We start from the raw sequence: 72,089 nt of genomic DNA on the forward strand, positions 1-72,089 counted from the left end.
TTTCTTCAGCTTGCACCAGTTCACGGTAATCTGCACAAACCTGTCTTTGCTCAGCATCAGCCAAAAATCTTTTCACATTACAATGATCACACTTCAGTTTTCGTGAATGTAATGTTTTCATACCTTGTCCGAGGCTATTGCACTATATGATGCTTTTTGGGGACAGAGAGATTCTTTTTCTTTCCCATATTGCTTGAAACTTGTGGAGGAGACAGGTTGTGGATGACTTTGTATGCCAAGGTTAGAGTCTTGAACTTGAGTCTCTGGGCAATGGGAAGCCAGTGAAGGGATTGGCAAAGAGGAGAGGCCAGGGAATAGCGGGGGGACAGGTGGATTAGTCGGGCAGAAGAGTTTAGGATAGATTGGAGGGGTGTGAGAGTGTTAGAAGGGAGGCTACAGAGCAGGAGGTTGCAGTAGTCAAGGCGGGTGATGAGGGCATGCCCTAGTCTTTTTGCAGAGTCTTTGCTGAGGAATGTGCGGATCCGGGAGTTGGAGTTGGCAGGAAGTGGAGAGGGCTTGGATATGTGGTTTGAAGGAGAGCTCAGAGTCCAGGGTTACACCGCAGCAGCGAGCTTGTGTTAATGGGGAGAGTGGGCAGTCATTAACTTTGATGAATAGGTCAGTTGGGGGGGTTGAGTGAGGTGGGGGAAAGATGATGAATTCAGTTTTGTCCATGTTAAGCTTTAGAAATATGGCGAAGAAGGATGAAATAGCGGGCAGACTTGTGGGATTCTGATTAGTAAGGAGGAGATATCGGGTCCAGAGAGGTAGATCTGTGTGTCATCAGCATAGAGGTGATACTGAAAGCCGTGAGACTCTATGACCTGTCCCAGGCCAAAGGTGTAGATAGAGAAGAGCAGGGGCCCTAGAACTGAACCTTGGGAGACACCGACAGATAGGGGAGAGATGAGGAGGTGGTATGTGAGTGGGAGACATTGCCTGTCTGTTAGTTATAAAGAGATCCAAGATAGGGCCAAATCTGTGATGCCAAGTGAAGAGAGAGTCTGTAGTAAGAGGGAATGGTCCACTGTGTCAAAGGCAGATGACAGGTCCAGGAGGAGGAGGACAGAGTAGTGACACTTGGATTTGGCGGTTAGTAGGTCGTTGGTGACTTTAGTCAGGGCAGTTTTAGTAGAATGGTGCGGTCGGAAGCCTGATTGTAAGCGGTCAAAGAGGGAGGAGGAGGACAGGTGGGAGGACAGTTCAAGGTGGATGTGTTGTTCCCATAGTTTTGAGGCATGGTGGAGGAGTGATATGGGGGTGATAGTGACGCGTCCAGGGGATGGGGACGACTCGGTACCCGGGCCTTTGCCTGGTTTGGGGATGTCGCGGTGGTCGGCTCCTGGGCCCGTACCCTGGGGTCACTCTTGAAAAAGAGGATTGGAGCTTGGATAGAAATAAAAATAAAGTAAATATTTTGAGACGCCACCTGTGGTACCTGGTAAGGATTATCAGCGCTGCTGCAGACCTCCGGGAGGTGATGGGATGGCAGCTGGGATGTTTCTGCTCCCCACAGGCGGAGCGGACCCCCGGGGCAGTGTGGAGTTTGGTGGGTGGTGATGCTGGGACTTGTAGTGCAGGCGGGATGGCACAGCAGGAGAAACTGACAGAGACAGGGGATTTGCTTCAATACCTTTACTGGTGTGGATGTCAGGTACGGTCCAGGGTACTCAGTAGGATGGGTGCACTTCAGGACTTCTCCCCAGTGAGCGGGTATAAGGCCTCCTGGTCCGTGTCTGCCTCTCTGTATGCTCCTGGCCAGCCTGCAACTGGGCCTAGCTTATGTTACATAGTTTATAAGGCCGAAAAAAGACAAGCGTCCATCCAGTTCAGCCTATTTCTTGTGCACTGCAGCTATTCCACAGCGTTGATCCAGGGGAAGGCAAAAAAAACAAAAAAACATGCGGTATAGGCCAATTTACATCATTGAGGAAAAATTCACTTCCCGACACCAATCTGGCAGTCAGATTAAATCCCTGGATTAATTAACTATCACTAAGCATAAGATGTAATTTTATTGTTCTCAAGAAAAGCGTCCAGGCCTCTCTTGAACTCATTAAGTGAGTTGGACATCACCACTTCCTCTCCCAGAGAGTTCCAGAGTCTCACGGCTCTGACCGTAAAGAATCCCCTTCTATGCTGGTGCAGGAACCTGCTTTCCTCCAGACGCATAGTGTGCCCCCTCGTCTTTGTCACCATCCTTGGTATAAACAGGTCATGGGAGAGATCTCTGTACTGCCCCCTGATGTATTTATACATGTTTATGAGGTCTCCCCTAAGCCTTCTCTTTTCCAACGTAAATAGGCCTAATTTTGACAACCTCTCTGGGTATTCTAGTCCCTTCATTCCCTTTATTTCCTTAGTCGCCCTCCTTTGTACCCTCTCTAGCTCCAATATGTCTTTCCTGAGCACCGGAGCTCAGAACTGTGCACAATATTCTAAGTGCGGCCTTACCAGCGCTTTATACAGAGGAATAACAATGTTCTTATCATATGCCCCTATTCCTCTTCTGATGCATGCCATGACTCTATTTGCCTTCGCAGCTGCTGCCTGACACTGGGCACTCCAATTTAATTTGCTATTAACCAAGACGCCCAGGTCCTTCTCCATGTCAGATTTCTCCAACGGTTTCCCATTTAATATGTATGGGTGACTGCTGTTTTTCTTTCCCATGTGCATGACCTTACATTTATCGGCATTGAACCCCATTTGCCATTTTTTGGCCCAACTCCCCAATTTATCTAAATCCTCCTGTAGCTGTGCCCTATCCTCATCTGTATTAACTACTTTACAAAGTTTAGTATCATCTGCAAATATTGCTATTTTACTATGCAACCCTTCCACTAGATCATTAATAAATATATTAAATAATATAGGGCCCAAGACAGACCCTTGAGGCCCCCCGCTAGCAACCCTGACACACCCTGAGCTTACTCCATTGATAACCACCCTCTGCTTTCTATCACTCAGCCAGCTATTTACCCACTTGCACACATTATCCCCCAGACCAAGCATTCTCATTTTATAAACCAACCTTTTGTGTGGCACAGTATCAAACGCTTTGGAGAAGTCAAGGTATACAACATCCACTGACTCTCCCCGGTCCAGCTGTGAGCTCACCTCCTCGTAGAAGGCGATCAGGTTTGTTTGGCAGGAGCGATCCCTCATGAATCCATGTTGATATGGAGTTAGACAGTTATTATCATTAAGATATTCATTAATATGTGTCGTGCTGTTCCTTCACCTGTTGCTCGGTAGTGGGACCTTCTGCTGGCAACCACTATCCCTGGTCGCTGGGGCCTTCGTGGTTCCTGGTCCTGTAATGGGTCTAGCTTCAGGTCTGCCAGGGACTTGTAGTCCTCCTGGAATGCCGGTGGTCCCTACTGGGTATAAAGGACCCTGGAGGCGCGGACCCGGTGTCCGGTTTGTATCTTCGGGGTGAGCCTATGATGCTCCTCTGCCCCTTTCAACTCCTCTCTCCTCTCCTCCTTGCCGTCGGCCACACTCTGAGCCCTCAGAACTCAGCAGCAGACGTGCTGCGTCTTCGCTGCTCTCAGCGTCAGCGCGCTCTCAGACTCTCTGACTCTGTCTGACTCTCTCCAACAACTAACTGACTGCCTAACTCCACCCTCCATATATATATATATCCCTATCCGGGCTCCCTCTGGTGGTGTTAGGTGGAAGGGTGGAGGTGTTTGTATGTAGTGAGGGCCTCTTGTGGAGAAGTCCATCCATGCACCCTGGGTCCTGTGGTACCTGTGAACAGCAGGGTGCCACAATAGCTAGAGAGGATAGGTCAAGGGAGGGCTTTTTGAGGATGGGTGTGATTGAGGCATGCTTGAAACATGAGGGGAAGACGCCAGTTGTTAGTGATCGGTTGAAGAGGTGGGTTAGGGTTGGGATGAAGACTGTGGAAAGGTTAGGGATTAGGTGGGACGGGATTGGGTCGTGTTGACAGGTGGTGAGGTGTAATTTGGAGAGTAAAGAGGAAACTTGATCTTCGGTAATGGTGGAGAAGCTGGTTTTGGAGGAGGAAGGTTGGGTAGATGAGGAGCGGCTGTGGGGACTTAAGGCAAATGCTTTGATGGTGTTAATCTTCTTCTTGGAGAATGAGGCAAAGTCTTCAGCTGAGATGAGAGGAGAGGGAGGAGGTACTGGGGGACGAGGAGAAGATTGAAAGTGTTGAATAGCTGTTTAGGGTTGTGAGACAGGGAGGATATGAGAGATAAGAAGTAAGTTTGTTTTGCTGCAGTGAGTGTGGATTTGATAATAGTGAAGGATTGTTTAAACGAGATGAAGTGCTCTTTGGAGCGGGACCTTTTCCATCTTCGCTCAGCAACCATGGAGGCCCGTTGCAGATCTTTAGTGATGTTACATAAAGCAGCAGCAACATCTGCATCGTGTAAGGAACTTATGTCTGTAAGAGGGAAGAGGGAGGAGGGATTCAGAGAGTGATGGTAGGTCAAGGTGTTTGAAATTTCTGCAAGGATGTGTAAGTTTGTGGACCTGGAGAGGAGAGGGAAGAGAATGTAAGTAAGTTGTGGTCAGATAGAGGGAGAGGTGAGTTAGAGAGGTTAGATAGGGAACAGAGGCGAGTGAAGATGAGGTCCAGTGTGTGGCCATCTTTGTGAGTGGCTGTGGAAGACCACTGAGCAAGGCCGAAGGAGGAAGTGAGGGATAGAAGCTTAGAGACAGATGAGTGGGAAGTGTCAATGGGGATGTTGAAGTCGCCCATGATTATAGTGGGGACGTCAGTGGAAAGGAAGTAAAGTAGCCAGGTGGTAAAATGGTTGAGAAAGTGGGTGGCTGACCATGGGGGACGGTAAATGACAGCCAGTTGGAGGTTGGAGGGGGAGTAGATGCGCACACAGTGCACCTCAAAAGAGGGGAGAGTAATGGAGGGTGGTAGTGGCATTTGGGTGAAGGCACAGGACTCAGACAGGAGAAAGCCTACTCCTCCACCATGTTTGCTGCTGGGGTGGGGTGTGTGGGAAATGTGGAATCCACCGTATGAGAGTGCAACTGGAGAAGCTGTGTCAGAAGGGGTGAGCCAGGTTTCGGTGATGGCGAGGAAGGAAAGTTTGTTAGTAATGAAAAGATCATGAATGTAAGAAAGTTTGTTACAGACGGAGCGAGTGTTCCATAGAGCTCCTGTTAGTGCGACTGGGAGAGTGGGGGCTGGGTTAATGTTAATGAAGTTAGAGAGGTTGCGAGAGTTTGTGACAGATCATGGATAGGAGGTGGAAGTGACTGTGGGGATGTGGTGAAGAGGTCTAGGATTTGGAGAGATATCGCCAGAAGTGAGGAGGAGCAGAGAAAGTGTTAGCAGGTGAGAGCATGAGGTGGCTGTCTGTGCTTAGGAGACACAAGATTGAATGTTGAGGAATAGATCTGAGGAGGAGGTGAGGTGGATGGGGAGGATGGAGGGAGAGATGAAGAGTTCATTACTAGGTGTAGGGATTATGGGGGTTAGTAGAAAGTAAAGGACTATGGAGGAGAGAGTAAAAACAAACAAAAACATGGTTAAAAGAGAGTAAGCAAAGTGTGAGTTATCTGACTAACTGCCTCTGAAGTAACTGCTCACACTTTGCGGAAGAAGACGCGTGCAACTACCCCGCACATGTGCACCCCTTGAGGAGCTTCTAAATATATAGGCCACACTAAACCATCAGGTGAGGGGTATTGTGGGAGCTGCTTGTGGATAAATTAGCAGCTGGTCAGATCACCACGATATGGCTGGGTGATCAAAGACAGAGCTAGGGCTGTGTGGGGATATGCGTTTTAGCACCTTTAGATATCTGATAAAGTCTAAAGTGGGGAAAGGACAAACATACCAGTGATAATAATAATAGATAAAGCAGAAATAGCAAGTAGAGGTATTGTACCATAAGGCTATGTGCCCACGAAGCAGAAATGCAACCGGCATGGATTTATATAGTGTGACCGAAAGAATGTTAAAAAATAATCATACTTACCTTCTGATGGCCCCCGGAGTCTTTTTTATTCGATGCATCTCGACTTGCCGGCAGCTCGCGGTACACTGAAGTCACATGACTAAATGACGTGAGAGCAGGTCCTTGAGTCCACCGCGATCTGCCGGCAAGCCAAGACAAAGACACTGGGGGCCATCAGAAGGTAAGTATAATATTTATTTTTTATTTTATTCTTTTTTTTTTTACAGGTTCTATGGTACCTGGGTCCGGAGGAGAGTCTCCTATTCTCCAGACCTGGGTACCATCCGCACATTGAAACGCATGAAATGCGCATGTACCGATCCAGTGATGCGGGATTCCATACGTTCCAATGCAAGTCAATGGCGGCGAAAACGCAGCGCTTCCGCAAAATAATTGGTAGTGCTGCGTTTTTTTCCGCAATGATAATCCGCAGAGGAAATTTCTGCAACATGTGCACAGCACATGCGGATTATCATTGGGGAACATGGCAGGCCTTCTACCATGCGTTTTTTAAGCGTTTCTGCAGCGGAATTGCCGCTGCGGAAATGCTTAAAAAACGCATCGTGGGCACACAGCCTTAGGTCGTTTCAAGGGGGGATAATAATGTGGAACATCCTTCTTAAATAGTTTTCCTTTACTTGGGCTCACCTGGCAAACTAATTATCACAGGTGTTTGAGATTGGATCACTGAAATCAAAGAGCCCCAAGACACAATACCATCCAGGAGTTTATTTGAAAAACAAAAAAATACATCTTTATGACACTTAAATCCAATATGCATAATAATTTGGAATGTAGTGTACATGGCATTGCTGACGTAGTCCCAAACCTATCTCCAGCTATCATTGCATCTAATACAAAATCGAGACTCATCGCTAAAGAGGACAGACCTGCATTCCAGCCTTAATTGCAGTTGTTATTCACCATGATAGCCTTTGATAGCAGTGGCATGAGGTTAATAAAGAGACTTTCACAAAGAAACATCACATTACTGGGATTATGGCATGAGAAGGCACAATGTATGGTAGCCGGGGCCCTCTTGCCTTCATTCCAGGAGCACTGATAGCATGGCTTTACATTGATTTAAAGGGAACCTGCCACCAGATATGCGGTTAACCTGCAGGTTAACAGTGTTATTATGCGGCCCGGCGCCTGCACGCAGCCGAATACAGCGGGGAGAATATTAACTTTATTCTCCTCAGCTTCAATCAAGGGGCTGCGCCAGTGCTGGTTCAGTCATCGATCTGAGAATACAGAGTGGCGGCTTTAACTGCGCGCCCAGCCCTCACAGCCGACCGGAATGCAGAGAGAGTGTCAGTCAGGGCCGGGGGTGCGGTTACAGCCGCCGCTCTGTATTCTCAGAGCAATTACTGAACCAGTGCCGTCCCCGCCCCAATGACTGAAACAGAATGCAGTCAGGGAGAATAAAGTTTATTTTCTCCCCACAGCGTTCGGCTAAATGAAGGCGCCGGGCAGCATAATAACATTGTTACTCTGCAGATTAACCAAATATCTGCAGGCTAATAGCGTTATTCCTGGTGACAGGTTCCCTTTAATCGTGAAACGACAATTATCTAATGTGTCACAGGAGCTTTTTTTTTTTTTTTTTTATTTTTTTTATTAACAAAACAGCTCCAGACCGTGTGTTCCTCTTGCTACTGTGAGCAGCTTGTGTAGCCTAAATGTGCTACCATAGCCTGTAGTGTCTCCAGGCTTGTCTCCCATCGAGCACATCTGGGACGTCATTGGTTGGCAATTATAATGAGAGGTGCCAGCAATGGATCTTGATGATTTGTGTGCCAAAATGCATTTAGAGCAGCAGAGCATTCCTCAGATAACCATTAGTAACCTCACTGATAGCAGCTATTTCTGCAGATGGCACTCTTATTCAATACTGAATAAAGATATTTTTGTAACATTTTGTTTCAATTTATTATTTGCATATTAACAACACGTTTATCGATCCTGTAATTTACAAAATTTCCATAATTTTCCTTCTTGATGTTGCAATTTCAATGTTGAGGAGTGCATGTATCTGCCCCGTTACAGAGTAGGGAATTCTGGTCTTTAAATGCTTAAGGCTTTACTTAAATATCATATATACAGTACAGACCAAAAGTTTGGACACACCTTCTCATTTAAAGATTTTCCTGTATTTTCATGACTATAGAAATTGTACATTCACACTGAAGGCATCAAAACTATGAATTAACACATGTGGAATTACATACTTAACAAAAAAGTGTGAAACAGCTGAAAATATGTCTTATATTCTAGGTTCTTCAAAGTAGCCACCTTTTGCTTTGATGACTGCTTTGCACACTCTTGGCATTCTCTTGATGAGCTTCAAGAGGTAGTCACTGGAAATGGTCTTCCAACAATCTTGAAGGAGTTCCCAGAGAGGCTTAGCACTTGTTGGCCCTTTTGCCTTCACTCTGCGGTCCAGCTCACCCCAAACCATCTTGATTGGGTTCATGCCTGGTTCCCACCGTGAAGCATGGAGGAGGAGGTGTGATGGTGTGGGGGTGCTTTGCTGGTGACACTGTTGGGGATTTATTCAAAATTGAAGGCATACTGAACCAGCATGGCTGCCACAGCATCTTGCAGCGGCATGCTATTCCATCCGGTTTGCGTTTAGTTGGACCATCATTTATTTTTCAACAGGACAATGACCCCAAACACACCTCCAGGCTGTGTAAGGGCTAATTGACCAAGAAGGAGAGTGATGGGGGGCTACGCCAGATGACCTGGCCTCCACAGTCACCAGACATGAACCCAATGGAGATGGTTTGGGGTGAGCTGGACCGCAGAGTGAAGGCAAAAGGGCCAACAAGGGCTAAGCATCTCTGGGAATTCCTTCAAGATTGTTGGAAGACCATTTCCGGTGACTACCTCTTGAAGCTCATCAAGAGAATGCCAAGAGTGAGCAAAGCAGTCATCAAAGCAAAAGGTGGCTACTTTGAAGAACCTAGAATATAAGACATATTTTCAGTTGTTTCACACTTTTTTGGTAAGTATATAATTCCACATGTGTTAATTCATAGTTTTGATGCCTTCAGTGTGAATGTACAATTTTCATAGTCATGAAAATACAGAAAAATCTTTAAATGAGAAGGTGTGTCCAAACTTTTGGTCTGTACTGTATATATAAATAAAAAAAGCTATTAACCTGCAAATATGGGATAATTCTGCAGATTAATAGCGTTCTGCTGTTGTCCATTGCTCACACTATCAGACCTGCCGAACTTTATTCCTCCTGACAGGCTCGGGCTTTCAGTCATAGAAGTGCCACCGGCGCGGCTTCAGTCACCGCTCAGTACATAGGGGCAGCTGTAACTGTCTCCCCAGCATTGACAGCCGGCTCTAATGCATTGCAACACTATGCTGTATGGGACCGTATTTTGGCACCCTAAGTGGTCTATGAGGTTGTATTGTACCAGTTTCATACAATGGAATACAAAGGTTTAAAGGGGCAGTCCAATACTTTGATATTAATGACCTATTGTTAGGATCTATCAGTATCTAAGATTGCTTTATTACATATGACAACTAGATTTAAATTTACATAGAGTATTATTAGGGTATGTGCCCACGTTCAGGATTTGCTGCGGTTTTGAAGCTGCGTATTTATGCAGCGTCAAACCCACAGCGGCCAGATGTTACAGCATAGGGGATGGGATTTCTAGAAATCCAATGTCCACTATGCGTCTCCGTGCACCCGAGGATCACCAGCGGAAACTGACATACAGCGCGTCTTTCCAGACGGCAGCATGTGGACTTTCCCCATAGACTAACATCAATGAGGAAAGTCCGTAAGTGAAAAAAAAAAAAAACACGCTGCTCATTTGCATAATGAGGGCGGAAGCCACGTGTCTGTTCAGAAGCGTCGGGGCCGCAGGAGGATCAGGATCGTGGGCACATAACCTTATAGTATGTAAAATATGATGTTAAAAACGCATTACATACGGATGTCATATAGATGCTAGGGGAGGAAAAAAAAAAGCAGTCGCATGACATATGGAATGACATACACATGACACTCGCCAAGCATTATAAACCGTTATGATTATCAGTGATCCATGTCTACAGCCCATAATTCTGATATGAAGACATCAGCGCCATTCACTGTAAAATTATAATTTTAGTCAAATTTATCTGTATAGAACGCCTTAAAACGGGTAAAAAAGTGCCTTATTTTTACTCATTGTCCAGCTATTTCTGGACGGTTGGCAACCCTGAACCATGAATACAAAAAAGATGCAAACTAGACAGATGGATGAGAGAAACTGCGTTTTCTTCTTGGACTGAATTCTTTTATTAGCAGAGTGAACAGTGCTACTGCACAGCCCAGCCCAGTGCACAGTCCAGCCCAGAGCACTGTCCAGCCCAGAGCACTGCCCAGCCCAGAGCACTGCCCAGCCCAGAGCACTGCCCAGCCCAGAGCACTGCCCAGCCCAGAGCACTGTCCAGCCCAGAGCACTGCCCAGCCCAGAGCACTGCCCAGCCCAGAGCACTGCCCAGCCCAGAGCACTGCCCAGCCCAGAGCACTGCCCAGCCCAGAGCACTGTCCAGCCCAGAGCACTGCCCAGCCCAGAGCACTGCCCAGCCCAGAGCACTGTCCAGCCCAGAGCACTGTCCAGCCCAGAGCACTGCCCAGCCCAGAGCACTGTCCAGCCCAGAGCACTGTCCAGCCCAGAGCACTGCCCAGCATAGAGCACAGTCTAGCCCAGAGTACAGCCCACAGCATAACCCAGAGCACAGACCAGCTCAGAATACTGCCCAGCCCAGCGCCGAGCACAGCCCAGCCCACTGTCCAGCGCACAGCCCAGCAAACAGCCCAGAGCCCTGCCCAGCCCAGAGCACAGCCCTGCCCAGCCCAGAGCACAGCCCTGCCCAGAGCACAGCCCTGCCCAGAGCACAGCCCAGCCCAGAGCACAGCCCAGCCCAGAGTACAGCCCACAGCATAACCCAGAGCACAGACCAGCTCAGAATACTGCCCAGCCCAGAGCCGAGCACAGCCCAGCCCACTGTCCAGCCCAGAGCCCTGCCCAGCCCAGAGCACAGCCCTGCCCAGAGCACAGCCCTGCCCAGAGCACAGCCCTGCCCAGCCCAGAGCACAGCCCTGCCCAGCCCAGCCCAGAGCACAGCCTTGCCCAGCCCAGAGCAAAGTCCTGCCCAGCCCAGAGCACAGCCCTGCCCAGCCCAGAGTACAGCCCTGCCCAGCCCAGAGCACAGCCCTGCCCAGCCCAGAGCAAAGTCCTGCCCAGCCCAGAGCACAGTCCTGCCCAGCCCAGAGCACTGCCCAGCCCAGAGCACTGTCCTGCCCAGCCCAGAGCAAAGTCCTGCCCAGCCCAGAGCACAGTCCTGCCCAGCCCAGAGCACAGTCCTGCCCAGCCCAGAGCACAGTCCTGCCCAGCCCAGAGCACAGTCCTGCCCAGCCCAGAGCACAGTCCTGCCCAGCCCAGAGCACAGCCCTGCCCAGCCCAGCCCAGAGCACAGCCTTGCCCAGCCCAGAGCAAAGTCCTGCCCAGCCCAGAGCACAGCCCTGCCCAGCCCAGAGCACAGCCCTGCCCAGCCCAGAGCAAAGTCCTGCCCAGCCCAGAGCAAAGTCCTGCCCAGCCCAGAGCACAGTCCTGCCCAGCCCAGAGCACTGCCCAGCCCAGAGCACTGTCCTGCCCAGCCCAGAGCAAAGTCCTGCCCAGCCCAGAGCACAGTCCTGCCCAGCCCAGAGCACAGTCCTGCCCAGCCCAGAGCACAGTCCTGCCCAGCCCAGAGCACAGTCCTGCCCAGCCCAGAGCACAGTCCTGCCCAGCCCAGAGCACAGCCCAGCCCAGAGCAAAGTCCTGCCCAGCCCAGAGCAAAGTCCTGCCCAGCCCAGAGCACAGTCCTGCCCAGCCCAGAGCACTGCCCAGCCCAGAGCACAGCCCTGCCCAGCGCCCAGCATAGAGCACAGTCTAGCCCAGAGTACAGCCCACAGCATAACCCAGAGCACAGACCAGCTCAGAATACTGCCCAGCCCAGCGCCGAGCACAGCCCAGCCCACTGTCCAGCGCACAGCCCAGCCCAGAGCACAGCCCTGCCCAGCCCAGCCCAGAGCACAGCCCTGCCCAGCCCAGAGCACAGCCCTGCCCAGCCCAGAGCACAGCCCTGCCCAGCCCAGAGCACAGCCCTGCCCAGCCCAGAGCACAGCCCTGCCCAGCCCAGAGCAAAGTCCTGCCCAGCCCAGAGCAAAGTCCTGCCCAGCCCAGAGCACAGCCCTGCCCAGAGCACAGCCCTGCCCAGCCCAGAGCACAGCCCTGCCCAGCCCAGAGCACAGCCCTGCCCAGCCCAGAGCACAGCCCTGCCCAGCCCAGAGCACAGTCCTGCCCAGCCCAGAGCACAGCCCTGCCCAGCCCAGAGCACAGTCCTGCCCAGCCCAGAGCACAGTCCTGCCCAGCCCAGAGCACAGTCCTGCCCAGCCCAGAGCACAGCCCTGCCCAGCCCAGAGCACAGTCCTGCCCAGCCCAGAGCACAGCCCTGCCCAGCCCAGAGCACAGCCCTGCCCAGCCCAGAGCACAGCCCTGCCCAGAGCACAGTCCTGCCCAGCCCAGAGCACAGCCCTGCCCAGCCCAGAGCACAGCCCTGCCCAGCCCAGAGCAAAGTCCTGCCCAGCCCAGAGCAAAGTCCTGCCCAGCCCAGAGCAAAGCCCTGCCCAGCCCAGAGCACAGCCCTGCCCAGCCCAGAGCACAGCCCTGCCCAGCCCAGAGCACAGCCCTGCCCAGCCCAGAGCACAGCCCTGCCCAGCCCAGAGCAAAGTCCTGCCCAGCCCAGAGCAAAGTCCTGCCCAGCCCAGAGCAAAGTCCTGCCCAGCCCAGAGCACAGTCCTGCCCAGCCCAGAGCACAGTCCTGCCCAGCCCAGAGCACTGTCCTGCCCAGCCCAGAGCACAGCCCTGCCCAGCCCAGAGCACAGCCCTGCCCAGCCCAGAGCACAGCCCTGCCCAGCCCAGAGCAAAGTCCTGCCCAGCCCAGAGCACAGTCCTGCCCAGCCCAGAGCACAGTCCTGCCCAGCCCAGAGCAAAGTCCTGCCCAGCCCAGAGCACAGTCCTGCCCAGCCCAGAGCACAGCCGAGAACTGCACAGCATACTCTGCGATACATAACACAGGTTACAGTACAACTATGGGCTGCAGGCAGATTGTCCCCATGGTGAGCGCGGACAGCCGTATACACACCCTGCGCACTGTCGCAGTCACATCCTAACGGTCTAGGCTGGAGGACTCCAGAGCGCATGCACAGACTAAATCTAGCGTATCAGGCACAGAAAAGAGCAGCGGTACTGGGCGTGGCTACAAAGCAGAGGGGCGTGGACTGGAGCAGTTCAGCCAATCAGACTTACAGGATAGACCGGGATATAGTGAGGATGTTCTGTCCGTGTGACGTCGTTACTTGCACGCGGGAGATCTGAGCTGCGCAGTAAACATGAGCGGGTACGTATAGTGTGTGCGCCCGCCGGGCACTGAAGGGCGCTGGTGTGGGTATCACTGGTTTGGGTCTCAGCTGGGCTGTGTCCTGTGGACTCTCCTCGCCTTAATTTATGCTGTATGATGACAGGTTCACACATGGCTTTTTTGGTGCGATTTCTGGAGTGGTGAGGGGGCAGTGTTACAGATATCTGCAGCTTTCCTGTGGATTTGTGGAATTGTCAGATGTGATATTTGTGGATTCTGTGGAATTATAATCAGCGCTGGCGGCTCCTGTGCCCCATCACTGAGTGATGTCACACTCACGGCTGTACCTGGGCGATGTCACACTCACGGCTGTACCTGGGCGATGTCACACTCACGGCTGTACCTGGGCGATGTCACACTCACGGCTGTATCTGGGCGATGTCACACTCACGGCTGTATCTGGGCGATGTCACACTCACGGCTGTATCTGGGCGATGTCACACTCACGGCTGTACCTGGGCGATGTCACACTCACGGCTGTACCTGGGCGATGTCACACTCACGGCTGTATCTGGGCGATGTCACACTCACGGCTGTACCTGGGCGATGTCACACTCACGGCTGTACCTGGGCGATGTCACACTCACGGCTGTACCTGGGCGATGTCACACTCACGGCTGTACCTGGGCGATGTCACACTCACGGCTGTATCTGGGCGATGTCACACTCACGGCTGTATCTGGGCGATGTCACACTCACGGCTGTACCTGGGCGATGTCACGCTCCAAAAGTTGCAAAATGTACTAAAAATTAAACAGGGTTGAGGACTGGAGTAGAGTTGCGCCCTTTTTTGCAACTTTTTTTTAATAGTCACACTCGATTAATCAGACTAAAACATCTGAAATTGTTAAAATCCATCCACAAAGCAGAAAACCAAACAGACAAGCACATAAAAGATGCAAATAGGATAATTGACGCGCCCCTGGGCCTGTGTCGCGCTGCGTTGCGCATGCGGGAGCCTACCCGGAGCCGGATCAGTGGAGGGTTGTAGTCTCGTGGCGGTGACCCGGTCCGTGCCCAGGGAGTCAAACTAGACGGCAGTCTATTAGTAGTAAATAGTTGATGACTACGCCACCCGTTGAGTGCAGCCAGGGAGCTGCTGCTGCAGGGCAGACCGCTGAGGCCGGTGGTAGGATTGTGCAGCGTGATAGTATAACCCCCAACGGGAGGGGTATGGCCTCAGGGCAGCCGACGTGGATGATGGGGGTAGCAGGAACCACTCAGAGACGGTACGGTGTAGTTCAGGGTCTTTACTGGTAACAACGATAGACCCTCCCGGAGTACTTGCTAGCAAACGGGGCCTGGTCAGTCTTTGAGCAGATGGGATCTCCCCTGGCCAGGCGTAGTTGTAGGCCTCACAAACTGACTGTACTCTTCTGGCTACCTTGCTAGAAGCTGATGTAAGTAGCCCACGTCCCTGAGTGTACCGTGTGGTGCTCACCCGTATGGCCGGTGACTCGGGGCCTTCTAATGGCTTCCGCTCCACGATGGCGGTGCTGGTCCCACGTGTGTGACCGTGCCTTCGGGCTTCTGGGCCAGAGGACCTGAAATCCCCTGCCTGACGGATTCTGCTGCTGGGTAGAAGTTAGTCCCCACAGCCTCGGACTCCGGGTCCGGTAAAGAATCTTCTTAGTCAGGGCGAGCGCTGCAGCTGCCAGCCCCTGACTCCTTGGAACTCTCCTGTTTCCTATGCTGCTTCTTGTCTCCACTCTCCTTGTCTGACTCACCCTGCCTCAGCCCCGGGTTTATACAGGGGAAGTTCTTCCCCTCCCAAGACTGGGCAGGAGGTGTGGCATGCACAGGATCCCTGACCAAAGGACCTCCCACCTGCTCTCAGACATAACATTACATTACTGTGGAAAACCAGACCCCTGGGGTGCCACAATAATGAATTGGGTTCAAACAAAAAAAGGTGTAAAAAGTAGACATAATATAAGCACAAATGCAATAATGAATTGGAGCCATAGATCTTGAAAGCACTAGGCAGGGAGGTTGTTGCAAACATCTTGGAGAACTAATCACAGATCTTCTGTGGATGTCACTTGTGCGAATCCTTCATGGTATCCCAGACAGATGCAATGATGAGATCTGGGCTCTGTAGGGGCTATATCATCTCTCCAGGACTCCTTGCTCTTCACCCTGAATAGTTATTGACATTTGCTGATGTTTGGGGTTGTTGCTCTGCTACAGAATAAATTTGGAGCCAGTCAGACGCCTCCCTGATGGTATTGCATGGTGGATAAGTATCTGACTGTATTTCTCAGCCCTGAGGACACCATTAATCCTGACCAAATCCACAACTTTATTTACTGAAATGCAGCCTCAAAATTTGCAATGTACCCCCCCCGTTCTTCGCTGTTACCTGCAGACACTTATTATTCTGCTGCTTTCCAGCTCTTCACCAAACAAACTGCCTTCTGTTCCAGCCAGATATTTCACATTTTGACATAGTTTAGTAACTAGGTCTTGTCAAAGGAACGATTTTTGGCTGGAATTTTTCTGTGAAGGCCAGACACTGGTGTACAGTGTCTATTTTAGGACATGATCAGATATCAAAGTCAAACAACATCAGAATGATGTCCGTTTGAGGCCAAATACCCTGTTTGACAAGTGACGTTGACATCTGTAATAATAATATAATAAAAAAAGTCGCTGATGGGATTTGAGCCCAAAACTCTGTCTAGAAGTCATAGATAATAATAATGGCTTTATTATTATTATTATTATTATTACTACAGTAGTCAGTCAATTCTCAGTCAGGTAAACAGAAGTCGGCCTTCATATCAAGGATCAGGTTAACAGGCCATTAGTAAATACATTGTGCCTATCACCCATATGCCTACTCACATAAACATGACAAAACCAGAGAAATAAAGAGTATATATGGCATAAAAATAGAATTTTTTATTTATAATTCAGTAAAATATATATTTCAACAGTCATAAAATATTAGGTCACCAAATTTCATTCAGAATGGAGAAAAATGCAAAGTGTTAGGAGGCATCACCCTAGTGTAAGTTCCCCAGTGGTATTCATAAGTCCTGCCCAGAGCTGGAATATACAGCATAAAGTAGTGTGCATCAATGCTACATTCTATAAATCAAGTGGGTCTTACCACTAGAAGTGGAGGGGGAACATACAGGGGCCCGCAATAGGTGATATCCCGGCAAAATGAGCCCCGAACGTGCATTTCGCCGCTAAAGCTGCTGGCTTTTTCAAGAGGCATATGTGTAGTTGAGTAACAGGACCTTATATGTACCTCCCCAAAGGATCACATGACACAATTGCGGTCATGTGATTGGGGCGGTCTTCCCAAGTAGTAGGTGCTCCATGACGCATGCGTCAGATCCCGGGATCCCACGGCACGAGCGTCGGCCTTCACCCGGCGGCGCACATCCGGGAGTACGGGCCGCACACACCGGAAGCGCACGGGCCAGGTAACCAGGGGACCACGGCGCATGCGCACCGCACTCTTACTGCAGGGTAACTTAATATAGAACAGGAAAGAGAGAAATAGATGAGACACACATATGAACAGGGGCAGTGATATTCCCACACAAATAATATGATAGATTAATCTAAATGGCAAAATACATATTAGTGCATATCAAAGACAAACATAATTTCCAGTGCTATGAAGATAGCCATGGCATACAGATGGTACAAAATTTCTGAAAAGCGATTAGCTGAAATGATCCATCAAATTCTCCCTGTAGTGGGGATAATTCAGAGAGTAAAGAGACGTCCCAATCCAATACTAAAGAGGAAAGACACACACAATCAATAAAATTGAATAAAAAGGTGAATTAAAAACTAAAGGTGCCGGGGTTTACTTGATGGGGTGAGTAAGAAACTTGGACCAGAAAAATTCACAGAAAGGAAGCAAAACCTAATGCCTCATTCAGACCTCGCGGAGCCATAGTACCGAGGTCAATAATCCATTTAGCCTCTTTTTGGGCCAGGATTTTACCCCAATCACCTCCATGGGATCCCAGATGAAGGATGTCTATCCCACGTATCCTCAAGGATTTAGGGTCACAGTTGTGATTCCGTTGAAAATGACGTGGGAGAGTCCTTAGTTCCCGGGGGTCGGTCACCGACCTGGCCGCACAAATGTCACGCATGTGCTCCCTCACCCTCACTCGCAGCTCCCTAGTAGTCAGGCCTATATAAATTGATTGGCACGCGCATGTAGCGTAATAAATTACATGTGTCGAGCCGCATGAGATATAACTGCAAATCTGAAACTCACGGGAGCCGTCAGATGAGGTGAAGGAGACAGAGCGCGCGACATTGCCGCATGCCAGGCAGTGGCCACATGGGTAAAACCCCACCCTAGGTCCACGAGAGCTGAATGGGTTGGTAGGGGGGGGGGTATAGTGGCTGGACACCAATAAATCCCCCAGATTATTAGCTTTACGAGGAGTCATCAAAGGATATTCGCCAATATGGTCACGCAGGGAGGGCTCCGCACTGAGAACTGCCCAATGTTTGGAGAAGATCCGCCGCATCGCCCCCCACTCGTGGTTGTAGGTGGAAATGTAGCAGATCCTCCCCAAATCCTTCTTATCCATGGGAGCGGGGTATAACAGATGATTACTTGGGGTCCCCCGCGCCCTTCTGTAGCCACGGCTGATGCACCTGTTACTGTATCCACGGTTTTTGAAGCAGTTAGTAAGATCAGCCGCCTGTCTCTCAAATTGAGTCAGAGGAGCAGATCCGCCTCATCCTTAGGAACTGGCCGACCGGGACGGCCCTAATGGTTGAAGTGTGATGCGCCGAAGAGGTATGAACCAAGGAGTTAGTAGCCGTAGATTTACGAAATACATCAGTCTGTATGCGACCGGCTGTGTCGACATCCAGGCTGATGTCCAAAAACGGCATTCTTTGTTGGTGGTAATTATACGTCCGCTTAATACTCCATGTGTTCAGGTTCAGCCTTCTCATAAAATCCTCAAGCTCCTCCACTGTGCTCCGCCATTATCATCTGTTTTGGTATAAATGGTTGCTGATACACCTGACTAATCCTACAAAATTCCTGTCTTTGTGTCTGTGGACCTAGAAGAATTGCTGCTGTTTTGAAGGCAAAGGTCGGTCACACTAAGCTTTGATTTTAGATTTTTCTTTTGTTTATTCACTTTGTTAATTTTGAAAGGATTCGTACTTTGCGAAAGTTTTAGGGAAATGTGTGTGTGTGTTTACTACATATCTACCATATTTTGTAACCTGGCACCTAAGTGATGCTGTAGATATAAATTAGGCCTCTTTCACTCATCTGACTTTTGTGGTCTGAGCACGGACAGGATGACTGGACGGCTGCGGTCTCCCGACTCGGATATATGTGAGGCTGTTGCGTTTAGGTCCGTTGATTCGCAGACATCGCAGTTCGTGCTCAGACCATGAATGTCTGCTGTGTGATAGCGGCTTAACTAATGATCACTGCGGTATGGGGGAGATCCCTGCTGCGCTGCCATAAGCAGGACACTTTCCTTGCGGATGGCACAGATCCCATATTTCTCATTTCTGCTAGCTGTCAGGTATATAAAACGATGCATAAACTCCTAATAGTCAGTATTTGTGGCTTTGATCCTGCTAAACCCTGATGTAAATGAAGAGATGTGAAATGTGACAGCTGTGTCGCCGGCCGGTCTGTCTAGTGTCATGAAGTCACGGCCTGGTAACATCTCCCGTCAGGGCTGCGGTCACCAGTGCTGGCAAGGGTGCTGCATCTTCCTAAACATGTTTTACCCAGAATCCCTCCCGGCATAGATTATGTAAATCTGTTCATTAGTGCTATTTACAATTGCTCTGGGATCTATTGAATGGAGTGTCCTGGGAGCCAGACGCTGACCTGGAAATAATTGACAGGTATCAATATTTACATTGTTTACTATGCTGATTTCTAAGGTTCATTGCACTCTCCCAATTTACATTTTGCTTTCTAGGCAGCCGGTTGATGCGATGTGTAAGAAGCGGGAAGATTACTTGGAGTGGTGTGAATATTTTATGGCTGTTGCCTTTTTATCTGCTCAGAGAAGTAAAGATCCAAGTTCTCAAGTAAGTGCACTGCATTAATGTGGAGGCGCCTTTTCTCCTCGTCACATGGTTGATGGCGCTGTGCACACTGCATACGGGAGAACGCTTTCCAGGGGAATTATGACATTTGTCTCGTCACTGTAAGAAATTACACGTGCAGTGCCTGCAAGGTTTGTGATCTGCTTTGGAAATGAGAGCAAATTATTAAGGAAATCTATTAGCAGGGTTTTACCATGTAATGTGAGAACAGCATGGTGTAGGGGCAGAGACCCTGATTCCAGTGATGTATCGCTTACTGTGCTGCTTGCTGCAGTCTTGATAAAATACCTGTTTTCTCTCCTGCTGCTCTCTAAAATCTCAGCTTTATATTCCCCACCCATACCAATGATTGGCAGCTTTGTGCTTATGCATGGTGTACACAGAGCTGCCAATCGGGGGTGGGGTTATACAGAGCAGGAGAACTGCCTGACACAAGGCAACTAGTCTTCTAGTGATAATCTCCTACTGATGAAACTCAAATTTTTATTGAAACTACGAGTAACCCAGTGCGTGACACATCGCTGGAATCAGGGTCTTTGTCTCTACATCATGCTGCTTTCAGAATAAATGGCAAAAACCTGCTGACAGATTCTGCATGAAGGGGTATTCCCATCTTCATAGATGGATATTGTCGGATAGTGTTTTTAAAACGAGACCTTTTTGCAGTTTAGTGTATAATAAAACTTGTAGTCTTTTTTTTAATTTTTACCCTTTTTTGTGTACTGCTTGTTGCCTAGGAGACCGACCACTGCGGATGTCTACTTTATAGCAAAATAGGGGAAAGGAGAAGGGGAAATGGTGTGAATATATAACATTTTTAAATCTTTATTGAAAATAACTATAAAAATTGTAATAACTCATGCATCTACAGATGGATATAAGGCAACTGTCAGGATGGTATTCAGATAGTAACCCTAAGGCTGCGTGCCCACTATGCTTTTTTAAAGCTTTTTTTGCCGCAAAATTTCCGCAGCGAAAACGCTTAAAAAAAACGCTTGGTAATATGTGCCACATGGTCCCCAATGATCTGCATGTGCTGTACACATGCTGCGGAAATTTCTGCTGCAGATTATCATTGCGGAAAAATACACAGCATGTCCATTAATTTTGCGGACACGCAGCGTAATCGCTGCCATTGACTTGCATTGGACCGCGTGACATCCGCATCACTGCATCTGCACATGCAGATATCATACGGTTCAATGTTTCCTCCAGACCCAGGTACCATGATACCTGTTTAAAAAAAAAAAAAAAAAAAAGGATTTAAAATAAAAAAGAAAGATTATACTTGCCTTCCGATGGCCCCCGGTCTCCTCAGCGATGCGTCCGGTCTGTTGACCTGTCACATGACTCAATGAGGTCATCGCAGGTCCTTTCACACCACTGCGAAAAATACAACAGACCAGACGCAGCGGAGAAAACACCATTTTTATTCTTTTTTTTTTTTTTTTTTTAAACTATTACTTGGTCACATTATATAAATCCTAGGCCGGTTGCATGGATTTATATAGTGTGACCAAGTTGTCAAGCACTTTTCCAAGTGATGCTAAAATCACTTGGAAAAACGCTTGACAAACGCTTCTACCTGGCAGGAAGAACTCATTTAAAATCCGCATGCGTTTTTCCTGCCAGAGAGATGCAGAAAAAATATGCAGCATTTCTGCATCGTGGGCACTTGGCCTTAGAAGGGCTCTTAGTAAAAGCCGGTATACCGGCGAAACGTCCCCTTGTCCCGCGTTATGTTAGTAGTGTTGATAGGGAATAAATAACTTAAGATTAGCCCAGTGGTAGTATATGTAGCAGTGGTATCTACGTGTCGATATAGCATAGCCACTGTTAGTGTGCGCCTCTACTCACAGCGATCAGATGTGTGTGACAGGCACGCCGACCGCGTGTTCAGGCAGCTAAATCAGGAATGTATAGAGTTGTCCGGTACTACGGACTGCTCCTTATCCTGACATTATAATATCACCGCTCAGCATACTTTAGCCGGGTGATCTTCATACTTACCGGCGGTGCACTGTTTCAATCACACTGTCAGGTGCATGCGGCAAGTGGTAGTGCGGATACACTGCATAACCCGCTAACCCTGTAACTCATGTCGTTTAGTAACTTTATTCATAAAAATACCTGTAGCATTATATTGGCCATATCAGCACTTGTATCACCAATGCGCCTTGGCTAGGTATTGATTAATATGAACAGTGACTTTATATAGTAAGTTAATCTAGGTTCTATACTTGTGGGAAAATTGGATGATGGACTAATCATCTTTGTCCTCTGTGCCTGTCATTTGGGACCGACAATATCACTTTTGTTGTCCTATAGATACCCACAAACAATATTACCTTTTGGCATATTATAATGGGGATAACCCTTATTCTGCACCTACTTGGCAACATAATGTATAATATACAGTCTTAACCCATTGATTAAAGGGACTGGGTTAGGCATCCCCTAATATTACTATTATAACTAGTGTTGAGCCACCCCCGTAGTGTTCGGGTTCGGTTCGTCGAACACCGGGATGTTCGAGGAACTGTTCGAGGAACTGTTCGTCGAACTGTTCATCGAACACCTTAGAACACCGTCGAACACCGTTAAAACCAATGGCAGGCAAACAAAAATACATAGAAACACATAGAAAACACCTGCAAAGGTGTCCAAAAGCTGACAAACTGCTCAGAAGACACTCTCTTTAAAAAAGCCGGCCGGCAAATTCAGCAGCGGCATACACCGGTACCCGACAATTTAGACAAGAAGGAATAGAGCATCACACATAGATTAGATAGATAGAAACATGTCAGTCACACATATAAGAAGCACAGTGACAGTGTTGGTTACTGCACTTGTCATTTAGTGTAAAGGATTTATTAAAAAAAATATTAGTGTTTTCATGCACCGTCTCTTTAAAAAAGCCGGCCGGCAATTCAGCATCTGTACCCGACAATTTAGAACAGAAAGAATAGAGCTTCACACATAGATTAGATAGATAGAAACATGTCAGTCACATATATAATAAGTACAGTGATAGTGTTGCTTACTGTACTTGTCATTTAGTGTAAAGGATTTATTTAAAAAAATAATAGTGTTTTCATGCACTGTCTCTTTAAAAAAGCCGGCCGGCAATTCAACATCTGTACCCGACAATTTATAACAGAAAGAATAGAGCTTCCCACATAGATTAGATAGATAGAAACATGTCAGTCACATATATATGAAGTACAGTGATGGTGTTGGTTACTGTACTTGTCATTTAGTATTAAAATAAAGGATTTATTATTAAAAAAATTGGCGTGGGGTTCCCCTTAATTTTAGGCTCTAGCGGAGGTTAAGCAGACGGCTGGGGCAGATGTTTGAAGCCTGGGAAGGGGGTAATACCCACGGAGCTTCCCAGGCTACTAATATCAGCCCCCAGCTGAATACATAGCCTTTACTAGCTATTAAAATGGGGGACCCCCCAAAAAAAATGACGTGGGGTCCCCCCTAATTTAATAGCTAGCAAAGGCTAGGCAGACAGCTGGGGGCTGATATTAATAGCCCAGGAAGGGAGCCATGAATATTGGCCCCCTCCCAGGCTAGAAACACCAGCCGTCAGCCGCCCCAGAAATGGCGCATTCATGGGATGCGCCAATTCTGGCACTTAGCCTCGCTCTTCCACGCTGCCCTGGTGCGGTGGCAGGGGGTAATAGGGTTGGGGTTGATGTCAGCTTATAATGCCAGCTGACATCAAGCCCAGGTTAGTAATGGAGAGGCGTCTATAAGACACCCCCATTACTAACCCCATAGTCAAAGTTAAAAAAAACACAAACACCCAGAATAAAGTCCTTTAATTGAAATAAAGACACAATCCTTTATTGTTCTAAATTAAACCATACTTACCGTCACGCCCATTCCAGCTGAAGCCAACGATCTCCTGCAATAAAAGAAAAATAATAAAGCAACCTCATCCTTACCTTTCCATGGTTCCCACGACAGCTTCAGCTCTGCTACATCGAGATGACAGGCTGGACCGCAGCAGAACGCTGCCATCCAGCCTGTCATCCCGCAGACACTGAGAAGCGCAGGCTTGCTTGCGCTGCTCAGCGTCTCTCTGTGACGACATCCAGATGAGCCGAGTTCATGTCCAATGAACTCGGCTCACCTCATGCACGTCACTGACAGCGTGGGAAAATTCTCACGCTGAAGCGCTGATTGCAGGAGAATTTTCCCACGCTGTCAGTGACGTGCATGAGGTGAGCCGAGTTCATTGGACATGACCTCGGCTCATCTGGATGCCGTCACAGCGAGACAGTGAGGAGCGCAAGCATGCCTGCGCTTCTCAGTGTCTGCGGGATGACAGACTGGATGGCAGCGTTCTGCTGCGGTCCAGCCAGTCATCTCGATGTAGCAGAGCTGAAGCTGTCGTGGGAACCATGGAAAGGTAAGGATGAGGTTGGTTTATTTTTCTTTTATTGCAGGAGATCGTTGGCTTCAGCTGGAATGGGTGTGATAGTAAGTATGGTTTAATTTAGAACAATAAAGAATTGTGTCTTTATTTCAATTAAAGGACTTTATTCTGGGTGTTGTGTTTTTTTTAAATACTTTACTAGAAATTCAGGGCGGTCATGTCTAATACTGGCGTGACCCCATGAATTTTGGGCTTGGGGCCAGCTGATAATACCAAGCTGGCCCTAACCCCTTTATTACCCAGTGAGCCACCGCACCAGGGCCCTGGATGAGTTGGGTACAGCGCCAGAAGATGGCGCTTCTATGAACGCGCCATTTTCCGGGGTGGCTGCGGACTGCAATTTGTAGCGGGGGGGGGGCCCAGAAAGCTTGGGCCTCCCTGCGCTGCGGATTCCAGCCCCCAGCTGCCTAGTTGTACCTGGCTGGACACAAAAACAGGGCGAAGCCCCACGTCAATTTTCTTTAAATTATTTCATGAAATAATTAAGAAAAAAAGGCCTTCCCTATATTGTTGTGTCCGGCCAGGTACAAATAGGCAGCTGGTGGTTGGGGGCAGCCCGTTCCTGCCTGCTGTACCTGGCTGGACACAAATATAGTGCGAAGCCCCACGTCAATTTTTTTAAATTATTTCAGGAAATTCATGAAATAATTTAAAAAAAATTGACGTGGGGCTTCGCACTATATTTGTGTCCAGCCAGGTACAGCAGGCAGGAACGGGCTGCCCCCAACCACCAGCTGCCTATTTGTACCTGGCCGGACACAACAATATAGGGAAGCCCTTTTTTTCTTAATTATTTCATGAAATAATTTAAAGAAAATTGACGTGGGGCTTCGCCCTGTTTTTGTGTCCAGCCAGGTACAACTAGGCAGCTGGGGGCTGGAATCCGCAGCGCAGGGAGGCCCAAGCTTTCTGGGCCACCCCCGCTGCAAATTGCAGTCCGCAGCCACCCCGGAAAATGGCGCGTTCATAGAAGCGCCATCTTCTGGCGCTGTACCCAACTCATCCAGGGCCCTGATGCGGTGGCTCACTGGGTAATAAAGGGGTTAGGGCCAGCTTGGCATTATCAGCTGGCCCTAAGCCCAAAATTCATGGGGTCACCCCAATATTGGACATGACCACCATGAATTTCTAGTAAAGTATTTAAAAAAAACACAACACCCAGAAAAAAGTCCTTTAATTGAAATAAACACACAATTCTTTATTGTTCTAAATTAAACCATACTTACCATCACGCCCATTCCAGCTGAAGCCAACGATCTCCTGAAATAAAAGAAAAATAATAAAGCAACATCATCCTTACCTTTCCATGGTTCCCATGACAGCTTCAGCTCTGCTACATCGAGATGACAGGCTGGACCGCAGCAGAACGCTGCCATCCAGCCTGTCATCCCGCAGACACTGAGAAGCGCAGGCTTGCCTGCGCTCCACAGTCTCTCTGTGAGGGCATCCAGATGAGCCGAGTTAATGTCCAATGAACTCGGCTCACCTCATGCACGTCACTGACAGCGTGGGAAAATTCTCCTGCACTCAGCGCTTCAGCGTGGGAGAATTCTCACGCTGAAGCGCTGAGTGCAGGAGAATTCTCCCACGCTGTCAGTGACGTGCAGGAGGTGAGCTGAGTTCATTGGACATGAGCTCACCTTATGCACGTCACTGACAGCGTGGGAGAATTCTCCTGCACTCACCGCTTCAGCGTGAGAATTTTCCCACGCTGTCAGTGACGTGCATGAGGTGAGCCGAGTTCATTGGACATGAACTCGGCTCATCTGGATGTCGTCACAGAGAGACGCTGAGCAGCGCAAGCAAGCCTGCGCTTCTCAGTGTCTGCGGGATGAGAGGCTGGATGGCAGCGTTCTGCTGCGGTCCAGCCTGTCATCTCGATGTAGCAGAGCTGAAGCTGTCGTGGGAACCATGGAAAGGTAAGGATGAGGTTGCTTTATTATTTTTCTTTTATTGCAGGAGATCGTTGGCTTCAGCTGGAATGGGCGTGACGGTAAGTATGGTTTAATTTAGAACAATAAAGGATTGTGTCTTTATTTCAATTAAAGGACTTTATTCTGGGTGTTTGTGTTTTTTTTAACTTTGACTATGGGGTTAGTAATGGGGGTGTCTTATAGACGCCTCTCCATTACTAACCTGGGCTTGATGTCAGCTGGCATTATAAGCTGACATCAACCCCAACCCGATTACCCCCTGCCACCGCACCAGGGCAGCGTGGAAGAGCGAGGCTAAGTGCCAGAATTGGCGTATCCTATGAATGCGCCATTTCTGGGGCGGCTGACGGCTGGTGTTTCTAGCCTGGGAGGGGGCCAATATTCATGGCTCCCTTCCTGGGCTATTAATATCAGCCCCCAGCTGTCTGCCTAGCCTAGCCTATTAAATTAGGGGGGACCCCACGTCATTTTTTTTGGGGGGTCCCCCATTTTAATAGCTAGTAAATGCTATTTATTCAGCTGGGGGCTGATATTAGTAGCCTGGGAAGCTCCGTGGGTATTACCCCCTTCCCAGGCTTCAAACATCTGCCCCAGCCGTCTGCTTAACCTCCGCTAGAGCCTAAAATTATGGGGAACCCCACGCCAATTTTTTTAATAATAAATCCTTTATTTTAATACTAAATGACAAGTACAGTAACCAACACTGTCACTGTACTTCGTATATATGTGGCTGACATGTTTCTATCTATCTAATCTATGTGTGAAGCTCTATTCTGTCTGTTATAAATTGTCGGGTACCGCTGCTGAATTGCCGGCCGGCTTTTTTTAAAGAGACGGTGCATGAAAACACTATTATTTTTTTTGATAAATCCTTTACGCTAAATGACAAGTACAGTAAGCAGCACTTTCACTGTACTTCGTATATATGTGGCTGACATGTTTCTATCTAATCTATGTGTGAAGCTCTATTCTTTCGGTTCTAAATTGTCGGGTACCGGTGTATGCCGCTGCTGAATTGCCGGCTTTTCATGTTTCACTGTGAGCACTGTTCCCATCGATTTGGGCAATCACTGTAATGCCACAACCACCATGGCTGTGGCATTACAGTGAGTGGCAGACAATCCCTGCATGATTGGTGCTCTAAATAGCGCCAGACATGCAGGACACGCTTTTGGTGCACGAACAGTTATCGAACATAACCTCGAACAGCCGAATTTTTTGCAAATCGTTCGGGTTCATCGAACAACTCGAACACCGCCCAAAACAGCTCGAATTTGAGATTGGCGAACAGTTCTAGTCGAACACCGCTCATCTCTAATTATAACTTCAACACACTACGCAACCGGGTATATTCGTGGGTTACTGTCTGAATACCATCCTGACAGTTGCCTTATATCCATCTGTAGACGCATGAGTTATTACAACTTTTATAGTTGTTTTCAATAAAGATTTAAGAATGTTATATATTCACACCTTTTCCCCTTCTCCTTTCCCCTATTTTGCTATAATGTTTTCGGTGGTGTACACCTGTGAATATAGGTCTGATGAGATCTGACTTAAGCTTTTGGGTGATGTCTACTTTAGAAGAGCTGCGCTGCAGCTGGCTGGCTTTGGGATGTAGCAGTGTGTTTTAGCTATCCTTGCCAGTGTAAGGACAATGCTTAACAGCTGGATAGATAAGAGCTTGTAAGCGTTGCGCATGTTCTGCTGTCTAGCAGCAGTGGTTGGTCTCAATGACAAACAGCTGTAAACAAAAGAAAAATATTAATATCTCAAGAACAGTTGAAATCTTTAGGTGGTAACTTGCAAAAGTGCTTTTATTTACAAGCACTATCCAACAATGCCTATATATGATGATGGGGGCATTGCAGGAAGGGGGGACACTTAAACTACGCTATATATTTACAGACTACTGTTAATCTACTGTATTTTCTGGAGTATAAGACGACCCCCAACTTTTCCAGTTAAAATATAGAGTTTGGGATATACTCGCCGTATAAGACTGCCCCTCTTCTAACGCACATACGGTAAAAAAATAAAAAAATCAGATTTGATTTCTTTTCTTTTCAAAATTCTTTTTATTATCAAAGAATAAATTCCTCATACAAGTTTGAGACTTACTCATGGAATAAAATTAAGTAAAGTATAATAAACAATTTATTAAGCAATATGGAAGCAAGCAAGAAGAAAAATAGAGTTCGCACTATAACATTATTTCAGTTCTCGGAGAACCGGACGAGCCGGTTGTAGTGCGGAGTGTAAGTCTAATACAAGGGTAGAGTAGAACATATAAAGTCCACTTATGCGTTGTAAACAAGGTGTTTAGAATCAGCAAAAAAACATAAATTTAAATATAATATAAATAGATATTAATAGAGAGTAAGATAAAGGAGAGAGAAGAGATGGAGAGTAGATACAGTAGGGGGGGGATACATGGAAAAGGGGAAGAGATGGAAGGGGGGGGGGTACGATATGTCATGGAGTGTGACAAGATAAGATTAAGTTAATTTACTGGGGGAGGGATCTATAGGTAATCCACGGTTGCCAAATGTCTAGGAAGGAAGCTTGAGTGTGGTTCACCAGCGATATTGTTTCTGCAACGTGGTAAAGCATATGAACCTTGCCCTGGAGGTGCAGTAAAGTGGGAAGGTTAGTGGTTTTCCAGTGAATCGGTATTAACAGTTTGGCCGCAGCAATAATATGTTGGGCCAAGAGCGATGTCTTTCTATGATCAGGCCAGATCAAAAAGTTCAACAAAACTGTCTCTGGTTTCAGGTGCAACTATTTCTTTACCACAATGTGGATAAGGTTCTCTGCTTGCTGCCAGAAATTGAGGATGATGGGGCATTGCCACCTAATGTGAAAATAGCTACCAGAACCGGTTCCGCATCTCCAGCACGAAGTTGATGTATTTGCACTCCAGCCAGAACTCCGGAGAGGTGTATGAAACCATCTCGTGACTATTTTGAAAGAATTGTCTTGTGCACGTACACACTGGATCGGACCATGGGAGTGCATATAGATATAGAGAGTCTGGTCCGGCGTGAAATGGTAACCGAAGTCTCGTTCCTAAAGAGAAATATATGCTGAGGTTAGTAGGGTCTGGTAGATGGTAGAGAATATTTTCTTGGGTCTAGTGGTCCTAGTGCAAAGCATTTCATAGTTGGTTAGAGCTCTGGAAAGATTGGAATGCTTAATATGTCGTTTAATAAATTCTTTGATGGAACCGTATTGGATAAAGTTTAGCGACGCTAGGGATGGATTAAGCTGTAAATCCGGTAGTGGGGCGAGCGAACCATCCCGTAGTAAATGATCGATAGAGATGTTAGAGTATTTTAGACGGTCTCTAGTTTGCCCTGAGCGTGGCATTGAATGGGTTAGAATGTCTGAGAGTCTAAGTATGGGGGAGAGAGACGGGGTTAAAATGTCACTGGAATCTTGCCAAACTTTGAGCGTGACCCTAGTATGAGGGTTTGGTATAGAGGTGTTAGGTCGGATGTGGGACTGTTAGAAAAAGGGATCTAAGAGGGAGAGGGGCGAGTGCTTCCTCCACCTCGACCCATTGCTTATCTTCGGAGCCTCTTACGATGTCCACCGTTCTAGTCAGACATCTGGTGCACCCATTCCCCCACATGTCCTTGGTAGGGCCAACAAGCGGTAAGAGATGCGGGTCTTTTTACTCCTCCAAATGTATGAAGAGAAAAGAGAATTTACCCTATGAAGATAAGACAGGTATTTTTATGGGCAGCATCTGAAATAAGTAGGTAAATTTAGGCAGAATCAAACTTTTCAATATATTTTTTTCTCCCCATCCACGATGGATAGGTGTCTCTCCATTGCTTAATGAGATTTACTGTTTAGTCAAACAGAGGGGGAAAGTTCAATTTAAATATATCTCTGTCCGTTCTGCCTATCTTCTGCCCAAGGTATGTGATATGGGTCTTAGGCCAAGTGAATGGGTATAGGTTTTTCAGTTTTGCTAGGGAGTGTGTGGGGACATGAAAGTCCAGAGCTTCCGATTTGGAGAGATTTATTTTGAAATTGGAGAGACTGCCATATCGCGCCATCAAGGCAGGGAGACCCTTTAGAGGATTGGTTAAGAGGACCAGAAGGTCATCAGCAAAAGCTGCCGTTTTAAAATTTTGAGTTGTGTATTCTGATGCCCTCTATCCTCTGATTTTCTTGTATTGAGATCAATAAAGGTTCCATTGCCAGGACAAACAGTGGAGACAACGGGCAGCCTTGTCTGGTCCCATTGCGTATGGTGAATGTGTTTGACAAGGAATCCTTGATTTTGATGCGTGCAGTCAGGTTATTATACATAGCCATAATGGCAGTAACCAGTGCAGGTGGTAAGCCGACGCGTAGAAGTGTCTGTCTCCTTTAAGTAGTCCAGTCCACCCTGTCGAAGGCTTTCTCAGCATCTGTACCCGGTAGTACCAAAGGGGTCTTGTGGGCTTTGGCATATTGAAGAAGGTGCAAAATTTTGTGAGTATTGTCCTTTCCCTCCCTCCTGTCCACAAATCCAGTCTGATTCAATGAGATAAGATTTGGCAAGAACTCGGCAATCCTACGTGCAAGCATACTGGCCAGCAGTTTCAGGTCAACATTCAATAGGGATATAGGTCTGTAGCTGCCACAAAGGGTCGGGTCCTTGCAATCTTTATGTATTAATGATATTTTGGCTTCGAGCATTTGTTGTGGAAGGAGTTGACCCTCTGTTTCATTACAAATCTTCAGAAGATGGGACAAGAGGAGAGGGGCGGAAGTTTTGTAGTATTGCGTAGAGAATCCATCTGGACCAGGGGCTTTGCCTTTCGGGCACCTCGACAGGGTGGACTGAAGTTCTCCTAGTGTGAAGGGTTTAGATGGTTTGTTTTGTTGAGATGTTGTTAATAACGGGAGATTCAGTGTTCGCAAAAAGTGAGCAGTATCTGACTTTCTCTGCATCTCATGAGCTTCTGTGTCATTTGGGCGAAGATTATATAGCTGTGAATAGTATTCCAGAAAAGCCGTCTCAATTTGAGTGGGGTTCTGTGCTGTAACACCTCTGGAGTTCATAATGGAGTAGATGTGGGTGCGGGCTTGCCTTTTGCAGAGCCGGGATAAAAGAAATTTGGAGGCCTCATCTCCATGTACAAACATCCTGTTTTTCCACGACGCATACATTTTCGCTGAACTGACATTAAGAATATCTTTCAATTTTTGTCTCTTACTAGTGATGGAGGCCAAAGTTATATTGTCATTGGTTTTTTTTGTGGTTCAGCTCCAGCTCTGCTATATCGTCGTATAAGTTTTGAACTTCCTGATGTCTCTTTTTATTATAATAAGAAGCAATGGAAATAAGTTTGCCTCTTAGCACAGTTTTATGTGCTTTCCAGAGGGTTTGGGGGGGGAGGTCCCCTCTATTTCATTTTGTTGGAAGTATTGGTGAAGTTTATTACTCAGTCGCGCTCGGATAACAGGCCAGCCCAGTAGTGTTTCATTAATCTGCCAAGATCTGGGACCTGAGCTCATTCCGGGTGTAATTAATGAAAGTAATACAGTGGCGTGGTCAGAATAAACGTTCGGGGTTATATTTGCAGTAGAAAGTCTAGGCAGGAGCGATCTTGGTACAAAAATGTAATCTATACGGTGGTAGGATTTATGAGGATTGGAATAGAAGGTGTAATCTCGTACGGAGGGATTTAAGTATCTCCATGAGTCAATTAGCTGCCTAGAATTAAGAGTGGTATGTAGTCTCACTAGATCTCTAGAAGAGATAGCGCTTTTTTGTTTGGAAGTGTCCAGCTTTGGTTCCAAAGCAATGTTGAGATCTCCTCCAATCAAGAGAACACCCTCTCTAAAGCTCTCTATCTTTAGAATCGATATTAACCATTTAACCAATTTTTTTGTTGGGTGCTTACAGGCTACATTGGTAACCCTATGACCCATTAAGTAACCCCTTAAGGCTATGTGCCCACGATGCAGAAATGAAGCAGAAAATTTCTGCAGCATTTCTGCATCTCCCTGGCAGAAAAAACGCATGCAGACTGTGCATGCGTTTTTCCTGCAGAATACATGCGGATTCACATGCTTTTCCGCATGCAGATTGACAAGCGCTTTCCAGGCGATAGCATCACTTGGAAAGTGCTTGACAACTAGGTCACACTGTATAAATCCATGCAAACAGCATGGATTTATACAGTGTGAACCGTAAAAATTAAAACAAATAAAGCTATACTCACCCCCGAGGCCCCGGCGTGGCTGCAGCGCTGCTTCCTGGCTGGTTCCCGGCTGCCGGCATATCGCGAGACAGAGCGGTGAAGGGCCTGCGGTCACATGACTGTGACGTCACCGAAGGTCCTTCAGCGCTGCTGGCATTCAAAGAGAAGCCTTCGGAAAGGTGAGTATAAAATTTATTTGTTATTTTATTCTTTTTTTACAGGTACAATGGTACCCAGGTCTGGATGAGAGTCTCCTCTCCTCCAGAACTGGGTACCATCCGCACATAGACGCATAGAAGCCGCTTGTAAAAATGTACAGTCGCGGTTTCTGTGCGTCTCAATGCAAGTCAATGGCTTGAGTTCCGCTGCGCTTTCGCAAAATTAAATGACATGCTGCGGATTTTTGTACGCAGCATAAACACTGCGGAAAAATCCGCAGCATGTGCATAGAACATGCGGAATCCCCTTGGGGACCATGGGGTGCGGATTACCTAGCGTTTAACAAGCGTTTCCGCTGCGGAAAATCCGCAGCAAAAACGCTTGTAATCCGCAACGTGGGCATGCAGCCTTACACATGTAGCGCCCTTGAGGATCTACGAGGGATTCTCTGAACTGGAATGGGACTCCCCGCAGCATAGCAATGGAGACTCCTCTCGAGCCAGATTGAGTTGAGGTGGCATGGTACCATGTGTCATAGAGTGAGCATTCAAAGTTTGGCAATCTATTGGATTTAAAATGGGTCTCTTGGATGAATAGCACATCCGCCTTTTGTTTTTTAAGTCTATGTAGTGTGGGGTATCTGGAGCTCGGCGAGTTTAAACCATGGGCGTTTAGGGATTCAAAAGTAATTACCTTATCGGCGTCTGTCATGGTGAAATAGGATTTTCCCAGGTGGCGCTTCCCGTGAAAAGAAGCTATTTGTGCCTAATGGGGTTAGGAGATGGAAGGGAATAGGAAGAGGGGAAGAAGGGAAGGAAAGACTAGAGATCAGAGAGAAATGGAAAAAGGTGAGTATTAGTTTAGTTGATTGAAAACAATATGAAACAATTCCAGATTCAAATTCAAACCACATATATAATGCGTGGCATTGATAGCCAGTTTAGGGGAGCATGCCCCACATATAAATTTTATATTCAACGACAACATCTTTGTAGAGCATTGCATAACAAGAGTTACGTGGAGTAACAAATAGCGAGGCCAAGACCTAAAGGGGGGAATGGTATGATGAGACCAACAATATACTTAGGAATTCAAAAAAGGGGAGAGGTTGAGGCCCATTTCCGAATTCCTTGTTCGAGACCAACAGAGTCCAGGAGAAAGAAACAAAACAGTTTACCCTTTCACAATTGTCCCAAAAAGGACCGACGAAGAGATGGTACAGCAACGAGTGTCAAAACCACTCAGGTGATATCATCAGGCCTTTTAGGAGTCGGAGACTTAGCTGACTTTCTCCTCGCACGTTGTGCTTTCGGGGTAGCTTGTTGGCAAGGGACTGGACCCGGAAGGGGTTGAATCGGCATCGCAGAATGAAATGTCTCCAAATCAGGGTAGGATGCAAGAGTTATGTCGAGGGTTTTGCAGGCTGCTTTAACATCTGCAGATGATCTGGCAACGATCTTCATGTCTCCTGCTGTCATGTGGACTCCGAAGGGGAATAACCAACGGAAACGGTGACCCCTCTGCAGTATAGCATCTGTGAAAGGTTTCAACAACCTTCGTTTTTTCAAAGTGATAGCCGACAGATCTTGAAAGAGCTGGATCCGTGTGTGTTCATAAGAGATCTCCTGTTCCCTTCCTCTACGGAGAATCAGATCTTTAACTCTGTAATCCAAAAAGCGGCATAATACATTTTGGGGTGCCTCTCCTTGGGATGGAGGGCCCTATGGACCCGGATTAGTTTGATTTCTCAGGGGTTCTCATCAGTAAGTATACCCCTGAAAATCTCTACTGAAGCTTTGCCCAAAGCTTCAAAAGCCACAGATTCGGGAAGGCCTTTAATTCTAATATTGTTGCGTCGCTCCCGATTCTCGTGATCTTCCAGGGTATTATGGATCAGATGTAGTTGCTGTTCATGAGCGTTCAAGTTGTCAAGCAGCGCATTGGCTTGTTGTGAGAATGCAGTTTGGGATTGTTCAAGCGTCTCCATCCTGTGACCCTGTTGGGTAAGTTCATTTTTTATCTCTGCCAATTCTCGACCAATTGGTTCGAGGGTTTTAGCCAATATTCGCTTTATAAAGGAGCGAGTAACCGTGGAATCCTTAGTCGAGCATTCTCCATCCAAGTCCCTTTCCACCTCAGTCAGAATCGTCTGTTTGTCATATCTAAGCGCTTAGCAGTCTTTGTTGATTCTGTTGTAGTGCCCTGTTTCCTTAAGAATTGGTCAACATCAGCTTGGGTGAGGGATTTCACAGCTTTAGATGTATTTTTAGGGGGCTTAACACTGGACTTCCCCATAGTGTTACTGGAAAGCTCTGTAGAGGAGAATATAGTCAAGTTATGGTGCAATGACTCCCCCTGCTGGCTAAGGGGTGTTTAATACGACATATCTTATCAGGCAGTGCTATATGGTCAGAATCTGAATAGATTACTGGTAGATCCTACTGGTGGAAGTTGTGGTACACCAGAAATAGAGAATTAACAGCTGTACAATCCACTGGGTGAGAGCTTATATTAGAGTGCAAAAAAGCTCTATGCACAGCTTCTCTATCACCTCTAAGATGCTCAAGACGTCAGTCCCAGGACAAAGCTTGCAGGCTCAATTGGGGCTAGAACAGTGGGCTGGTGATAGAATGTCAGAGGGTGTCCAGGTGATACTGGGACCTGCTGTATTGATTTATATATAAAAGTAGCAGCCTCAGCCTCTATGTCCTTAATTGTTCTTCAACCCTGCTCAGATTAGGCCAGGGTCTGTGGTGCTAATCTTAATAAAAGAGCAGTAGCCACAGTCTCAGGAGTCTCCACTTCTCCCCAGCAATGTTTAAGTCCTGCGTCCCTAGACTGGTCCTCTTTGCTCCAGCGGTGGGGCTGAAGGGAATCCCAGGCCTCCGTGATCTCCGGAGCTCTCACCGCTCTTCAATGGCGTCGCCCCTCTCGTCTCTCCGTCCCTCCCACCAAGCGAGCTGCGCGATCAGCTGGATGATGGAACCGGAGGCAGACGTGGCTGTGCTGTCCAAGTCACGCTCCTCTCAGGAAGCAAGACCGCGTGCACACCGGGTCAAGATGGCGGTGGGGGGACACAATGCAAACCCACCTGGGTCGAGCGGTAAGGCTTCTGCAGCTTTCTTTGTCGGGCTCCTCGGGTCCCAGAAGCTGTGGGCAACAGGCACCAAAAGTCTAGGGGGTGGATGGCGTCTTTTGCGAGGCCAGATGGCTCGGATGCTGTTGATCTGGAGAGGAGCTCTGTTTGCAGCAGCCTCCTCAGTCAGCAGCCATCTTGGATCTTCCATCAGATTTGATTTCAATATGGTAATTTTAAAATGATGAACCTTACCGGCAATTGGCTGGTTGGTTGTTGTATACAAATCCTTCTTGGATTGGTTGGCTCTCCCTGCCTGCCCAGCCCTCCCTGTCTCCAAGACTATCAGAGCGGTAGCACATCCCTCTGGCCCGCCCTTGCAGCCTATTACCGGTACCTCCTTCTCTGCCTCTCTGATCTCGCTCCTGAGGACTGCAGTGATGAGGTGAGGGGGCGTCTCACCGGGAAGGTGTAAATGAAGCAAGCTGCAGGCGTCCGGGACGCCCGGGGTATGGAAAAAAAGAGAGAGAGAGCGGTGCTGTGCACAGAAAAAACACGCCTCTTTCACTCGTCTGGCCTGCCCTTGTATTACCTCCTTCTCTGCCTCTCATATCTCGCACATGCGCGCCTGCGCCGCTTCACTGCAGTCCTCAGGAGCGAGATCAGAGAGGCAGAGAAGGAGGTACCGGTAATAGGCTGCAAGGGCGGGCCAGAGGAATGTGCTACCGCTCTGATAGTCTTGGAGACATGGAGGGCTTATAAATTACCATAAATACCATATTTTTCGGACTATAAGACGCACCGGACCATAAGGTTTTAGAGGAGGAAAATAGAAAAAAAAATGTAAGCAAAAAATGTGTTCACGATGTACTTTTAAGGGTGAGGGGGTCTTCTGCTGACACTGGTATAGGGGTAGTGTCCCCAAATTCTGACAATATCCCCCATCCTGGTATGCATGGCACCCCCTCATCCCTGTCCTGGTATGCATGGTCCCCCCTCATCCTTATTTTGGTATGCATGGTCCCCCTAATCCCCATCATGCTGCACATAAAAAAAAAAAATATATAAATAAACACTCCTACCCACCTTTCTTCTCTCCTTCAGTTCTGCGTCCTGTCTGCCCGCACTGATCTCGCCATGTGAGCCGCGCATGGTAGTGACGCGCAAGGAGAGATCAGCTGCCAGAAGTCACTGCTCCCCACGCCGGGACTGTGTGCGTGGGGAGCAGTGACTTCATGCTCCATAATAGCCGGCACACAGCGTAGCCGCAGCGCGGCTCCTTCTGTTGCTGGGCGATCGCGTCTGCCTGCTATTAAAGGGCATGAATATTCACCCCTCCCCACGCCCATGGGTGTGGAGAGAGGTTGAATATTCATGCCCTTTAACAGCGGGCACAGGCGATTCCGGTAGGAGCCGTGCTGCGGCTACACTGTGTGCTTCTATTAAGGAGCATGAATATATATCCCCTCCTCCCCCAACATTCGGACTATAAAGGTATACGCCCTGTAAGATGACACCCTGCGTATAAGTCTCCTCCTTACTTTTGAGAAGCTTTTCAGGGGTTAAAAAGTCATCTTATATGCCGGAAAATACGGTAATTGGTCGCCTAATAATGTGAACTTGGAAGTGTCCATTGATTATTTCTAGATATGAAAGGCCTGGGTAATGCCTCCCCTGGATGTCAGACTTCCGATGAAGCTGAGCAGGGAAGGAATGGTTAATGAGGCTTCTCAGCAAAGAACCCTTTCGAATAAAAGGCGATGCAGCAGTCAGGAATCAGAACTCCCAAAAAGCACAAACATGTGAACGCAGCATAATGGGAATGTGTCATCGGAAAATTACCTATTGTTTTAATTCATTTTCCCCCACCATCCCCACTGGCCATTAAGCCCAGCATTCAGCCATGTATGTAGAGGTGTTACCTATCATAATCTTGTCTTTGGGCCCAATTCAGCAATCAGTGTATCAGTAGGAGTAGAGACTGCGATGCATGGACTGGCCACAGGACTCCTGGCCTGAACTTCACAGCTGGATACATGCCTATAAGGCTGACCAGTTCTGGTCAGGAGACCCGCAGCCAGTTCATGCATCGCAGTCTGTACTCCTGCTGGGATACACGGATGTCTGAATTTGGCCTTGGTGTGAAATTTGGAACAAATGAGGGATTTGAAAAGCAATTGACGAGGGGAAAGAAAAGAACAAAACAAAAAATCCTAAACTAATAATCCTGAGTGGCTCCCAATGTCACCACTAGGAGGTGCTCTATGCAAATGTTTCCTTACAGCTACTTTTGAACTCTGTGGAAGCTTTAAAACTATCTGGCTCCTTCTAGTGGCAGCTGCTGGAAAATGCTGCGACTTGGGGGAGTTTAGCTGCAGTCCCCACTCTTGCAATATTGTCATTACCTTGCTGTGTTAAAATTGCTTTATTCTTAAATGCTCTGATGGGTGTTCGTTTCTGACTTAATTTTCTGTTCTTTAGTACAATTTACTATTTGCAGGAGATCAGCTTTAATTGTCCTAGCGATCATTAATATCTACAATTTAATTTGTAGATGCTGATTGTCGTCTTCCTTCATTTTAGGTTGGAGCCTGTATTGTAAACCCAGAGAATAAGATAGTAGGCATTGGGTATAATGGAATGCCCAATGGCTGTCACGATGATGCCCTTCCATGGGCTAGAACAGCAAGCGATCGTCTGGACACTAAATATCCGTATGGTAAGTAGCCCCCTTCATTACAGGGAGATCTTTTTTTTTTTCTTTTTTCTATTCTTCCTAGAACTGTAACCTCTATTTTTCCGTTGACAGGAGCGGTTTTGTCCCTGTGATTGCCTGTTCGCTTATTCTATATACTAAAATAGCCCTGTATTGTAGCATATAGATAAAACCACGGTCTCCTATGAAACCCAGCCTATGGCTGAGCTACACAGGGGTACTGGCATGGCAAACATGGGGTCCTTCAGCCAGCCCATGGCTGCAATAGTGAACCATCAGCACCCTGTGTCCATATGTGGGATACAAATAGACACAAAGAGATGCATAGAGACTGACCGTGACATTTAAGTGGTTAAAAACTGTAATCTGATCACTGCTCTTATAGGCAGATGTGGGCTCAGCTCCTGGGCTCACTCCACTCAGGCAATGGAGATTGGACATAGTGGTTTGTTTAATGGAGGCAAGGGGTTAATCTCACTATAAGGGCTGTAAAAATTGGAAAACTGCTGTCTGTTGTTTTGACAGATGGCTTTCATGCACATGTTATTCTATAAGGCCGTGTACATGTCCCTCCCCTTCACATCCTAGAAAATCAGATCGCACTCTGATCAGTGTGATCTGCATAATAATGCGACCCTAGCCTAATAAAGAATTATTCAACTTTAATGTGCAGTCATTCTGAATGAGTGTATGAAATATTTATGTCCAGACTACCAGTGTTCCCAAGCCTTTAAAAACAACCTGTCGTCCTTTTTTTCGATATTAAACTGCCCAAACTGCCCAAAATGTCTTGCTAGTGATTCAATGTGCATCACCAACATGGTCTTCTCAAGCAAAACTTCCCACTATTTTTTTTCTTAAAAAAAAAAAAAAACAAAAAAAAAAAACACTTTTTGTCCTTTGTGATTGCATCACAGACCTTCTTTCAGGCATAGGGGTGGCGCTTTCTATCCTTCTGGTCACGGTCTGTTCAAATTATTCACGCCCATGGCAGCCTTACTGATTGGGGCAGTCCAGGCAATGTCACAGCAATCGCTCAAATGTTGTGCTTGCGCACTATCAGGTCCCCGTGCATGCACACTGAACCTGGGTGTATGCATGCTCTGGAGCTGCGGTGACACAGTGGCTAGGTGACATATGCATTGAGCGGGCACGTTCTGCTCAGCGATCTGTTCCCGCGGCTCTGGAGCATGCGCAGATAGGATATGAAGCTGGAGATGTACACATGCACGGGGACCTGATGGTCAGTGCGCATGCGCAAAATTTACTGGGCAGTTACCTGGCCTGCCCTGATGTCACGGCAATCAGTCAGGCTGCGATGGGCGTGAATAATTTGAAGACTACCGTGACTGGAAGGATGGAAAGCGCCACCCCTGTGACTGAAAGAACGATGAAAAGTGTGTTTTTGTTTTTTTTTTTAGCTTGAGACCATGTTAGTATGTGACCAGTTTGATTTAATCTACCATAACCTCACTATAAGGTTGGATACTAATACACAATTAATGAATGGGCATGTATAATTTGTATTTCTTTCCTTTGGGAGGGGTGGGGTACACCTGTACATTATATTTTGGTGACTGTAACACCGTTCATGAAGAAGGATGGGGAAAGCACAAAGGAGGACCGCTCCCTCACGGGGTATCGTAGAATATGTTTGTTCACAATTTGAGCAGTGCTAGTACACGAGAGCTAGTGAAGACTCCACATCCTGCGCACAGACCTCACATCCAGCATTCATTATGGGAGGAGAATAACTACATAAGAAAAATCTGAGCCTAGGTGCAGACTGCATATCGTGGGGGCTGCAAATGTATCAAGATGGCAGACAAATCTTGCTCAATGTAACCACTAAATAATATATAATTTTTGTTTGTATGTCAAATACCTCCTTAGCCGTTAATCTGAAAGCCTGGTTCTGTATCTGCCTCTGTCCAGCCATTTTGTGCCCATGCTGCATCATTCTTCATGTTAACTCTTATTGGAACCTAGTGGACTCCATTATAAATCAGTGGGGTCAGTTGGGCGACTGATCTAGGCCAGTCCAGTCTCACTTTTTGTGTAGATCTTTTATAATTAAGGTCATATTTTTTGGTTTTTGTTTTTCTCCCTTTTTATTTTAGTTGGCATGTGTCATAAAATCTTAACTAGATCCCGTGAGGTCGCAGGGGGAAAGAATAACTTCTTGCACTTCTTAATAAGCTGTTATCATTTATTCTGCCTCCAAATTGCTGAAATGGAATTTGTGCTCTAGTGAAAAGCTTGGATGTGGCAATCTAATATATCACTCAGCACATTCATAAGGCGCCACAGCTGGGTTCTGTGTAGATGGAATGGGGATTGCGACTTTCCCGCTCCAGTATATATATTTTTATTCCTGAAACTCCTTTATATGTTAAATTGCGTTTGTCAGTGGGAATTGGTCACAAAGGCTTTGTGAGCATAATGAAATGTCCTCTGCATAAGCTGATGAGGACCGCAGCGCTTGTATAACAAAAACAGATGATACTTTTAGGCATTTGCAACTTTAAAGGCAATCTTTCATTAGAATTGTATGCGAGTGGAGAAAATGTTGTGGTGGCACAGTTGTCATGATTACATGATACAATTTGATGTGAAATTTCTCCCGTCTAGAATACAAAGTTTATATACAATGCTCCTTTTTTGTTCCTTGTGTAGCCTATAATTTTTGGCTTGAGCTCTAACTGTCTTCGATCTCTGACGGCGTCCAGTGATTGAGAGAACCGAGCAGTATGCCATGTCGGACTGATCATCAAACGACAACAGAAACCCAATGAAAAGAACGCAACTGTGTTGTAGCCTTGTACAATGCCAAAATCTTCGCAGAAGTATTGCCCCACCACTCTTTATTTTTTTTATTTCTGTGTACACTGTGCATAGGCAGAAAGTTGCTGATCAGTGAGTGGACTTGCACAGAGCTCAGAATGCAGAGAACTGCTAGATCTGCAGCAGAGGAAACGGGTTATTTTTATCAAATCTGCAGTCATCAGCCCAGTAAGTAACACATTGCTGCAATCAGGGTCTCTGACCGTACGTCATGCTGCTCTCCGATAAGGTAGCAAAAATATGGTGACCAATCCCCTTAAGGCTGTGTCCCCACTATGCGTTTTTTAAGCATTTCCGCAGTGGCAATTCCGCTGCAGAAACGCTTGGCAGAAGGCCTGCCATGTTCCCCTCTGATGATCCGCACGAGCTGTGCACATGCTGCGGAAATTTCCGATGCGGATTATCATTGCGGAAAAATCCGCAGCACTACCAATTATTTTGCGGAATTGCGGCTCTCCTCCAGACCCGGGTACCATAGTACCTGGTTAAAAAAAAAAAAAAAAAAAAGAGAGAAAAAATATACCGTATATTCCGGCGTATAAGACGACCCCCCTACTTTCCTGTTAAAATATAGAGTTTAGGATATATTCACCGTATAAGACTACCCTTTTTCCAACGCATACCAAACACCGGTAAAAATTTAAAAAAAACAGATTTGAATTTAACATGGTCCTTTTTTAATTTAAATTCTTATGACATGCAGGTATATAGCAGGAAAACTGTCACTCATAAACATATTAAAATAGGGGGGACCCCACGTCATTTTTTGGGGGGGTCCCCCATTCTAATAGCTAGTAAAGGCTAGGTATTCAGCTGGGGGCTGATATTAGTAGCCTGGGAAGCTCCGTGGGTATTACCCCCTTCCCAGACTTCAAACATCTGCCCCAGCCGTCTGCTTAACCTCCGCTAGAGACTATAATGATGGTGGATCCCACGCCAATTTTCTTTTTAAAAAATCCTTTATTTTAACACTAAATGACAATTGAGGGGTTAATAAAGATGCAGTCCCTAAATTATTATTAATTTTGTAATTAATTTTTCCCAAAAATGTTGACGTGGGCTTCGCCATATTTTTGTGTCCAGCCAGATACAGCAGGCAGGAACGGGCTGCCCCCAACCACCAGCTGCCTATTTGTACCTGGCCGGACACAACAATATAGGTAAGCCCTTTTTTTTTTAATTATTTCATGAAATAATTAAAAAAAAAGACGTGGGGCTTCGCCCTATTTTTGTGTCCAGCCAGGTACAACTAGGCAGCTGGGGGCTGGAATCTGCAGCGCAGGGAGACCCAAGCTTTCTGGGCCCCCCCCCCCGCTGCAAATTGCAGTCCGCAGCCACCCCGGAAAATGGCGCGTTCATAGAAGCGCCATCTTCTGGCGCTGTACCCAACTCATCCAGGGCCCTGGTGCGGTGGCTCACTGGGTAATAAAGGGGTTAGGGCCAGCTTGGCATTATCAGCTGGCCCTAAGCCCGAAATTCATGGGGTCACGCCAATATTAGACATGACCACCATGAATTTCTAGTAAAGTAATTAAAAAAAACACGACACCCAGAATAAAGTCCTTTAATTGAAATAAAGACACAATTTTTTAATGTTCTAAATTAAACCATACTTACCGTCACGCCCATTCCAGCTGAAGCCAACGATCTCCTGCAATAAAAGTAAAATAATAAAGCAACCTCATCCTTACCTTTCCATGGTTCCCAGGACCGGTCCAGCTCTGCTACATTCACATGACAGGCTGCACCGCAGCAGAACGCTGCCGTTCAGCTTGCCATGCGGCAGACACTGAGAAGCGTAGGCATGCTTGTGCTCCTCAGTGTCGGACTGTGACGGCATCCAGATGAGCCGAGATCATGTCCAATGAACTCGGCTCACCTCATGCACGTCACTGACAGCGTGGGAAAATTCTACTGCTCCCCGCATGCGCAGTAGAAGTTTCCCACGCTGTCAGTGACGGACGTCCAGGAGGTGAGCTGAGTTCATTGTCGGCTCATCTGGATGCCGTCACAGCCAGACACTGCAGAGCGCAAGCATGCCTGCGCTTCTCAGTGTCTGCGGGATGACAGGCTGGATGGCGGCGTTCTGCTGCGGTCCAGCCTGTCATCTCGATGTAGCAGAGCTGAAGCTGTCGTGGGAACCATGGAAAGGTAAGGATGATGTTGGTTTATTATTTTTCTTTTATTGCAGGAGATCGTTGGCTTCAGCTGGAATGGGCGTGATGGTAAGTATGGTTTAATTTAGAACAATAAAGAATTGTGTCTTTATTTCAATTAAAGGACTTTATTCTGGGTGTTTGTGTTTTTTTTAACTTTGACTATGGGGTTAGTAATGGGGGTGTCTTATAGACGCCTCTCCATTACTAACCTGGGCTTGATGTCAACTGGCATTATAAGCTGACATCAACCCCAACCCTATTACCCCCTGCCACCGCACCAGGGCAGCGTGGAAGAGCGAGGCTAAGTGCCAGAATTGGCGCATCCTATGGATGCGCCATTTCTGGGGCGGCTGACGGCTGGTGTTTCTAGCCTGGGAGGGGGCCAATATTCATGGCTCCCTTCCTGGGCTATTAATATCAGCCCCCAGCTGTCTGCCTAGCCTTTGCTAGCTATTAAATTAGGGGGGACCCCACGTCATTTTTTTTGGGGGGTCCCCCATTTTAATAGCTAGTAAAGGCTAGGTATTCAGCTGGGGGCTGATATTAGTAGCCTGGGAAGCTCCGTGGGTATTACCCCCTTCCCAGGCTTCAAACATCTGCCCCAGCTGTCTGCTTAACCTCCGCTAGAGCCTAAAATTAAGGGGAACCCCACGCCAATTTTTTTTTAAATAAATCCTTTATTTTAACACTAGATGACAAGTACAGTAACCAACACTATCACTGTACTTCATATATATGTGACTGACATGTTTCTATCTATCTAATCTATGTGTGAAGCTCTATTCTGTCTGTTATAAATTGTCGGGTACCGCTGCTGAATTGCCGGCCGGCTTTTTTAAAGAGACGGTGCATGAAAACACTATTATTTGTTTTAATAAATCCTTTACACTAAATGACAAGTACAGTAAGCAATACTGTCACTGTACTTCATATATATGTGACTGACATGTTTCTATCTATCTAATCTATGTGTGAAGCTCTATTCTTTCTATTCTAAATTGTCGGGTGCCGGCTTATGCCGCTGCTGAATTGCCGGCTTTTCATATATTGTCACAGAAGCGATGCGAACTTCCCTGCTCCGGACACAGCGCAGCGCTTCTGTGACAAGTGAAAGCTGTCGGCACAGAAGCCCTGCGCTGTGTCCGGAGCTGGGAATACGCAGCGATGTGTCAGTTTCAGCACAGAAGCGCTGACTGTCTGGACCTACCGCCGCCGTATTTTAACTCCCTCCACCTTATATTAACTCCGACATGGCAGGGATACGGCCACGGCAGCTTATTAACACCCCCAGAGTATCCCCGCATGTCAATTTCTGAAAGTTCAAAAGCATTACCGGCGTATAAGACGACCCCAGACTAGACAGAAGATTTTTCAGTCTTCAAAAGTCGTCTTATACGCCGGAATATACGGTACATTATGCTCACGTTCTGATGGCCCCCGGTGTCCTTATCCGATCTATCCTGGCTTGCCGGCAGCTCGCGGTGGTGTAAAAGGACCTGCCATGATGTCATTTAGTCATGTGACGTCAGCGGTCGTGTGACCCGTCACATGACTAAATGATGTCATGGCAGGTCCTTTTACACCACCGCGAGCTGCTGGCTAGCCAGGATGGATCTGATAAGGACACCGGGGGCCATCAGAAGGTAAGTATAATATTTATTTTTTTATTTTTTACCAATCTTTTACGGTAACACTATATAAATCCATGCCGGTTGCATGGATTTATATTGTGTTACCAAGTTGTCAAGTACTTTCCAAGTGATGCTAAAATCTCTTGGAAAGTGCTTGTCAACCCGCATGCGGAAATGCATGTGAAGAACGCTTCACATCCGCATGTCCCTGGCAGGAAAAACGCATGTACAATCCGCATGTGTTTTTTCTGCCAGGGAGATGCAGAAACACTCAGGAAAAATCCGGAGCATTTCTGCATTGTGGGCACATAGCCTTAATCAAATTCATTTGACAACTTTTTTTCAATTTCACTAGCTAGACCTGTTAAATCTAAACCTCACTTAAAAGGAATATGTTAGCAGGATTTTGCCACCCCACCTGAGAGCAGCATGATGCAGGAGCTGAAACCCTGATTCCAATGAAGTGTCCCTTTCTTGTCTGTATGCTGCCATATTGTAGAATCTCTATTTCTAGCAGAACTGTGAATGCTGAGCCTGTATAACCCCACCCACAGCACTGATTAGTAGCTTACTGAGAATGTACAGCTGCCAATCAGTGGTTGTGCGGGGTTACAAAGCAGTTGACTCGGGGGCACAAGACACCTAGTCCTGTAGTGATAAACTTCTGCTGATAATATACAAGTTTTATTGAAACAGCCAGCCTAGGAAGTGACACATCACAGGGCCTCAGTCTACATTGTGCAGATTACCTAGCAAAAGCCTGCTGACAGATTCCCTTTAAATAGAAGCTTTCTGGATGTAAAGCCGCTTGAAGGTGTCTCAAATTCATGCATGATGCCCTGTTCTAAAGTGATTCAAATACAGATGCCAGTCATTGACCTCTTTGAAGGGTTCCAAAGCCATTGCTAAGGCTTTGATTCTCCAGCTTATCCTAGTGTGAAGTATTATCCACAAGTGGACATGTGGCAAAAAATAGAATCCATGGGAGAGCTGCAAGATGAATTCCATTGCTGACCAAAATGTGGAAAAAAAAGGTGCATCTCCTATTTGTAAAACAAAAAACCCATACATCTAGACCCTGAAGACTTTTGGGATAATCTATGGAACTTTCTGGAAGTCATACATCCTGTTACTTCTGGCTTAAAATGAACCCCAAATATACCTTAAGAACAGCATACCACCAGCAGACAAACATGGTGGTGATACTGTTAATTGTGTGGAGCTACTTGGCTTGTGCATGTCAGGAATGACTTGTTGATGGATCCATGAATCTTGCTCGATCAAAAAACTGAAGGATAGTGTCCTCCCATCAGTTTATGACTGAAAGCTTAAGCGCAGTGGGTTATACAGCAGGGCAGTGAGCCAAAACTCACAAGTTCATCTTTGATTCAAAAGCCGCAAAATTTAACATTAAGTAGTGACTGAGTCAATGACCTGACTTTTATCTCAGTGGGGACACTTTGACAAGACCTGAAACGTGTAGTTAAAACAAAACTATTTTGCAAAGGTTGAGCCAAACAGATTTGTAAGACTTATCTCAAGTTGTTACAAACTCTTGATTTGTAAGGGTGATGCAGACAGTTACCAGATTTAGAGGACAGTCCCTTTTTCACATGAGTGATATTTAAAGGTTTTGAATACATTTTTGTCTTCAACAAATGGAAAAGCTGATTTTTTTTTTGTTAAATACAGATATTTTTAAGATCATATGAAACATTTTAAATGTGATAAGTTTGCAAAAATAGAAGTAATTGGCTGAGAGGGTAAATATTACTTCAAAACAATATAGGGGGTTCCTCATGTAGGTCTTTTTAGTGACACACCAGCTTTCACCTCCTATTTCTTCCACAAAGGGCCTGTTTGCAATCAGGAGTAGCTTTTCTATCTCCAATATCATTGATCAATACTGAATGGTGTCTTCATCTGCATCCACTGTTCTCAGTTGTATAAATCTCTGCTCCATGTATTTGGCACTCCATGTAAGGCCTCACGCGCTCAACGTTCATGCTCTGAATACAGACCACGATATACAGACTGGCTGCAGGTCTACTGACCTATACTCGACAGCCTCCTAACCCTATAGTCATTTCTAAATGTGTAGAGTAGGTGCATTAAATTATTTACCGAACGCTGCCTTCCCAAGTTTCATGTACCGCTCCGGTCCTCTTACTACTTGTGTAACTTCAATTCCGCCACACCGGATCACACTGGGGTATGTGAACCGGAAGTTACTGATACAAGGTACGCCTATGGCGTCTCTTTCTGAGGCTTCTGTTTTTAAAGGGTTTTCCCCATACTATAAAGTAATAGCATGTGTAGTGACAAGGGTGTACCATAACTTTGGTAGGTGTCTATTTTTTGGGAAACTCTCAAAGCCTCAAAATGAAGACTCCGCATTATCTTGGCACTGTATCCTCCTTACTGTTTTGCTCCTGCACAGGGGCACGCCCAGCCACCCAGAGAAGACTTATAAGGGGATGAAGTGCTACATCAATGCTATGGCCCCCTGATTCTCAGGATCGGTAGGTGTCTTTAGAATTGTAATAGCCAGCAATCATAAAGTTTTGGCATAGGAAAAGATGTTACCATTACTGCTTTTTCTTTTCAATGCAGGGTTAGCACAAAAGAAGAAAAAGTGCTTCTAAAGTCTCAGAACAGTCTTCAGTCACTCTGTAACTGCAGACTGACCTTGTGTTTGTGTGTGATGTTCACACTGTCAATATTTCCCTGTATTTCCTGTGTGGGTGGGCGTTCACGTGATTTTATGCAATTCGCATACTTGTAATCAAATGCCAACTTGATTCCTGCGCTTCCCTCAATTCTCTTCTATTGAAAAAGCCAAATGAGTCAGATGGCATACATGCAGTAACTTGACCTCTCACTTGCAGGGAAAATACAGGGGAATCATGACCTGTGTGCTCACTGCACACTGTCACGATTCTGGTCTCCAAAGTTTGCAGTCACTATTTAACTGTCTGTTTTCTTCTTTTTAAGTTTGTCATGCTGAGCTGAATGCCATTATGAACAAAAACTCTGCAGATGTCAAAGGCTGCTTCATGTATGTGGCTCTCTTTCCATGTAATGAATGTGCTAAGCTGATCATTCAGGCAGGTAAGTCATGCTATGTGTTAATTTTTATTTTTTTTATTTTTTTACTTTTACGTTGTATAATGGATTACTTTAAAACACAGTTGCTGCCTTACAAAGGCAATACAGTTGCTAAGGCGCATGGAAAACCTCTATTTACATGAAAATTGAGCTACTTTAGAAGTGATTTATTGAGATTGTATGTGAATAAAATTTAGTTCTTGTATACTGATATGTTGTAACATTTACAAATATACACTGGGTTTATAGATTAAAACAAACTAAAGTCTTGTTTCTCACAGAGCTGTGTAGTCTGTAAGCCAAACCTCCGACTCCTCAATTTCCCTGACTCAGATTCCTTCATACGTGGCTCATATTTAAGTGATTAAATTTACTGTAGTAAAATGGTAACACCAGGCTTTTCATCACCATTATGATACAATAATCAAGCTATTTAGATGGAGCATAAAATATATTTGTTAGAATACAACTTTAGAACACAAAGACTTACTGCATAGCATATTTACAATTTATTAAGTGGGGGGGATCAGTAAAAACATACTGAATAATATTTGTGCAGTCTATGAATTTGTTCTGAGAAATGGTATCGCCTCCATCAGATCCTCCTTCATAGATGACCTCAAATCTGATCTAACTATTTTAAGGCTAGAGAACAGATTCATCTCAACTAAAAGCCTAGATCTTAGATCAGGAACAGAACAGACATTTATAGGACATTTCATAACTTTCCCAAATTATTCTGGAAAAATATTCACATACTGCATTGTACTACCGTACCCAATGTATTATATATTTTCGGAGTTGGTCCATTTTATACGGACTCCGCCAAAATGGACTCAGACTCCATGACTCTGACTCCACAGCCCTGGTTTCTCATCGTAGCCACTCTCCATGCAGCTAACAGTTTTTCAGAGCAGTTTAATCAAGAAAGCACTGAACTGGAAACGGCCATGTATTAACTCGGGATTCCTTAATGATATTTAAAAATATATTTTCTAAGCTAGACAATCAATGTGTGAAGACATGGGGTTTTCCATGGGCGTAACACTACTCAGACAACCCAGGGTGAGGGTAAAACAGCGTGGCAATACTTTATTGAACCACAAAGCTGACAATAAACACACACAACAGTCCCAGCAAATACCCAAGATGGTACAACTTTACGCAGTCTCACCCTTCCGTTCGCCTGGGATAGAACAGTTGCGACTTTGGGACTTCCCCCCACTTTTGGAGGGCCCCCACAGAGAGGAGGTAGCGGCAAGCTTCGGAAGCTAGCATTCCATTGAAGTACAAGGCCAGGAGACCCGAGAGACCCACCCTGGCCTCTCCGTGAGTTTACATGTGGCCAGATGACCGGTGAGTCCCAGTCTGGCTTCTCCGAATGTCTCCATGGGTTCCAGGTGACCGGTGGGTCCCTCCTGGCAACCCCAAACAACATATCCATGGGGCCAGGTGACTTCATCATTCCAACCTGGTCTCCCCAAAATGTATCCATGGACTCTCTGATGGTCAGTGGAGCAGATCAGGATCTTTCTAGTCAGGGCCGATACCCTTAGGCTAGAATCATGTAGAATCCAAATCTGTGTCTCTTTGGATGGATCTGCATTGCAATCCTTCTACTGTCCTGAAAGATGTCTCTCATTCTCCTTGTAAAGTCTTTCTGACTCTCTCCAGTCTGACTGCTACAGAAGCACGTGTCCCTTAAAAATAGTTGTCTGTGCAAGTACACATTCACAGTTATAAGGGTTAGGGAGGGCACTACTCACAGGGCTCAGCTATCATTGTTTTAGCTAATCTATTTACACAGTTGGTATCACAGGGGCTATTGTAAATACCCTTTTAGCTGACTTAGTATAATATGTAATTAGCATAGTAACAAACAACATTGCTGTCTCCTCTTGGTTAGGTGAACAATCAGGGGTATACAAATACGTGTATATTTTTGTGTATTTCTAAAGAACAGACAAGTCAATTTAAACACAATAGTGTAGTTCTCTTGGATTAACAAATCTAATCGTTTGGCTTATTAAGGCTGTATTGCCATACCATGTTTAAATTACTTACTTTTTTTGGGGGGGGGGGGGATAATTGGTGTGGAGACGCATCTACTTTTCTAGACACACTTGCACACTTTTTTGTTAAGTCACTCTGCAGGGAGGTTGTTCCAAGTATCTTGGAAAACTAACAACGGATCTTCTGTGATTGTCGCTTGCACAAATCTTTGTCTCTTCATGCTATCCCAGACAGACTCTCTATGTTGAGTTCAGGTCTCTGTAGGGGCCATATCGTAATTTCCAAGACACCATAGCTTTTAATGACCTTGTTTGACCTACCTAAAAACTTTTGCGCAGTGAAATTTTATTATAAGGAAATCGTTGATATTTGGCTCACCTTAGCCTAGTTGGTCGCACGGTTGCTAGCTAGGCTGTAAAACATGAGGAAAGGGAGATAAGCCATGCTTATATCTCCTGTCTGTGGAACCATAAGGCTTATTTCCCTTTCCTAATTATTTGCTTAAAGAAGTTGTCCACTACTTTATTCCCACCCCAATGTACCAATGTACCCCCTCCCCGGGCCCCTAAGACTTATTGTAAATACCTTCTGTTGCTGATAATGCCTGTTAGCGGCGCTATCGGTGGCCGCTCACAGGCATCATGTGACCCCCCCCCCCCCCCCGCGCTGACGTCACGACAAGTGAGGCGTGACTCGGCGCTGGGGTCCCCGCAGTGACTGCTGGGTTGTGGGCTGGGTTACCCCCGCATCACACCCAGCATCCACCGTGCGCTTTCCCAATGAATGGGGGGAGGCAGAGCATGCGGTGGATGTTGGGTGTGATGCAGGGGAATCACCCCGCCTACAGCCTGGCTTCCACTTGGAACCAGGAAGATCGTGACGGGGGTCACGTGATGCCGGTGAGTGGCCAGTGATGGCGCTGCTCACAGGCATCATCAGCAACGGAAGGTAATATAAAGTAGTGGACATCCCTTTTAAATGCATGGAATTGTAGCTAAAAATCATTTTTACAACTGGGTTTCATTAAAAATTTTGCGCCATTTGCTTTCTATTGCACTGTCAACTGCTAACTACTGAATGAGTTAACTAAAAATGCATCAGTAAATTCGTTCTAATAAGGAGTTTGTAAATCTTTTTCCGAATTGTTCACACCGAATATGTTCAGCTCAACAAGTGGATTTTGGTGTCATAAAAAAATGAAGAGGATCTCAGAAAAAGTCAAACAAGTTAAACTTCCCTTGAGAACAAGCTGACTGACGGATGCTCAATTAACTTATTCAGTAGCAATGTGCAGGGAAATAACATGTAAAAGCCAATTGGTGCAATATTTTTAGTGAAGTCAGATTGAAGTTATTTTTAGCTCAGTAGCCTGGATTTTACATTAAAGATTTATTTCTTTTTTTCTTAATAAATTAAAGTTGTCCTTATTTTTTTAAAGGAGTTGTCCAGTCTTAACCTACAAGTCTGCAGTCACTTTGTGACTGAAGACTTGTGAATCCTTAGATCACACGCACTGCGCGATTCTCCGGTGCAGGGAGCGGCAGTCATGTGACCGCTAGTATGCGATATGCATACTGCTGACGACATTCCAACTAGATGGGCTCGGTCTCACACAGTGGAAGTGTAATGAACGAAGCTGTAAACAGTCTAGTCGGAATGTGGCCGGGAATATGCATATTGCATATTTGTGGTCACATGACTGCCGCTCCCAGCACTGGAGAATCCTCACAGCGCGCAGTGCTACCTGGTCAACCCCTTTTTTTAAATTAAGTAATTCCCGTTGTAAAAATATGTATTCGCCCCTGCACAGATGCCTGTCCAGTGATATGGGCACCAGGGTTTGAGTGGCATTATGTCAAGTGGGCTCTGCAGCCAATCTGTGGCCGCTATTGGGCTGTTACACTCACTGCTTCCATTTAGCCAACATTTGTCCAAAGAATGTACTAACACTACAACCAAATGGCGACTGCTAACTGGCTGCAGGGTCACACGTACCCCGTAATACCGTGCGCCGACATCACTGAAACAGTGCTGGTGTAGGAAGGATTCACGTAAAAAAAGACAAGGTAAGTTAAGAGACAGCACCTTTTTTAAAGAGGACCTTTCACCATTTTTAGCATGTTTAACTTTCCCCATTATGGAATAGTAGCTGCAGAGCTGAGTAAAATGTATTTTTTATTTTTTAATTTCTCTTCTCTATTTTGGAGATATTAAGCTTGTAAAGTTTAGGTTATTTATGCTCAGACAAGGGTGCGTCACCAGAAATTTGTCTCTGGGGGCATGTAATTCCTAATATGATGTTGACCAATCATAAGCAGTATAGGCACTTAAGAAGATCCACGTCAATGGGAAATTTTTGATAGAGACACATAGGTCAATATAAAAAACCCATACAAATAATTTGTATACTGTGTGGACACAATAAATGGCAGACCATTCGGATAAGAACACAAGGAGAAAGGAGAACCACCGAATGTCCGGTCCAAAAATCAATGAAACATTGGCTATATATAGAAGACCTTTATTGACAAAATGGTCATAGTGGTGATACAGACACTGGACCGCAATCACCGAACTGTACATGCAACATCAATATAACATAATCAAATAAACATTGTCCAATTAGATCACAATAGATAGATATACAATAGTTGCAATGGACATAATTCATTTGTATCCCAAAGTAAACCAATGTGCCCCAATAGTAATGAGTATGTCAGAGTCAGTCTAACAATTCATATATATGGCAGTGCTTGGTGCATAATAATGTATATGGTGACACAAGATATAATAATAATGGCAATATTGTATAAAGAGTTCTTCAGGTAAGTGAGTGGTGGAGTCACCAAGTACCATGCACAACCAGCTATGGTATATGTAGACAATATCTATCCTCCCATGTGAATATGCTGTATAGAGGGATAGTAGTCATGCAAAATAGCAGGGAAGGAAGCTAAAATGACTGACAATACCTGGTTATAGGGTCCAAATGAAGGGATCGTGGCTTAACCCCGATGCGCGTTTCGGACTGGAGTGTCCTTCGTCAGGGGGTGTTTTTTGAAACCAACTGTGATCAAAAAGGGAGTGTGGCCAATCAAATGTAGCGCCGGCAAAATTAGCGTGTATCCGGCCATGTAACCCGGAAGTGCCCTAACATGTAAGTCAGAATGGGTGGGCACTTGAACCTGCCTATCGGATTCTGCAGTATATGTCATGGACCGTATGATATGGTCTGTTCAGGATAATTGCGCGTGCGCAGCCAGGAGGGACCATGTCAGGACCAAAAATCAATGTTTCACTGATTTTTGGACCGGACATTCGGTGGTTCTCCTTTCTCCTTGCAATCATAAGCGGGCAGCAAGAGGCAGTGGGAGAAAGAACCTGTCCCCACAATAGCTTAGAACAGAGTGTGACATGTAATGACAGTCTGCTCCCCTCACTACAGAGAAATTACAAGTGCTGGGAGTAGAGCATGGGATGAGTGGAATTGCATGCCCCTTTCCAGTTTTCATCTCATTGCACTGTTGAGATGAGCTTTGTCTCATCACAAACCTCTTTAAGAGCTCACAATCACACTGTCACTGCAGACTGTATGTCATTACATGTCTCACACTGAGAATCCTTCTCTAAGCAATTGCGGGACATGTTGTGTTTTTTTTTTTTTTTTCTTTATTGGAGAAGGCGGTGGGGAGGTGGGGCGGAGGGGGGGACCTGACGCCCTCTTGGCTTTGGCATAAATTAGAATCTAAACAAGATATCTCTTCATTGGAGACGAGAAATTAAAAAAATAAGCCTACATTTTATTCAGCTCTGCAGCCACGATTCTATTATATGACCAATTTAACTTGCTCAAACTGGGGAAAGGATCTTTTTGTTAAATGGGCCCATTAAATGACAAAGGCACCGATGCTCTTGATTGGTTTTTCTGACCTCCTAAATATATGTATATTTTTCTAGGTATTAAAGAAGTCATATACATGTCAGACAAGTATCATGATTCACCAGAAATGAAAGCTGCAAGACACATGTTTGATCTAACTGGGATCAAATACACGTAAGAACACCATGTTTTGGTTTGCTTTTAATATGGTAAAAGAAGTTTGGCATACTGTATATTATGTAGTCAGATGGAAAATGGATAAAGCTCCTAAACACATAGAAAGTTAGAGTATATAGGGCGGAATATCCATTGTAAGCCAATGCTGAGTAGTTATAGCAGTTTTTATGATGTTCCTTATTTCTGTTAAGCTATGTTCACACTGTTTTTGCTGTGTTTTTTTTAATGGATATTTTAATGTGATTTACAGTACCAGCAAAAGCTGAGATTTCAGAAATCTCATGCACACACATTGTTTTTATTTTCCCTAATTGAATTAGAAAACTGTTGCATCTTTGCAAACTGCAGAATGTCACTTTTTTTCAGTGTTTTTGCAGCATTTTGTCACTCATAGAAAGCAATGAGTAACTGCAAAAACCTCATACCTGCGTTTTGCTGCATCAGGTTTTGCTGTGGTTTTTGTTGCAAAAACCTAAGGAATCATGTATTTTGGGGGGGCAGTAAACTTTATCAGCATGCAGAAAAGACAATAAATGTGCTTTTTGTAAGCAGCGTCTTTACTGCCAAGAGAGCAGGTTTTGCCTGCAGAAAAAAGCTCTGCAAAAACGCAGCGTGTGAACATAGCCATAATTTGCCTACACCTTAATGGAAGGTCCGGCTGGCCATGCACAGTGTCAGCCTCCGATCTGATGTCCACAAGGGTGTCATTTGAGCGTGCTAATGTATGGGGGGAGAGATGGGAGTCAGCCAACAGCTATCTGAAGCGCAAAACCAGCTTTACTACCGGCTTTACTAATTCATTGATGATTTGTAAAGGGGATCTCTAAATACAAACCCTAAATCCATGCAATCGTATTGTATTGCACTATTGTAGGTGTCTCCCCGATAAAGAAGGCGAGCGTTCTCTTTAACACGAGTATACTACAAGTTTGTAAATTAACTTCAACAAAGCGAATAAGAATGGGGCAGTACATTTTGCACAAAGGGAAAAAACTTTAGCAATGAAACCAATTCCTGGAGCTCAGTTGTTAGAAATGTTTTCTTTTCCTGATAATTTATGATCTCTGTTAGCTGAAAAACACACAGCCTCAGCAACCCCATGTGTCTTTTTGTTTCAGTCTATCCCTTCTAAGGATTCTCTCTGCATGGGGCACTATAATTGGCTTCTCCGGAGAGAGCATGTGGGCTAAGCAATGTTTTCCTCCCTCCTCCTCCTCCTGTCTTTTCTTATTCTACTGATAAAGTGAGTTTCAGCACATAACTAACCTATATATTTTCTTTTTTAAGCAAATTTGTACCCAAGCGGAAAACTATAGTCATTGACTTTGATTCAATCAATAACGCCAGGAGAGGTCCTCCCGTATTGTGAAGACTTGATGGTTACCTCCATGATCCATGAGCCATCTTGCTTTGTAGACGTCACCTGCTGCCATAAGGGAGTGGATAAACCAGCCTGTTCTATACTTTTTCTCTTTATAAGTCTTTTGTCTCATCATCTCAATGGCAATCAATGAAAAGTGTTTTGTTTGTTTTTTATTTTTTTTAATAATGCGCTGAAGAAATTGCTCCAGAGAGCAGTAAACACTATTGCTTAACTGTTCTGTTTTCATATACTGTACCTGCACGCGTGGCATGGTTTGTTACACAAGTAAAATTACTGCAGCCAAGTATCTTTATTGCTTACCAACTTCATGAGTCTGATCTGTAGGCTGCACTTCTTTCATAGTATATATCCTGTTTTAAAATGTTTTTTCATTCATTGCTCTGGTAGGTTTTACTACTTTTGTAATTTTTTTTTCTTTTTACGCTGCTATTAAACCTTTGATATGCCTTATGGATTTCTTTTATTTTTCATTTTTGTCCAGTATGCACTGGAACTTGTAATTTGCTTGGGCTCACCTAGTGAAGTGGATCCATTAACCAGTAAGTTGTGGTGTACAGAAGAACCAAGAGTGACAAGCATGCTGTATAGGACACACCAGGAGCAACTATCACAGGAGAGCAGATAAAGGGTTAAAAGGCAGGTTTGAACTAGGCTGTAGATGAAGGTTGTGGAAACCACAGGAATCTTGCAGTGATGATCACTGCTGTAGAGAGAACAGTCTCTAGTAGTGTTGAGCGAATTTGTTCAGCTTCATGGATGTTCTTGGGCGGAGACGATTTTTTGCCACGAACAAGCCACAATCCCAAACCTGAATTTGAAATGCCGAACAAATTCGCTCAATACTAGTCTCTAGATTGCAGGTAGTAATGCATACATCAGACAATGGGCTGGGAGTAGTAAATGGAGATTGCAGAAATGGTTGCAACGTACTGTGAATAAACAGTTTGTAATGCTTATAGGAAACAATGGGTTAAGCAGCAGGTCTGAGGAACAGTAGATGTAAATTGTAGCATTCACAGAAGTTTGAAAAAATGACTGTAGTCGAAGGCGCTGGATAATCTCACACTCCAAACAACCACTGAAGACAACACTGACTGAATGCTCTATTTAATGGCCACTTCATATTTGTAACACTTTTTGGCTGTATCCACCAATTTTAGACTGTGTATGGGAGCTTTTACTGCCAGGCATGCTAAGCAGAAGCATATGAACATTGTATAAGTTTACTTCAGCTTTGAGTCAGCATGATTGTTTGATACATTTCACACCTTCAACTGAATTTTAGAGATTAAAGGGTTATTTCTGTCTCAAAGATCCTATCGCAATATGTAGTAGGTATAATATTAGCAAATACCTCCAATTAGAAATGTAGTATAGTTTTTCTGATTCTCTATGTATCTTTCCTCATGTGCAGGCTTTGCAGGACCTTAGTTGTTAGTGGTCGTAACCATGAATACCTAAGATCCTGCATGTGAGGAATGATACATAGAGAATCAGAAAAATTAGACTACATTTCTAATTGAAGGTATTTGCTAACATAAAAACAATAATCTTGGAGATGGCAATACCCCTTTTAAGTACAGACCCATTTCCAACTTGGATTCAGTCTTGTTAAACCACATTAACCCTAGAAGGTGAGGCATCATTATCTGTTGCCATAGACTTAAAGCACAATCATACTTTCTCAGATTGAGGCATGCAGCTGTATATTCATAAAACTTACAAAATCCAATTCTCTGACGGTGGAGAAAGAATCTGCAAAGATTGAAGACATAAGAGCTTAGTAGTCAAGAATATTATATATCAACAAGGGCTGCTCAATAGGATATCTATCCTAACATGTTTTGTCCGTGTTGGAGAGCTGTTGATACATGTCTGAACAAGCAATAGACACAGTAGAAGTTCAGTCTGATGAAAGCATTGGAAGTGACAAGATGGTTAGTGCAGTGCTGCTCTACAAAGAAAGTGAGGGATTTGGAGCTTTGTTTAGTGATTTAATTCATTACAAAGGAAGAAAAGAAGCCTAAAGAAGTCCAAGTAAGGATGGTTGCTGTATATGGTGATGCACCATTCTACTACAAAGTAAAGTTTTGGGCCAAGCAGTTTAAATTGCATAGGGACTCAATTAAAGATGACCCCCCCCCCATTCAGGGCAACCTGTCAAAGCTTCTTCAGAGGAAATGTGCCATAAAGTGGAGGCAGTGATTTTGGAAGATTGTTGAGTCAAAGTCGGTGTTATAGCTCATGAATTAGGCATTTCAGCTGGCATGGTTTCCAGTATTATTCATGATGTTTTGATTATGTTAAAGGTCCGTTCCCAGTGAGTGCCATAAATGTTGACGACTGAGCAAAACACATGTCGCCGGTAATTTATCCAAGCGAATTTAGACGTCCTTGGAGAAAATCAAGGAGACTTCTATTGTCAAATTATTATGGGGGAATAAATATGGGTCCACCTCCATGGCCCTGAGACTAATGGAAGCACAAGGAGTCATCAACTCAAAATAAATTCTATGTCCAGCAGTCAGCTGAAAATATGGCAAGATTTTGTTTTTGATACAGAAGGCATTTTATTACTAGAATACCTGCCACACAAGACAACAATCACTGGAGACACCTATGCTTCAACATTGAAGGCATTACTTGAGGCAATCAATGAGAAATACCATAGAAACTTGTCAGCAGGTGTGTTGCTGCTTTACGACAAGGCGCCAGCTCCCAAGTCTCACAAATCACAAGCTGCGATCTGGGAATGCGGCTTGATGGAGCTTAACCATCCACCCTATAGTCCAGACCTGGCTCCCAGTGATTACTTTCTAATTAGGAACCTGAAAAAATTTCTGCGTGGGCAAAGATTTCCTGATGATAATGCAGTCAAAGAGGCAGTAACAGGGTTCTTGCAGCAGCAAGAAGTCTCCTATTCTGAGGGCATCCGATCACTGGAGTCTAAATGGAACAAGTGTGTTGAAGTCGAGGGATTGCATTGAGAAGTATTAAATTACATTTTCTCAGAAAATTTTATTTTCATATTCAGGTGAATAAATGATTGAACATTTCTCCCACCCTGTATGGTAAAAGAAAGCACTATGCTTAACCCCTTTCTGACGTGAGACATATCCATACATCCCTGTGCCCTTGTACTTTTTGACCAGAGACGTATGGATACTTCTCGGTGATTTTGCACACACAGAGGCTGGCGCACGCGATCATCACCGGGTGTCAGCTGATTCTGACAGCTGATACCCGGCACTCAGTGCCAGGAGCGGTGCCCTCACTTTAACCCGCTAAATGCTGCACTCACAATTTTATAGCGCGCGAGCAGAGGGACAGAACCCCCTCTTCGCTTTGATCATCGACCCCGCGACATCATTGCGGAGTCCCGATCGCTGCCACGGTGACCCGATGTCATGACATCCGGATCACCAGGCACTAGTAACTTAGTTAGATCATGCGCAGTGCATGATCTAAGTAACTTGAGTCTGCAGAACTGACAGGTTATAAGGTATAGCAGTGATCTTGCACTGCTATACCTTATAACTGCAATCAGACTGCAGAAAGTGAAAGTCCCATAATGGTGTAAAGTAAAAAAAAGTTGTAAAAATATTTAAGAAAAGCCACAAAATAATATTAAAAATATATATACAGTATATTGTACCCATAAATAAATATGAATAAAATAAACAAAAGTACACATAGTTGGTATTGCCGCATCTGAAAAGACCTGACCTGACCTATAAAACTGTCCCAATAGTTAACCCCTTTAGTAAATACGGTAAATAAACTAAGCAAAAAACTATGCTTTATCCGAACAAAAAGTGGAATAAAACGGGATCAAAAATCCAAATGTAAATAAAAATGGTACTGCTGAAAACGTCATCTTGTCCCATAAGTAACAATCCACCATACAGCTCTATCAGCCTAAAAATAAGTTATAGCCCTCAGAATAAAGCGATGCAAAAAAATTATTTTTTCTATAAAAGTTTTTGTGTAAAAGCGCCAAAATATAAAAAAAATAAATGTATCACTGTAAACGTACTGACCCGAAGAATAACAATGCCTTATCAATTTTACCACACTCGGAACGGCATAAAAAAAATCCCCAAAAAACAATTCCTGAATTGTTGGTTTTTGTTTATTCTGCCTCACAAAAATCGGAATAGAAAGCAATCAAAAAACGTCAAGTGCCCGAAAACGGTACCAATAAAAACGTCAACTTGTCCCGCAAAAAACAAGCCCTCACATGACTGTCAGCCAAAATATGGAAAAATTATAGCTCTCAAAATATGGCAATGCAAAAACTAGTTTTTGAAAAAAAAAAAAACAACCCAATATAAATCTGGTATCACTGTAATCGCACCGACCTTTAGAATAAAGTCGTCTAATCACTTATACCACATGAGGACCGGCATAAGAAATAAATAAAACCAATTTTTCACTTGCTGCTGATTTGTTCATTCTGCCTCCCAAAAGATTGCAGTATGGCTCAGCTTACACCAGGGTTTCGGTGTAAATCTCTGAAATACGTGATTCCGGCAGAAGGTTCCCTGTAATGAGGCAGATGGCGGCACCATGGACGCCGTCTGGCCTGTGATCCACGGTGTCCGCCATTTTATTAGGCGTGCATAGAATTGCCATCGGCCACAGTTTTGTGAACCTCTGAAAAAAAGGACACTGCTAAACAGAGGCCAGATGGAGTCCAGAGTAACTGCTGCCTCATTATACTGAATGGATCCCTCGGGGGTTTCATCTGAATTATGTCACTCGGAGATTTAAATGGAAACCCCGATATCAGTGCTCAGTGTAGAGCACAGGATAAATGGGAACATTTTACATAACATTTTGGATCACAATAAAAGCCTCGACTCAATCCACAAAAAAAGCAAGTTCTGGAAAAGCGAAATGGCCCTTGCCCCCTGTAAAGATGTGTGGTTGTGGATTTTAATAATCACCTAGACAGGTTATCAATGCAATTCGTTTTATTCCTTCCGATCACGGTGAACAGCAATTCCAGGTAAATGTCCAACAGGTAATTCTCTTAGTCCTTGAGTTTCCAACCTGGGATCAGTAGTTCCACTGCCCCGAACCAGGTGATACCCACTGTCCCCCAACTTTTGGTTGGCCTACAGCTTTTTGTATCTCCCGCCGGTATATTGGCAGTCACAGCATATGCTCCTTCGGATGATGGATATCACGACCGCAGCCCGTGATACCACCCAGCTCTCAGTCCGACTAGCAATGAATCTTCCCTTTCTCCTGCACAGGGTTCAGCCTCAGAAGAGCTCACCCCTCCCTCTCCCAGCTAATTGTGCCTTAGTGGAGATATTTTCTCAGGTGGAACCCATCCCCTGGGTTTGCATGTGAGACTACCTGTGGTGACGGAGAGAACAATGGCCCAAGGTCTCGGAGATATGGTCACTGAATGGAATAGATACCTGAGGTTGAACTGATGAGCAAACAAATCACTAACAAAACACAGCAAGTACATTTCTAACAAAACTCAAAATTAAGATTGACGAAAAGGGGTGCTCGGTGCTGGAAAAGTATTTAGAAAGTGGCCAGGTCCATGCACTCCTCCCCCACTTTTCCAGCACGGCCAGCGCTGGTCTCCATTTCCTGGGATTGACTATCCACCTTCCTCTGGCAGCAATTACCGGGGTTCAGGGCTTCCTCAGTTTGTCTCGATAGGCCATCAGCGTTGCCATGGTCTCTCCCCTTTTTGTGAGAAATGGTAAAGTTAAATGGTTGCAATGCCAGGCTCCATCGTAATAATCGCCCATTCTCCCCCGCCACCCGGTGCAGCCAGGTCAGTGGATTGTGATCCGTTACTATGGTGAATTCCCTCCCATACACATAGGGTAATAGTTTTTTTCAGTGCCCAGACAATAGCCAAGCATTCCTTTTCTATGGTGGCATATGCTTTCTCTTGGTCTAACAGTTTCCTTGAAAGGTAACCCACTGTCTGAGGCATCAGTCTGCACCAGGAATCTCTTGGTGTAATCGGCTGCAGCCAGCATCGGGGCCCCCGCCAGGGCTTGTTTAAGCTGCACAAAAGCCTGTTCACATGGTTCAGTCCATTCTATCTGTCTTCGGGTACTGTACCCCGCAATGAATTTTTGGTAATACCCGGTGGTACCTAAGAAGGCTTGCACATGCTTTTTGTTGCGTGGTCGGGGCCACTGAGTTATTGCTTCCACTTTGGCTGGGTCAGGCTTTATCATACCACCCCTACTCGATGTCCTAGGTACTGGACCTCAGCCATCCCCATTTGGCACTTGTCTGCCCGGATGGTTAACCCAGCCTGCTGAATGCGCTGGAGTATCTCCCTCACATGCTGCAGGTGCTCCTGCCAGGTCTTACTGAATATGGCAATATCATCCAGATAAGCCTGGAAGAACTCCTGACAGCCTGCAAGCATGACATCCACCATTCGTTGAAAGGTAGATGGTGCATTCTTCATCCCAAATGGCATGACCGTAAATTGGAACAGACCAAAGGGAGTGAGGAAAGCTGAACGCTCCTGGGCGTCTGGTGACAAAGGGATCTGCCAGTATCCTTTACTGAGATCTAAGGTGGACACAAATGTCGCTCCCCCCATTTGGTTTAACAGATCATCTATTCGGGGCATGGGGTAGCCATCAGTGATGGTTATCTCGTTCAGCCTCCTGTAGTCTACGAAGAACCTTGTGCTCTGGTCCTTTTTCAGAACAATGACTGCGCTGGCCGCCCAGGGACTGTACGAGGGAACCACCACTCCCAACTCTAACATTTCTTCCACTTCCCTCCGAATCTGCTGAACCTCGGGTGCCACTCGGTACAGCGGCTGTTGAATCGGCATTGCTGTCCCAGTTGGGTCTTCCTCACTCCCAATTGTCCCCCTAATGGAGCTTCGTGGGCTAAGGACAGAATCTCCCTTCTGTATTTCTCCGGCCCCACCAACTGCTTGTTGTCTCGCCCAGCTGTGTCTTGTGTCACCCGATACATCAACCCTCTTTACCATATAATTCAGACCCTTCGGCAGCCGCTGCACTCCTCAATCCCGCTAGGGATGGATCTCCCTGTAACTCCTCCCTGATGTCATTTACCTCCCCCAGGTCACATTCTGTCATGCTAACAGGCGTTGTATTTTGTGCATTACTCACCACTGGCGGGGGGGTTGTCAGCATGTCGAGATCGCTCTGTTCCCTCTCGGCTGTTGCAGTGTGAACTGGTCCTTGACTTCGGGTTACAAGATTGGCCCAGTGGCAAACCAAACCTGCTCCTAGGTTGTTTCCCAGCAACACATCTACTGGTAGGTGCCGAACTTCTCCTACATCCACTATTCCATGACTGTGACCCCAGTCTAAATGTAGTCGGGTCCTTCGAATGTTCAGAGATTCTCCCCCAGCTACATGGACTAACATCCGGCTGGTGGGAACAATACATTGGTCCGGTATTAAGTGGTCTTTGATCAATGTGACTGAGGCTATGGAGTCACGGAGCCCCACAGCCTCCACGCCCTCTACCCAGACCGGCTGCAGATGCTGGTTCAAGGACGCTGAGGTGTCCCATCTAGTCCGAGACACTTGTCCTTGTACCACATATGCCTCTTCCTCTTCTGGTTGGGGTAGTGGAATCCTCTCTCCCTCAGTAATCCAGCCCCATTGCTGTACAGTGTTCACTTGTTGGGGACGTGGATGATGTGAGCTAGAACGTTCCCGGCATTTCCTGGCAAAGTGTACCATGCGTCCACAGTTATGGCAACTTAACCCTCGTCGCCCTGACGTGGGCCGTACTTGGGGACTTGGGAAACCTCCCCCTCTTTGTGAAGTACAAAATCCCCGCAGTGCCTCCTCTCGGTGGTCCGTGGGTCTCACTGGCCTCCATGTAAGCCCTGGTTTCTGACTCACTGGGGCTGTACTTCCACGTCGCCCGGGTCGATTGGCAGACCAATCATCAGCCAATCTGGCAGCCTCATCCAGGCTGAGTGGTTTTCTATCTGCCACCCATTCTTTTAAATTACCTGGGAGCTTTGATATAAATTGTTCCAGCATGATTATGTCCATTACATGTTCTGCTTCCCGAGCCCCCAGTCCTTCTATCCACCGAGTGCATGCCGTCCATAGCGTGTTGGCAAACTCCCGATATGTGTGTGCAATGGGCTTGTCAGTCTCATGAAACTTCTGAGCTTTGCACTGTGCCTGAAAAGTTGTTTTTGACCACATATGGCGTATCTGCGTACTCAAGAGAAATTGCACAACAAATTTTGGGGTCCATTTTCTTCTGCTATACTTGTGAAAATGAAAATATTGGGTGCTAAAACAACATTTTTGTGGGAAAAATATATTTTTCTCCTTTTTATGTTGTAAAATTCTGTGAAGCACCTGTGGGTTCAAGGTGCTCACCACACATCTAAATAAATTCCTTGAGGGGTCTAGTTTTCAAAATGGGGTCACTTGTGGGAGTTTTCCACTGTTTAGGCGCATCAGGGGCTCTCCAAATGCCATCAAAGCCTGCATTCCAAAATATCACTCCTTCCTTTCTGAGCCTAAGGATAGGTCATCAATGAAAAAGTAGTGGACACACTCTCAAAGCAACAATGTAAAGATGAGTGAGCTAAAACTCCAGCGGAACGATGTGAGAAAGTCAAACAAGAATTACTTCAAGTTATTTCTGCTAAAGGTGGGTCTACAAAATGGGGTGTGCCATATTTTTTACACATTGAGGTTGTATTTATCTACTTCTAAGACCTTCTAAGAATCAGATGTTTACCTGATACATAAAACCATAGAATTAAAAGAGTATACATGGTTTTGCTAATGACTGTATATAGAATGAATATAATATATAATTTTTTTTTTTTTTTGCTACAAAATAGATGTGAAAAGCTTTTAAAAAAAATGACATTGCTCATAGGTGAACCAAAGCTGACATCTGCTTACAAAGGCTTCCGAGATTGCCACAACTGTGGCTGCAGTATTTTATTTTATGCTCTACCTTGTGCTTTTCTGTCATATTTCTCAGAAAACAGGGTTCTATTTTAAAGTAATCACCACGCAAGCATTTGTCATCGATGCTCATAAATATCAAAGAATTTCTTCATTCTTTTGCCCAAAGCCAAATTCTTGGATGTGTTTTGAAGAGAAGTAAAAAAAGAGGGATCCCGCATACGTGTGCATCTCTTGAGAAATGAGCCTTAATTTAAGTATAAATAAACTGAATGCACTTATTGTTATAGCGCTATAAACAACTGAGGAAGAAAATGGTCAATGATAACAGGGCAATAAGGCTTGAAAGTGTGATCATAATCAATATCATCTAAGTAGCACATAAAATGCATTCCAATGCATAAACACTCTTCCAACATGTTTACTGGTCGAGAATAAGAGCAATACAAGCAATGTTTCCCAAATGTAATACAAGAGATGAATGATTGTCCTCAAAAGCTGATTTATCTCTGCGTTCCACATCCGTTTGTTTTGCATCTGGCGGTTGTGCATTTTTAAAACGGACAGCACACTGACCCACTGAACTTAGAGGGAGTTGGCAGTCAAATAAGTCAAAGCTCTCAAAATATTTGAAGAGAAAACGCCACACTACTGGACTGGTGCACGAGTAGGGTTCAAACCCAAATACTTGTGAAATAACCTCGGCACCGTGCCGAGGTTATTTCACAAGCTCTCAAGATGTGACAGTTCAAAAAAAATGATATTTTCTAAAATACTGTTTTTAGTGTGCACTATACAGTATGTTCAGTGGTGTGCTGTGTATAGTATTCAGCCAGCGTGTGTGTGCCGGGTGCGGTATACAGCCAGTGTGTGAGTGTCGTGTGTGGTATACGGCGAGTGTGTGAGTGCCGTGTGCGGTATACGATCAGTGTGTGAGTGCCGTGTGCGATATACGGCCAGTGTGTGAGTGCCGTGTGCGGTATACGGCCAGTGTGTGAGTGCCGTGTGCGGTATACGATCAGTGTGTGAGTGCCGTGTGCGGTATATGGCCAGCGTGTGAGTGCCGTGTGCGGTATACGGCCAGTGTGTGAGTGCCGTGTGCGGTATACGGCCAGTGTGTGAGTGCCGTGTGCGGTATACGGCCAGTGTGTGAGTGCCGTGTGCGGTATACGGCCAATGTGTGAGTGCCGTGTGCGGTATACGGCCAGTGTGTGAGTGCCGTGTGTGGTATACGGCCAGTGTGTGAGCGCCGTGTGCGATATAAAGTATGTTCAGTGTGTTTGTCCTGTGCAGTACACCGCGCGCAGAATTATTAGGCAAATGCGTATTTTGATCACTTTGATACTTTTTATACATATTGTCCTACTCCAAGCAGCATAGGCTTGAGAGCCAACTACCAATTAAAGTAAATCTGGTGATGTGCATCTCTGTAATGAGGAGGGGTGTTGACTAATGACATCAACACCCTATATAAAGTGTGCTTAGTTATTAGGCAACTTCCTTTCCTTTGGCAAAATGGGTCAGAAGAGAGATTTGACGGGCTCTGAAAAGTCCAAAATTGTGAGATGTCTTGCAGAGGGATGCAGCAGTCTTGAAATTTCCAAACTTTTGAAGCGTGATCACCGAACAATCAAGCGTTTCATGGCAAATAGCCAACAGGGTCGCAAGAAGCATGTTGGCCAAAAAAGACGGAAAATAACTGCCCATGAATTGAGGAAAATCAAGCGTGGAGCTTCCAAGATGCCATTCGCCATCAGTTTTGCCATATTTCAGAGCTGCAACGTTACTGGAGTATCAAAAAGCACAAGGTGTGCGATACTCAGGGACATGGCCAAGGTAAGGAAGGCTGAAAAACGACCACCTTTGAACAAGAAACATAAGATAAAACGTCAAGAATGGGCCAAGAAATATCTTAAGACTGATTTTTCAAAGGTTTTATGGACTGATGAAATGAGAGTGACTCTTGATGGGCCAGGTGGATGGGCCAGAGGCTGGATCAGAAAAGGGTAGAGAGCTCCACTTCGACTCAGACGCCAGCAAGGTGGAGGTGGGGTACTGTTTTGGGCTGGTATCATCAAAGATGAACTTGTGGGACCTTTTCGGGTTGAGGATGGAGTGAAGCTCAACTCCCAGACCTACTGCCAGTTTCTGAAGACAACCTCTTCAAGCAGTGGTACAGGAAGAAGTTGGTATCATTCAAGAAAAACATGATTTTCATGCAGGACAATGCACCATCACATGCATCCAACTACTCCACAGCGTGGCTGGCCAGTAAAGGTTTAAAAGAAGAAAAAATAATGACATGACCCCCTTGTTCACCTGATCTGAACCCCATAGAGAACCTGTGGTCCATCATAAAATGTGAGATCTACAGGGAGGGAAAACAGTACACCTCTCGGAACAGTGTCTGGCAGACTGTGGTGGCTGCTGCACGCAATGTTGATCGAAAACAGATCAAGCAACTGACAGAATCTATGGATGGAAGGCTGTTGAGTGTCATCATAAAGAAAGGTGGTTATATTGATCACTAATTTTTTTTGTTTTTGTTTTTGCATGTCAGAAATGTTTATTTATAAATTTTGTGCACTGCTATTGGTTTACCTGGTGAAAATAAACAAGTGAGATGGGATTATATTTGGTTTTTATTAAGTTGCCTAATAATTCTGCACAGTAATAGTTACCTGCACAAATAGATATCCTCCTAAGATAGCCAAATCGAAAAAAAGCCCACTCCAACTTCCAAAAATATTAAGCTTGGATATTTATGAGTCTTTTGGGTTGATTGAGAACATAGTTGTTGATCAATAATAAAAATAATCCTCTAAAATACAACTTGCCTAATAATTCTGCACACAGTGTATACAGCATTTCTAGTGTGTGTGTGTGTGCACCATGTGCGGTATACACTATGTCTAGTGTGTGTGCACTGTGTATGGTATTTAGCCAGTGTGTGAGTTCTGTTTGCAATAAACAGTATGGCCAGTGTGTGCCATGTGCGGTATATAGTATGTCCAGTGGTGTGCCGTGTGTTGTATACAGTATGGCCAGTGTGTGATGTACAGTATATCTAGTAAGTGAGGGGACTGTAGCATATGACCAATGTGTAAATGGGGTGAGTGTTATAGGACCAGTGTGTAAATGCGATATATGAGTGAGTGCTGTGTGCGGTATACAGTCAGTGTGTGAGTGCTGTGTGCAATACATGGCCAGTCTGTGAGTGGGGTGTGCGTTATATGGCCAGTGTGTGAGTGCTGTGTGGGGTATATGGCCAGTGTGTGAGTTCTGTGTGCGGTATACGGCCAGTGTGTGAGTGGTATGTTTTGCAGTGTTAGGTAAGTGGGGAGTGGCGAAGTCCACCTGGCAGGTTCATCATAACTTGCACCACTAATTATTATTACACTAATAATATACCCCAGTCCCAGACTAAACTAATATTTCTGGTGGAGAAGTACAGCAGTTGCAAAATGCTACTTAATCACTAAGATGCACTCACTTCTTAAGGGAGTGCATCTTATGTTCAGTGTGTTTGTCCTGTGCAGTACACCGCGCGCAGAATTATTAGGCAAATGCGTATTTTGATCACTTTGATACTTTTTATACATATTGTCCTACTCCAAGCAGCATAGGCTTGAGAGCCAACTACCAATTAAGTAAATCTGGTGATGTGCATCTCTGTAATGAGGAGGGGTGTTGACTAATGACATCAACACCCTATATAAAGTGTGCTTAATTATTAGGCAACTTCCTTTCCTTTGGCAAAATGGGTCAGAAGAGAGATTTGACGGGCTCTGAAAAGTCCAAAATTGTGAGATGTCTTGCAGAGGGATGCAGCAGTCTTGAAATTTCCAAACTTTTGAAGCGTGATCACCGAACAATCAAGCGTTTCATGGCAAATAGCCAACAGGGTCGCAAGAAGCATGTTGGCCAAAAAAGACGGAAAATAACTGCCCATGAATTGAGGAAAATCAAGCGTGGAGCTTCCAAGATGCCATTCGCCATCAGTTTTGCCATATTTCAGAGCTGCAACGTTACTGGAGTATCAAAAAGCACAAGGTGTGCGATACTCAGGGACATGGCCAAGGTAAGGAAGGCTGAAAAACGACCACCTTTGAACAAGAAACATAAGATAAAACGTCAAGAATGGGCCAAGAAATATCTTAAGACTGATTTTTCAAAGGTTTTATGGACTGATGAAATGAGAGTGACTCTTGATGGGCCAGGTGGATGGGCCAGAGGCTGGATCAGAAAAGGGTAGAGAGCTCCACTTCGACTCAGACGCCAGCAAGGTGGAGGTGGGGTACTGTTTTGGGCTGGTATCATCAAAGATGAACTTGTGGGACCTTTTCGGGTTGAGGATGGAGTGAAGCTCAACTCCCAGACCTACTGCCAGTTTCTGAAGACAACTTCTTCAAGCAGTGGTACAGGAAGAAGTTGGTATCATTCAAGAAAAACATGATTTTCATGCAGGACAATGCACCATCACATGCATCCAACTACTCCACAGCGTGGCTGGCCAGTAAAGGTCTAAAAGAAGAAAAAATAATGACATGGCCCCCTTGTTCACCTGATCTGAACCCCATAGAGAACCTGTGGTCCATCATAAAATGTGAGATCTACAGGGAGGGAAAACAGTACACCTCTCGGAACAGTGTCTGGCAGACTGTGGTGGCTGCTGCACGCAATGTTGATCGAAAACAGATCAAGCAGCTGACAGAATCTATGGATGGAAGGCTGTTGAGTGTCATCATAAAGAAAGGTGGCTATATTGATCACTTTTTTTTTGTTTTTGTTTTTGCATGTCAGAAATGTTTATTTATAAATTTTGTGCACTGCTATTGGTTTACCTGGTGAAAATAAACAAGTGAGATGGGATTATATTTGGTTTTTATTAAGTTGCCTAATAATTCTGCACAGTAATAGTTACCTGCACAAACAGATATCCTCCTAAGATAGCCAAATCAAAAAAAGCCCACTCCAACTTCCAAAAATATTAAGCTTGGATATTTATGAGTCTTTTGGGTTGATTGAGAACATAGTTGTTGATCAATAATAAAAATAATCCTCTAAAATACAACTTGCCTAATAATTCTGCACACAGTGTATACAGCATTTCTAGTGTGTGTGTGTGTGCACCATGTGCGGTATACACTATGTCTAGTGTGTGTGCACTGTGTATGGTATTTAGCCAGTGTGTGAGTTCTGTTTGCAATAAACAGTATGGCCAGTGTGTGCCATGTGCGGTATATAGTATGTCCAGTGGTATGCCGTGTGTTGTATACAGTATGGCCAGTGTGTGATGTACAGTATATCTAGTAAGTGAGGGGACTGTAGCATATGACCAATGTGTAAATGGGGTGAGTGTTATAGGACCAGTGTGTAAATGCGATATATGAGTGAGTGCTGTGTGTGGTATACAGTCAGTGTGTGAGTGCTGTGTGCAATACATGGCCAGTCTGTGAGTGGGGTGTGCGTTATATGGCCAGTGTGTGAGTGCTGTGTGGGGTATATGGCCAGTGTGTGAGTTCTGTGTGCGGTATACGGCCAGTGTGTGAGTGGTATGTTTTGCAGTGTTAGGTAAGTGGGGAGTGGCGAAGTCCACCTGGCAGGTTCATCATAACTTGCACCACTAATTATTATTACACTAATAATATACCCCAGTCCCAGACTAAACTAATATTTCTGGTGGAGAAGTACAGCAGTTGCAAAATGCTCCTTAATCACTAAGATGCACTCACTTCTTAAGGGATTGCTCCACTAATTTTACTGCTATCAGATCTTTTCGGTTCTGACACCTGGAACCCCCACTGATCAGCTGTTCTCAATGCCAGTAGCAGCCGGCTGTTGGTAGTTGTGGAGCAGAACAGCACAGCTCCATCAACTCTGTAATGACTGCTGTCAGGTAATCCATTTTGAATGAATAGGAGTGAATCCGTAGTACTTGGTCATGGTCACTACACAGTTGATGGAGCTGTGCTGCACTGCTCCGCAACTGCCAACATCCAGCTGCCGCCAGCACTGAGAACGGCTGATCAATGGGCGTGCCATGGGTCAGAACCCCAAAGATCTGATTTCATTGAGATACAGTTGTGCTCAAAAGTTTATATACCCTGGCAGAATTTTTCCTTTCTTGGCCTTGTTTCAGAGAATATGAATGATAACAAAAAAACTTTTTCTCCACTCATGGTTATTGGTTGGGTGAAGCCATTTATTGTGAAAATACTGTGTTTTCTCTTTTTAAATCTTAATGACAACCAAAAACATCCAAATGACCCTGATCAAAAGTTCACATACCCTGGTGATTTTGGCCTGATAACATGCACAGAATTTGACACAAATGGGCTTGAATGGATACTAAAAGCAACATCCTCACCTGTGATCTGTTTGCTTGTAATCAGTGTGTGTGCATAAAAACTGAGTGAGTTTCTGGGATCCAGACAGACTCTTGCATCTTTCATCCAGCCACTGACGTTTCTGGATTGTGAGTCATTGGGAAGGCAAAAGGATTGTCAACGGATCTACGGGAAAAGGTAGTAGAACTGTATAACACAGGAAAGGGATACAAAAAAATATCCAAGGAATTGATAATGGCAGTCAGCAGGGTTCAAACTGTGATTAACAAATGGAAAATCAGGGGCTCTGTAAAAACCAAACCACGGTCAGGTAGACCAACAAAGATTTCGGCCATAACTGTCAGGAAAATTGTTCGGATGCAAAGAAAAACCCACAAATAACATCAGCTGAAATTCAGGACTCTCTGAAAACTAGCAGAGTGGCTGTTTCAAGATGCACAATAAGGAGGCACTTGAAGAAAAATGGGCTGCATGGTCGAGTCGCCAGAAGAAAGCCATTACTGCACAAATACCACAAAGTATCTCGCCTACAATATGCCAAACAGCACAGACACAAGCCTCAAAACTTCTGGTACAAGGTAATTTGGAGTGAAGAGACCAAAATTGAACTTTGTGTCGACAACCATAAACGTTACATTTGGAGAGAGGTCAACAAGGCTTATGATGAAAGGAACACCATTAACACAATAAAGCATGGAGGTGGATCACTGATGTTTTGGGGATGTGTGAGCTATAAAGGCACAGGAAACTTGGTAAAAGTTGAAGGAAAGATGAATGCAGCACGTTATCAGCAAATACTGGAGGCAAATTTGCACTCATCAGCCCGAAGGCTGCGTATGGGACATACTTGGACGTTCCAACATGACAACGATCCAAAACACAAGGCCAAGTTGACCTGTCATTGACTACAGCAGAACAAAGTGAAGGTTCTGGAGTGGCCATCTCAGTCTCCTGACCTCAATATCATTGAGCCACTCTGGGGAGATCTCAAGCGCGCAGTTTATGCAAGACAGCCCATTTACAGGAACTAGAGGCTTTTTTCCAAGAAGAATGGGCAGCTTTACCATCTGAGAAAATAAAGAAATTAAAGAACCTCATCCACAACTACCACAAAAGACTTCAAGCTGTCATTGATGTTAGAGGGGGCAATACACGGTATTAAGAATTGGGGTATGGGAAATTTTGATCAGGGTCATTTGGATGTTTTTGGTTGTCATTAAGATTTAAAAAGAGAAAACACAGTATTCTGCCTATAAATGGCTTCACCCAACCAATGGCATTGAGTGGAGAAAAAGTTTTTTTGTTATCATTCATATTCTCTGAAACAAGGCCAAGAAAGGAAAAATTCTGCCGGGGTATGTAAACTTTTGAGCACAACTGTAGATCATCAGTTTAAAAGTAGTAGAGCAACTCTTTAATGAATTAGGTGCATCAAGTGCTTTCTTTAAAGGAATTTTCCACTACTCAGAAAACCCCAACTCAATTGCTGTATTCCCCCTTATAAAATAACAATTCTACTCACCTCTGGTGCTTGTGCCATTCCGGCAGTGACGGCACTGGGTCT

General features: G+C 45.4%; 1 protein-coding gene across 1 annotated transcript; it reads left to right on the forward strand.

Moving 5' to 3' along the window:
* The first annotated feature begins 13,051 nt into the window (after positions 1 to 13,051).
* On the forward strand, positions 13,052 to 55,701 carry DCTD (dCMP deaminase). The gene is made up of 6 exons (XM_073656168.1): positions 13,052 to 13,418; positions 19,385 to 19,496; positions 37,923 to 38,058; positions 47,684 to 47,800; positions 53,768 to 53,864; positions 55,155 to 55,701. The coding sequence occupies exons 1-6, from the start codon at positions 13,411 to 13,413 to the stop codon at positions 55,234 to 55,236; spliced, it is 552 nt and encodes a 183-aa protein (XP_073512269.1). The 5' UTR covers positions 13,052 to 13,410; the 3' UTR covers positions 55,237 to 55,701.
* The last annotated feature ends 16,388 nt before the right edge of the window (positions 55,702 to 72,089 follow it).

Source organism: Phyllobates terribilis, unplaced genomic scaffold (genome assembly GCF_046119375.1).
Source record: "Phyllobates terribilis strain yellow unplaced genomic scaffold, ASM4611937v1 Scaffold_1__5_contigs__length_1240528914, whole genome shotgun sequence".
Lineage (NCBI taxonomy): Eukaryota > Metazoa > Chordata > Amphibia > Anura > Dendrobatidae > Phyllobates > Phyllobates terribilis.

What these genes read in the sequence shown, in the direction of transcription:
- DCTD (XM_073656168.1), top strand. An exon ending in GTAAAGATCCAAGTTCTCAA is followed by an intron (nt 19,497 to 37,922) that starts GTAAGTGCACTG and finishes CCTTCATTTTAG; the next exon opens with GTTGGAGCCTGTATTGTAAA. An exon ending in GGACACTAAATATCCGTATG is followed by an intron (nt 38,059 to 47,683) that starts GTAAGTAGCCCC and finishes CTTCTTTTTAAG; the next exon opens with TTTGTCATGCTGAGCTGAAT.